The 63,785-nt window shown below is 33.1% G+C and overlaps 3 protein-coding genes across 7 annotated transcripts; 2 read left to right on the forward strand and 1 right to left on the reverse strand.

The window, feature by feature from the left end:
* Nucleotides 1–7,380: 7,380 nt before the first annotated feature.
* Nucleotides 7,381–13,947, reverse strand: LOC111383835 (proline--tRNA ligase, chloroplastic/mitochondrial-like). 4 transcript variants are annotated; one of them, XM_023007998.1, is made up of 13 exons: nt 13,470–13,947; nt 13,311–13,367; nt 12,629–12,739; nt 12,417–12,503; nt 12,215–12,328; nt 11,913–12,119; nt 11,113–11,250; nt 10,353–10,451; nt 10,059–10,121; nt 9,475–9,674; nt 8,411–8,494; nt 8,169–8,317; nt 7,381–7,526 (listed from the first exon to the last, which is right to left on the reverse strand). In XM_023007998.1, the coding sequence occupies exons 1-12, from the start codon at nt 13,815–13,817 to the stop codon at nt 8,176–8,178; spliced, it is 1,650 nt and encodes a 549-aa protein (XP_022863766.1). In that variant the 5' UTR covers nt 13,818–13,947; the 3' UTR covers nt 7,381–7,526; nt 8,169–8,175. The 4 variants fall into 4 exon arrangements, with proteins under 4 accessions (XP_022863766.1, XP_022863764.1, XP_022863765.1 ...); XM_023007996.1 differs by lacking the exon at nt 7,381–7,526 and adding an exon at nt 7,695–7,911; XM_023007997.1 differs by lacking the exon at nt 7,381–7,526 and adding an exon at nt 7,695–7,911 and having other exon boundaries at nt 10,059–10,115; nt 10,347–10,451.
* A 14,899-nt stretch (nt 13,948–28,846) lies between these two features.
* Nucleotides 28,847–33,831, forward strand: LOC111383837 (protein DETOXIFICATION 35-like). Its single transcript, XM_023008003.1, has 7 exons — nt 28,847–29,179; nt 30,699–31,324; nt 31,710–31,766; nt 32,457–32,695; nt 32,983–33,101; nt 33,345–33,431; nt 33,647–33,831. Exons 1-7 carry the CDS (start codon nt 28,898–28,900, stop codon nt 33,743–33,745), a joined length of 1,509 nt encoding a protein of 502 aa, XP_022863771.1. The 5' UTR covers nt 28,847–28,897; the 3' UTR covers nt 33,746–33,831.
* A 10,839-nt stretch (nt 33,832–44,670) lies between these two features.
* On the forward strand, nt 44,671–59,076 carry LOC111383836 (protein DETOXIFICATION 35-like). Of its 2 annotated transcripts, XM_023008001.1 has the most exons (9): nt 44,676–45,204; nt 54,183–54,808; nt 55,339–55,395; nt 56,474–56,712; nt 56,824–56,942; nt 57,469–57,555; nt 57,933–58,024; nt 58,424–58,509; nt 58,826–59,076. In XM_023008001.1, exons 1-8 carry the CDS (start codon nt 44,923–44,925, stop codon nt 58,440–58,442), a joined length of 1,521 nt encoding a protein of 506 aa, XP_022863769.1. In that variant the 5' UTR covers nt 44,676–44,922; the 3' UTR covers nt 58,443–58,509; nt 58,826–59,076. The 2 variants fall into 2 exon arrangements, with proteins under 2 accessions (XP_022863770.1, XP_022863769.1); XM_023008002.1 differs by lacking the exons at nt 57,469–57,555; nt 57,933–58,024 and having other exon boundaries at nt 44,671–45,204.
* The last annotated feature ends 4,709 nt before the right edge of the window (nt 59,077–63,785 follow it).

Raw genomic sequence — 63,785 nt, forward strand, 5'->3', positions numbered from 1 at the left:
ATTGAAATTCATTACATACAAGATGGAGATGCAATAGATTGGAGGATAAAGATTAAGGAGTTCCTTAAAAAATCTAATAAATGAGATAGTAGAAAAATGAAGTTGCATTTGCTAAACTATGCACTGATAGATGAAGAGTTGTTTAAGAAACGCTCTGATGGTATACTGTTAAAATGTGTAAGTTTGCAAGAAGTCAAGACGATCATGGCTGAAGTGCACGAAAAGATATGTGGAGCTCATCAAGCTGGCCAAAAGATGATATGGTTAATTATTAGGAGTGGATATTTTTTGTCAAAGATGGGAGAATTATGCGTTCAGTATGCAAAAGAGTTATTTATCATGCCAAAAGCATGGTCCAATACAAAGGGCGCCAACATGAGAGATGGCACCTATTATTAAATATTGGTCGTTCAAGGGTTGGGCGATAGACCTAATAGGGAAGATTTATCCTCCATCGTCCAAGACATACCTTTGTTATAATTGCAACTAATTATTTCACTAAGTGGGTAGAGGCGGTACCTTTAAAGGAGATCACCCAAAAGAATGTCATAAAATTTATCCATGATCACATCATTTATAGGTTTGAAATTTCACAAACTTTGATGGTAGATCACAGAACATCTTTGAATGGGAATCAAGTAAATAAATTTTTGAGCGAGTTTGGGGTTAAATTAGTGAACTCCACACCATACTACGCTCAATCCAACGGACAAGCAGAATCTTCTAATAAGATTCTAAAAAATATCATAAGGAAAATGATAGATAAAAATGTCAGAAATTGGCACGAATGTCTAAACAAAGCTTTATGGGCATATAGGACGTCGCCTCGATCAAGTACAAAAATTACTCCTTTCCAACTTACTTATGGACAGAGGCCGTTTTGCCTATGAAAATCAACGTGCAATCAATTAGAGTGTGTTTGCAATATAAGTCAAGTGGTGATGAGTATACCGAATCACTAGTTCAAAACTTATTAGAGTTGGACGAATTAAAGTTAGACGTCCTAGATAGATTGCAAGTTCAAAAACGAAAAATGGCTAAATTTTATAATAAAAAAGTTATAGCCAAGTCGTTCAGCCTGGGTGAATTGGTTTGGAAAACAGTACTCCCTTTGGATAGCAAAGATCCAAAGTATGGCAAATGGTCGCCCAATTGGGAAGGACCATATAAAGTAAATAATGTGTTGCCTAATGGAGCCTATCATTTGGAAGATTTAGATGGCACTAAGCACATGAGGTTCATTAATGGCAAATATTTAAAAAAATATGTTCCTTCCTTATGGGAAAGTGAATAAATAAAAGCGTAATCAAATCGCATTGAACGATCGTAGAGTAAAAAAGGCCAGAGTGAAATACGTTCAAAATAAATTCCTTTATTATCAAACGTTCATTACAAAGTTGCAAAATACAAAATAATAAATGCTTTACAAGTTACAATTAAGAGTAAACTAATCTCCCGATCAACTGTCGAGTAAGAGGGTAAACTGGCCTTGATTGTCATCCTGATCGCACTGCTGCAAAGGCAAGCAGAGAGGTCGAGAAGCACCCCCAGCAAGCAGAAGAGAAGAGAAGTACCTTCGCATCGCCTTCCTAAATGCATCGCTACAATGACGGACAAGGAGACTGAGAAGCACTCTCAGCATGCAAGGTGGCCTGCAAGCACCCCAAAAATTATCTTCCATCATCGAACTCCTTGTAGGAACGAAGACGATGGGAAAAACTTTGCTGTTGGTCGAAGAATATTTCCTGTATCTCCCATACCAAAGGTAACATCAAGAAAGATGACAAAATAGGCGGATCACATGATCCATTTCCATGGAAAACGAAGGTTTTGGATTAACTGTCAAAATGCCAAACAATGGCAGCAAATTGGTTTTCTAAAGAAGAAAATGGAAATGAAGATGGAAAGTGTGAAGTATACGTGCATTTATAGGGGGTGAAGGTGAAAAGACAGAATATGAACAGCCACATTCGTGCCTAGCAAATGGAATCAAGTGGTTCAAAGTCTTGGGAAAAGAAGCAGAAATATCAAGAGAAGATGTGCAAATAATTTTAGCATAAGGCAGTTAAATGCTTGAGCGATTGACGATTAAAAGACAAACGTCAATAAATACACAAGAAGCTAAAATAATTATTCATTAACAATGATGGCTGCTGTTATGATCAAAATTAGCAATGAATATCAGTACAAGGTTACAAAGGGAAAGTCAATACCAAATTACAAAAAGAAAAAGTTAAGGCATTATATCTCTTAATTACAATTCGCCCCATACCAAACGAATTCTTTCCCTAAGTCTCCCCCAGTCCTCTCTTTGCCGAGAAGAAGTGATATTCAATTCAGTCACAACATCATCATCAACTTCCAGCTTCTTGTACTGCTCGACCAAAGACTTAGTTCGCTCAATTCCTTGAGAGGCATTACGCTTTTTAGCGGCCATTCTCGCCTTGCAGTCGTCCATCTTGGTTTGAAGCTCCTTCATCTGTGCAGCCAAACTAGTCATCAAAGAGTCTTCAATCATGACTTCGGAAGAGATTTCTTTCAATTCGTCCTCAGCTTTGTTGATCTCCAAAAGTAAGGACTCTTTTTCAGATATAGCGCGAAGATATTGAATACTTTTGACCTTCAGTTCAACATTTTAAGCCAACAAGGAGAGAACCTTGGAATGGACAACTTTCAACGTCGCTTTAAAATCAGCGGAAAGATTGAGCGACGGAAGTGTCAGTGCTTGCTCCAATTTCGCATTCAAATGCTCAAGCTTATCCTTATGCTTGGCAGCACTAGCCTTACCGATGTTTATATCCATGAAGGACACATACTCAAATATCGACTGCTTGAGGAATTTCATATCTTCTTCTGAAGAAGCAGAAGGACGACTGGCTGAAACAGGGCGAGATGTCTTGACTTGCCCCCAAGACGTGAACAAATCTTAGATGGAACGCACAATTTTATCAGTATCCTGCAAAGAAAGTTGCCAACATTGAAGGTTTTCAGTACACTAAACAAAATGAAAGTAAATGTGAAGCAAAGATTACCTCATCAGCAATCTTAGAAGGTAGCATGTCCCCAGCCAAATCTACCACCTGTGGCTCCACCATTCGTGAGGACTTCCCCTTGTCTAAGCGAGAAGAACTTACCGGAACGGGCAGACTCATGGGAGCATCTGCAGAACTCAAAAAGCAACAAATCAAAAATCAATAGCACAAGCAAAGGTGAAGCATCAAAAAATGAATTACCTTCTACTTCGACGTTTGGGGGGTCGACGCCCTGGGAAGAAGATGGCTAATTCATTGGTTGTGATGAAGATTCTGGGACTGAAGATTTCTCTTTAAGCGTAGTCCCTTCATCAGCTGATTTGGACAAAGCAGCCTCAGCAGAGGATGATGGAGCAGGAGCTGCCAACACCAAAGCCTTCAAGGGAGAGGCTGAACTTTTCTAAGAAATCCAAATAAACCGCACATAGAAAAGTTTCGAGTATGGAAAGCTATGCTTGCGAGTAAACCAATTTAATTACCTTCCTCCTAACGATGAGAGGGGTTTCATCATCATCATCAGTGTCATCCTCCAAAATAAGAGATGCTGAGGCTGGCCGTTTGCGGCTTGGGGCACTTTTAACTGCAGTGGGCTTGGCAGGAAGAGAAGTCGATGGACGAGCAGACTGTTTAGCACGAGCAGGGAAAGAGGGACTCCTAATGGACGCAGGAGTGACCAAAACAGGAAAGGTAGAAGAAATGTTTGGCTGGTCCAATGAATGGAAAGCACGATTGGCATCAGTCGCAAATAATCTGCGCTTCACTGACGGCCAGAGTCGTTCAAAAAGGGGATGGATGGCACGGCTAGGATTAAAAGGGGCTAATGAAAAGTTGCTCGTCAAAAGAATATTGCGAGCATTTATAACTTCTACCTCTGCCTTATTAATGGTATGGAATCGGTCTATTAAATTTCTTGAATAGCAAGGGGGAACGGGCCAAGTTTTGCCAAAGCCAAGTTGGTGAGCAAAAAATTGGGGAGCGTATATTTCAACCCCAACTTTGGCATTGGTTCCAGTCAAAATATTATGGAACAACTCCCTCCCGGTCAAAAACTGAATCCAAATGAATAGAGAAGTGCTCGCACTGTCCATAGTGGATGGAGGTTGCACATAATTCGGAGTCAAAAAGGGAGGAAAAGGAAAGAAGGAAGGGATTGAATCCAAAGTATAAAAGAATGAAAAATGTCCCTTCTGGACATATTTACAGGAGTTAGGGGATCAATGGCTAGCCCATAGCAGCTACCAGAAAGACTGGATAAGGATGGAGCACCAAGCGATGGAAAATAGGCTCTCAACCACATTTGAGTGAACCAAAGAGGCCCACTGCCAGTGGGAGATGCACCATTCTACAATTGGGATTGAAGAGAAACCATGCCTCTATAGAGGGTAGCTAAAAAGAAAGAACACAAATTTAGAGGCCTATCACGCGCCAACTCGTGCGCTATGGGTAAATAGCTCATGAAAGGCTTGGGGCTTGGCACACACAAAATGTATTTACAAAGCCAAATATGAAGAAAGGCCACACGCTCAGCATGGGAAGGCTCAGCGCTCGAGTGGTTATGACAGGTTTGCAGGCTTGTATAAGACTCGGTGAGTCTTTTATCAAATTTTGGGGCAACACTAGAAATCAAAATACCAGGAAAAATGGTATCGCCCAAAGGTGGCAGATTTATTAGGGCCCTAACATCCTTTAAGGTAATGGACATGGGACCAAGAGGAAAAACAAAAATATTATACTCGGAAGACCAAAAACTTAAAGCGATTGGAAAAAGTGTTTGGTCAAAAATAGGGGGTTGAAGAGAGATTCCTAACAAATCAGAAATCCTAACACTATCAAAAATTGCCTTAGTAGGACCATGGTCCACAAGGTGAGCATGACATCTACGGAAAACGACATCAGATTTAGGCCAAGTGCGAATACCTCTTTCGCGAAGCGGTCTCAGCGGCAAAGAGTTTAGAAACGAAGGGCCTTGAGTACAAGGGAACAACTGACCGACCGCCGCTTGTTCAATGGCTTCGGCGTTGTTAAATGAAGGACCTAGATAGAACTCATTGAGTTCAACATTAGTTGGTGCAAGGAAGTTCGGAGTTATATATGGTCGGGTGAGGAGTTTCTGGAAGTCTTCGAAACTGAAGGAGTCACCAGACTGGGATTGTGAAGCAGCCATTAGGAACGAAATAGAGTTTTTCAGAGTTACGTAGCAGAGAAGCAAGGAGATGAACAGTAATATTGCGAGAGAGAAGCGCGAAAAAATGAGGCGTGATTTAGTGGTGCAATGAAATGGCGTATTTGGGGGTATAAGGGTTTGCAAACGTCGCACCTTTTCAGGTTATGGAAGAAAATAATGATTGAAATTCTTGGGAATTTTGAATGTTGTTGGGAAACACAAAGTGAATATGGCAAAAATTAATAATTGGTATTAATTCTGTCATATTGGGGGATAATTGTTGACACACAAAAAGTTCAGCCCAAGTCAAATAGCCCAAAGAATGAAGCCCAATTGGAAGATCCCCAAAATCAAATAGCCCAAAGAACGACCCAATCAGGCAATATAGGATAACGGCCTAAATAGGGAAGCCCATGAACGCGGTAATACCATCGCCCAAGGTTACAAGTCACCCAAGATTTGAGCGAATATATTGCCATGCAGTCGCCCAGAACTGTGCCCCGTTCTCGCCCAAACCTTCGAGTCGTTCAGGATCTTAGCAAACATAAAATGTTATGGTTACCCAAAGGTGCGGTTAATGAAGCAGTTATTGAGTAGCCCTGTCACGTTCCACGATTCAAGGAATTCAATTGAAGACAGTTGAACGACAAAAAGTAATGGTAGCAGTTAGAGAAGGCAGTTCCATGACAAGTTGACCACTACGAGGAAAGTGGGCAGTTATAGAGCGATCAAACAGTTTTTAAGCGGTTGATCACGAAGAGATCATCCAGGGAGTATAAAAGGAAGAAAAGATATAAAGCAAAGACCCCGAATCAAATACTCTCAAAAAGAGAATATGTAACTTTAAATTTCTTAGTTTAGATTTAAACACTTCTTTTCAGTAACTCGTGTACTTGCGCCACTTGAAGGCATTCTGTTTTTATTTTTCAATTGGAAAGTTATCGCCGATAAAAACACCCCTGTTTGGGACTTTGTCTCAAGAGGTTTGTCCCTTACACAATCGTCTGATCCCTTTTTAATTGTTAGCGACTAACCCGCGTGAAAACTAACCAAACAATAAAATAGTAAAATTCAAGCCAATAAATTATAACTTCTCAAGAACAATAAAATATATAACCGAGTAGTTCAGAGAGGAATAACACAAAATATTAATTGCAAGAAAAGTTTATAATTTTTACATATTATATGTATGCCTCAAATTCTTTGTTTATCTCATTTTTATTCTCAAATTAACATAAATTATTTTTTATTATGCTTTTCTCTCCAATATTTTCTTTAAAATAAAGTAACAAGACTTATTTGTCCATTGTATTTTTTTATTAAACAAAACAAATATACTACAAAAATGCGATTAATTATTTGACCCTCATTTTAATGAACTTTAAAATATTTTTGAAAAAAAAAATCATAATTAAGGACAAAATTTCCTAATTAACGAAATGTTAAAAATAAGAATGTAATGAAGAAAGTTCAGAATATAAATGTGATAGCATATGAAGTTTAATGACATTTAATATAATTAAAATGTGATGTATTTTATTAAAAAAAATGTGGTGTGATACCAATTAGCGAATCTTTTAATTTTATGGAGCAAATAGTGTGTTTTGTTATCACCTATTAAAATATAATATGTAAAATCTAAATATTCAAAAACATAGATTGTTCAGTGTAAATAAACCCTATTTGCTGAGTACATTTTGTAAATTTCCTTCTTTATAATTTTAATTATTTTCTCTAAAATAATTAGCATAAAATGTCTTTAAATCAAATTTTTATTTCAACATACATGGGTGACAAATGACCAAGCGGAGAAGAGTCGGCCCTCGTAAGCTCGAGCTCGGCTCGACACTAGGGATGAACCGAGCTTAACTTGTGTCTAAATCTTAGGCTCGACCTAACCCGACCCTTGGTTTGTGGGCCTCATGGGCCAAGTTGAGCTGTCTCATTTAAAAATAAAAAAAATAATGACAAAATAAACTCAAAAACAAGCAATTTTTTATTTAAAAATAATAATAAAATAAACCAAAAAACAAGTCGTACCCCCCTCGGCACATCGCTAAAAAAGTGAACCTGGCTCAGCAATGGACCAAGCCCGAACGAGCTGAGCCCACAAGCCGATGAGCGGTTCAATCCATTTGCCACTTGGTGCCCAAATATGTCAGATGTACAAGCTAGAAAACATGTTAAAGCACAACTTATTTCTTTTCCAATCACATGTTAAAAAGTAAGTCAAAGTTAAACCCAACTTAAACAAGTCGAGCCTCCAACATTGTCTCATCCTCCTTATCGAGGTGCCAAAAGTCCTGGCTATCTATCCTCCGATTAGGCCCCTGTTTGGTTTTAAAATAGTTTAGATTTTGATAAAAGTTGATGAAATGTATAATTAAGAAGTTAATAATAGTTGTGGGTCACATAAAATGTGCTTGAAAATGAGTTTGAAGAAAATGAGTTATAAGAAATGTGGGCCAAACATGACCTAGATGTTCTACCTTAGAAAGTAAAAAAATGAACAGTCCCATTTCAAATTGTCAACAAATTCACTCAGGCCTAGTTTTATAGTATTATCTAATCAATGAGTATTAGAACATTCATATTCACAATGACATTGGCCATTTAATCCCGGCCCTAGCATTAAGCAGATAAGAAAAACATACAGCAGCAACATGCATCTGACTAGAGGGTTCAACTCGAATATAACTCTCACAATGGCATTTCCTGTAATCAATACAACAGTTTATCAAGCAGCAATGTACAATCTGTAAATTTTCTTAATGTACAACTAATAGATTGTATAATTATTTTCAAAATTAACTTAAATAATGAGTAATCATAACTGAAGAGAGTGTAAAATCAGCTTTTTACTGAAGTGCCTAGAAGCCTGCATGTGCTAAGAAGAATTCAACAGCATGTGCTTCTCTCTTTTTAATTTTATTAAAGCACAATGCAACTTAATTTAAACGTGTCATTCTTACCATACTACTAGTAAGATTTGGCAAAAATTGCCACTTCGTCTGCTGGATTGCCAGTCATCAAGCACTTTTTCGACCCCTGCGGCTGTTCAAAAGGGAAACACCTAATGGTTGCTCCGGTTTCTTCTTTGACCTTCAGTTCGTCATTGTCACTGTAAAGGTTAATCAGGCAAGTGTCAGATTTACAAGAACTTCGAAAGGGGAAAAAAAGGGTTAGTATTTAGTAAAAAGGAAAAATGGCTAACCTAGCTGACCAAGGTCCCCTTGCCCATTTGCCTTGAGCTATTGCCTCTTTAAGCTCGGCATAAGAACACACGTCCATAATGTTACTAGAGAATAATATTTTATAGTCAGAATACATAAATGATAACATGTTATCTATATTCTACCCTAAACATATTCAAACACAGTACATGAAGCATCTTGCATGTGACCAGCCCCTTCCTTCCCCTGCAAGGATGCAAGGACAAAACTCCGGGGGAGGAGAGGGGAGGGTAAGGGTAGGAAAACACAAGAAAGCACACACTCAAAAAAAAAAAAAAAAAAACAAGGAGAAGAAGAAGAAGAATACGAAAAATAATAAAAATGTGATCGGAACCTGACCTGGAAATTAAATTGTTCAAGCAGGAAAAGAAAAGAATTGAAAATTAAACTGTGATTCCACCGAATTGAAAAGAAAAGACACAGGATATCCCAGAGCATTCGAGAGGCACTGGACTCTCCTATTAGACCCTTGATGCTTTCCTGCAGAAAATGACTACCCCCTCCCCTCTACATTTATTGACAAGTCCTAACAGACTCCCTACCCCTTCCCCAACAACAACTAACAGAATAACAAGAAATGAATATATATATATATATATTCTATTACTTAGCTGACTTGGCTCCTTAGCTGATTTGGATTATTCCTTCATGCATATGTGAAAATCACCGGGGGCCTATCACAATGCTAATAATGAAAATGGATTTACAAAAGAACTACTCGGTACTTTTGAGTAATAACTGTACAGGTAAAGTCATTTCCAGAATATTGAAGAGCCTGGTGCATCTTTCAAAATAAAGTGGAGTTCACATCCAACAAAAGAGTGCTTCAGAATTATTTACCCTCATGTACATATTAACATTAATATCACTCAAATTATACGACTGTTCACCTACTACAAGGTTGTCCTAGTTTTAAATTTATTATAGAATATTATACGAATTCATCATATTCCAAAAATCAAAATTTATTAGAGGATATTGAGTGACCAGCAACATACATAATATTCCGTTAACTAAAACATACCAGCTTCAGAGCAAAATTTACCTATCTCGAAATGATGTGGCCACTCCCAGAAGTGAGGACTGGATCTCATCCAACTTATCCTTAACATAAGGTACGAAAGATGACGATTCCGTGGATATACCAAAAACCTTCCCTTGTTTCCCAGGAATATCTCTTCTCGATACAACCACACTGCCACTTGAAACATCGCGAGGTCCAATTTCAATCCTAAGAGGAACACCCTACAAGAAAGCATATCAATTTATAACCAATTTTTTCCTGGTATTAAATATGAAACTTTTTAAGGATTATAATGTGGCAGCTGCAGAATAACAGTGGTATATATATTGCTGTTAGCTTGTGATCACTGTCATTGAAAAGCAGTATTCTCACATTGTACATAAAAGCAAAATGCTTACAAGTGTGCGGATTGCACAAAAGCAGGGAAACATTTTACAAAAGATCAGCAAACCGTTGCATGTAATCAGACCCAACGTCTAATGCAAAACTGAAAATTTAAATCCCTAATTCAAGGATATCCTTTTTTCCCACCCGGGGGTGGGGGTGGGGGGTGCCTTGGCGTAGAGAAAGTGTGTAAGGTATTAACTGTATGGGAAGATAAGTACCTTCATTTCCCAAAAGTTAAATTTCCATCCAGGTGTTCTCTGCTCAGAATCATCAATCTTAACCTTGATCCCTGCAGCTTCCAGAATTTCTTTCACAGATGTGGTAGCGTTAAGTACTCCTGTCCTCTCATCAGCCTTCTTCCATATTGGAATAATAATGACCTGGAAGTACACTCTGTAGTTAGATTTCATTAATTTTCTATCAGTATTTATTAGAAATACCATATAGGGCTACGCACACACGGCACAGATCAAGACATGAAATAGGCATTTTCTAGAATCATCAATCTTAACCTTGATCCCTGCAGCTTCCAGAATTTCTTTCACAGATGTGGTAGCGTTAAGTACTCCTGTCCTCTCATCAGCCTTCTTCCATATTGGAATAATAATGACCTGGAAGTACACTCTGTAGTTAGATTTCATTAATTTTCTATCAGTATTTATTAGAAATACCATATAGGGCTACGCACACACGGCACAGATCAAGACATGAAATAGGCATTTTCAAATAATCAAGTTTTAAATTTGAAGAGTTTCCTTCCACAAAACATAATTCTTCTTGAAGACAAAATCAGTTTCCCCCAGAAATCGCATGGATACATCTGATCCATATCTTATGGTTGTTTTCACGAGTTTTGGCAAAAAAAAGGTTTCCCACCGTATGTTTTGTAGGTGATTATAATCAATTTAATAAATTCATAGAAATAAGTGGTGGGTTATGGGGTGGTACTTGTGGGTCCTATGAAAGGTGTGTATAAAAATTAGGTTTGTCCAGCAATGACTAAAAAAATTACCAAATAAGCATTAAATTGCGTGTTCACAATCATGAAGTGTGGCAAAAATGTTGTTATTCCATAAAAACCACAAGTTCAACCATTGTAATTTTTACATCCAGCACTTCATTAGCAGCAAAAATGTTTCTAATATTTTATATAATGGGGGGAAAATAAATCAAAGCATTAAGTGATACAGATAACAATGAAGAGTAATAAGTTATTCAACAGTAGTAACATCAAAATTTACGGCACGAGCAATCAGTGAAAGCTTCAAATACCTGCACTGGTGCCAGCTTCGGGGGAAGCATTAAGCCAGTATCATCCCCATGGGTCATTATGATACCACCAATAAACCTGGTGCTTATTGCCCATGATGTCTGCCATACGTGTTCCCTTTGTCCATTTTCATCAGTGAACTGTACAGTCATGCAGCTTATTATAGATGAATAATAATCAACACATTACATATGTAAAATCGAGAAAAAACAAGTCATGATAAATCAGTAAGAATATATAGATAGGCCATATTAGATGATGGAAGGTCCACGGATCAAAAAGAGGAAACTTGAATTTTCATTAATGTCATATATCATTCTAGAGCTTTGTTTTCCCAGGATAAGAAGTCATGTTATGGTTGAGAGGTTATTAAGTGTTGATACCTAGTCTGATAGTTGCCGCTGCTATCGTTATGCATAATCGTTTGCAAATGTTTATCAGAATTCAGGACAGCAAGTATCAAATATAACCCATCCCTTTTAAGCCTTGACAAAAAAGCTTGAATCCAAGTAAGGCAAGTAACAAGCATATCATATTCTCATCAATATTATGAGACATTGTAAAGATCCATAGAAATGCTAAGAACCACAAATAGTTCGCCCAAAACACAAGATTAATAGAAGAAAAAGCTTCAACACGTGAAGCAGGAAGTTACTGGAAGGAGGAATTCTTTAACTCTTAAGTTAACAAGATACTTGTAAATTTAACTGATTAACATACATACAAGAAACGCATGCAAATAGGGGAAGTCATAAGTTCGCGGGGAAATTCACTGAATTTGTTAACAAGATCAGTCATAAACCTGGGTTCCAAATGCACGGGAAAAATTTTGCCCAAGGTTGTGGCTTGTTCCAGCCTGCAAAGCCTTCCGATCACCCATCATCGCTTCAATTGTATAGGTCTTGGAAGCACCTGCAAACGTCTCTACCTTCGACTTACGACCTGCAATAACAGGTATTGCAGCTTGCTCATAAGCAAATTTTGTATACACATCAATCATCTGTAATGCCTGCAGTTCAGCAGCATGAATTGATCAAATTCATATGCAATACCTAAGAAATATTAGGAGCATCCTATAAGTAAAAGAACAAAGAACAAGCAAACCTCCATTTCTGCTTCCTCTGGAGTGGCATGAGCTGTGTGACCCTCCTGCCAAAGAAATTCAAGAGTTCTGACAAATGGTTTTGTACGCATTTCCCATCTTGTAACATTTGCCCACTGAAACATATTAAGTGACAAACACAAACATCAGCAAGCAATATTCCTCCAAGTGAAGAAAACGAGAAATGATGAGATGAAGAGGCACCTGGTTGATCATAAGCGGGAGATCACGGTAACTATGAATCCATTGAGTAAACATGTGATTCACAATTGTTTCACTTGTAGGCCTAACCTGCCAGAACCTCAAGAAGTGCAACAATCAAAATGGAAACTGAGATTGTATTCCAGAATTTGACCAGCATACAATAAGAAAATGATGGTAAAAAATATATAGAGAAAGCTGATTAGTATATTTACCACGAGCTTTTCTTCAAGCTCCTTCCCTCCTCCAATTGTCACAAGCGCTAATTCTGGACTAAAGCCCTCAACGTGGCTAGCTTCTTTCTCAATAAATGAATATGGTATAAACTGCAGCCATAAGCAAATTATAATTATTAGTTCAGTACCAATCCACAAAACTTTGTAATTAGTGACTACTTCATAGAAGCAGTTTCATATATTTAAGTTTTGTCATTCAACATTGAAATAGTTCATTGTCCAATCTAAGCAGTTTTTTAAGAATCTCACAATAAACTTAATATACAGTACACTCTGGAAATAGAGAAGATATCAACCTTGTTGGTACAATCAATTTTGAAGTTCCCAAAAGTTCATTCAATGAAAATGAATAAAATTGGAGCTCTTAACTAAAGAAAGATCACCCGATCCAATAAAGTGAAGGTAAAATAACAGCAGGAAACCTTGTCTCTAAAATCAAAAGCCTACATTAGCTTCAAACTTTGTAGCTACTCAATCAATTTCTTTCAGTTACATTCAGAAAATAATTTCAATAAACTGTTAAATCATTATACAATACTTTTATCACACTCCCTAAATAATCTTAATTTCATTTCTCCACACGCCAATTACAACACTTAAATAATATCAACTTACAAAAACAAAAAGGAACTACTCCTGTAGAAATGATGTATGCTCTCACCTGTGGGAAATACATATTACTATGACCAGTTTCTTTAAACTTCGCATTCAAATAGTCCTGCGCCATCAACCAATCAATAAAACCAAAAAAATCCCATAACCATCAACCTCGAAATGAATGAGAATCAATTTTAAAATCAAAATAGAAAATTCTAACAACCTGAATAGCTTCCCAAATTGCATAACCGTAGGGGCGAATAACCATGGTGCCACGAACCGGACCGTAATCAGCGAGCTCGGCATTTGCAATGATGTCTAAGTACCAAGCATTGAAGTCCTGCGAGCGAGGTGTAATTACTCTATCTTTATCTTGCTGAGGTTTGAGCTTTGGAGGACCTTCTAGTTCGGAAGTAGACGATATTTCTTTCTCGGCGGTGCTGCTTTGCGCAGAGCAATTGGCCGTATAGAGCCGGCGGAAAGGAAGGTGGAGGTGTCGACGGGGAAGTGCCGCGGCGGAAGAGGAGGAGTTGAAGAGGGAAGTTAGTGATGGGAGTCTCAGAGCACCCATATGGTGGTGGTCGTAGTGGTGGTGCGTGAGGGAGTATGGAATTCGGGGTTGGAAATTGGAGATGAGGTTGTGGGCGTCTCAGAGCATCCATTTGGTAAACCTCATTTTCTCCAATTTCGTTAATAAATCCTAATCCTAGTATACTATCTTATTTAAATAATAAAAAAGTAAATAACTAATTTTTTACTATAATTACAAATTTTTCAAAGTGGTGGTGCGTGAGGGAGTATGGAATTCGGGGTTGGAAATTGGAGATGAGGTTGTGGGCGTCTCAGAGCATCCATTTGGTAGACCTCATTTTCTCCAATTTCGTTAATAAATCCTAATCCTAGTATACTATCTTATTTAAATAATAAAAAAGTAAATAACTAATTTTTTACTATAATTACAAATTTTTCAAAAAAAAAAATACAAAAAAGTTTTAAATAAATAATTAAAAATAAAAATTTTAAAATCATTTATCTTCTTCTCCCACCACCACCATTCAGATGGATAGCAAAGAAATTTAAGTACAAAGTAATTAGTTGGGTTATTACCAGAATAACTAACTATTCTCGAAAGCATGTAAAACAACGATAGCTTGAAAGAAGTCGAAGGCCATTCAGCTTAGAACTAAAATCCCTTAATTTGCTCTTTCAAATCCAGATCAAATCAAACAAACACAGACACCAACAGAATTGCGTGAATAGCAATAATTATCAAGGGGTCTTTCGCACTTCAAAGTTCATATAAGGGATTTTTTCGCCAATTTGAAAATGTGGGGATATTTGGCAATATTTGAGCATATTGCACCAATAAGCCTTTTAGAAAAGCCAAAAGGGATAGGCATTAGTTGATGAAATGTTACTTTCGGAAGAATTTTTAGTGTTACGTGACAATCCCGTTTTATATTTTGGACTCGTTTGATATGATTTTTGTAAAGACAAAAGTCATTTTTTAATATGTTTCAATAATTTTATGGAATTAATTTTTTATTACAAAATTTTTAAAAATAATCTAAAGAAGTATATTCAATTGAAACTTCTGAGAACTTTTAAGGACAAAAAGTTCAAAGTTAATGTAGACATTTTAAGTCTCAATGTAATCATCACATAAAAAAGTCTAAAATTTTTTAAAAGTTCTAATTAAATATACCCCCTATTATAACTTCATCAAAAAACTATTCTAAAAAATACAAAAATAAAAACTCTGTCAAACATGCTCTAATTAATTTGCACGTCGTGTAAAAATGTCACGAGGAAATTGTACCTCATGTCATTTTTTAAATTGTCACTTGTAAAAATTTCACATTTTGATAATATTTGCAAGAATGTTACTTTTGGACATTTTTGCCCTTCTAAAAAATTTAAATATCTTTCATGTCATTCATAAATGTGATTTGATTAGATGAAAAAATTGTACAAAAAAGTGAAAAAAAAAATATCGCATCCAAACCCAGCCCTCTTTCTAAACCAAACCCTACCCTCATTTATCTTAGGATTGTACAAAAAAATCACGAAATCGCAAACAGAATTGAAACCGCTGAGTTGAAACTATTGGTTCGAGTCCATGTGGACCCGTGGTCTTTATTCACTCAAACCGAATCAAACCATTTCAAAATGGTTTAGTTTAGGTTTTGATTTTCAAAAACCGCACAAAATCAAATTGAACCGTTTTTAAAATTTTTAATTAATTTTATTGAATTAAAATTTTTACAATTTTCACTTTTCAAAAAAAAAATACTAATTTAGCAATACAAATTATAATCAGCCTATTAGAATAATCATGGAAAATAAATTAGATTCATCATTATTACTTATGGTTTAATAAGATCACAACACATATTCTCGCCCGATATCTAAACTAAACTAAAATTATTCCAAAATTATGTGAAATGAAAAAAGAAAATATATATTTTCAACAATCTAAATCATAATTCAACAAAACTATATCAACAAATCACGTCCAAATTTTCAGAAACCCTAACATAAACTCTCATTTCCCTAACATTTGACGTTTGTCTGTCACTGCTGAACGAATCACCAGTCACTTTTGATTATTAGTCTGTTATTTTCTACCTGAATCGCCTCTTTCTCTCTTCTCTTTCAGTAAGTTTTAGATTCTCATTCAAACCATTTTTTCACTATTCTTCTTTTATTTGTTGTTTTGAACTTGTTATACACTTGTGAGTTGTGGTTTGGATAGAAAAATAACTTTTTTTGTGCATAAATGATTAATGAATTTGTTCATAGTTTAGAAATAATGAAGGAGGGAGCGAATTGATTGTGTGAAAATACTAAAGTTCCCTAACTAGTACTTCTACCCAACACATACATCAAGACGTTAATTGAGAATATAAAACTAGAAAGTACTAAGGACTCAATCACACAATAGCAACATCCAACTAACTTGTATTGCTTCACGATTGCTCACCTAAAAGACCTTGAAGGCAGGTTAAATAATACATTTACTATGCAGTTCAAATTCTTAGCAAGAGTTAATGTACCTGCTTTGTTTTCTTAAACCATATATAATCGCCAATATATTTGAGCACTTCAAAGGAAAAAATATAGTCAATCATCACACTACAATTTTTTTTTTTTTTTAATCTTTATGAGTAATATATACAGTGCTACCACTTTGTTATTTTATTGTAATAATGAATACTAAATAAATATCTCGATTGTCACTGAATATTTCCAAACGTTTATTGATTGTCATTAATTTCAAAAAAAATTCGAGTTATCACTAAATTTTCTCATTTTTTCTAAAGTTTTCATTGCACTAAAAGTTTTTCAAATTGTTAATGAAATTACAAAATTTTATTGTTAGAATTTAGTGTTAGTAGATGAAATCGGATCAACACATACCGTATATGTAATTTACATACCAAATTTAAACATATCGTATATACAGCTTATCGTATTTACAAACAAATTAATATGCAGACGATCGAACAGTGTAATTTCGTGTGTTTTTCTGACAGAGAGGTTTTCGTATGTGCTAGAACTGCAGGAAAATTACCTTTAATATAAGTTTAAATCTGTCTATTAACTGCATACCAATAAACACTGGAGTTGCTTCAATTTTGGGGAGTTTTGGCAGTTTCAAGAAACTCAAAGTTCAGTTGGAGGAAGCAAAAAAATGTAAAATGTGGACACTTCAAATGGCCCAATTTTTACTCCGTTCGGTTCGACATTCGTGTATGCAAGTCGCGCCCGCACACAAGTTCAAGGTCCGAAAGCTATTTCGGTTCGTGATTTGCACCCCTTGCACTCGCACGTGGAGAGAGCCTCTATACTACAGATGATTACACTGTTCCAATGTGCAACCATGTCTAAAGTGGTTCTTACTTTTATATTTTTCCTACGTGGGACAAACTCAATTTTTTCTCACATAAACCATCTTTCAATGGTCAATTTTGAACTCCAATTTATCATTCATCCATTCATCAATTTTAGCAAGTAATTATGTGGTTTGGTTTTGATACTCTCACGGAGAAGAATACGGATCAACTTTGATCTTCCAAATTGGACCAACGGGTCCCATCAAAAATTGTGCCAAAATTGAGTCATTTACTCATTTTTTTCAATAATCCCTCACATGAATGAAAATTGAGAGAGACACGAGACCTTGAGACATAAGACTTGGTGATAAAGTTCGACGGTTGAAGCCTGCATAGGATAGGTAGGTATTACCATTTGAACTTTCGATTGTGAAAACATATTTACTTTACTAGCTGACCAATAGACATGTTGTCCTTGAACTGCTTTGCCGTTTATATAAACGATGATATACTTCACACATGATTCTTCATAACACAATTCAACTCTCATTATTATGTTCATTTTGACCATGAACATATACCTGGCTCTATGAGAGTTCTGAAGAATTAAGCCCCGCACAATTCTCTTAGAAGCGGCCCCACTTCTTTCTCATATAGGTGATTTCTTATTACAAGTAACCCGCATTACTTGGCTCGATTTTCGACGCATAAGAATCATTATAAGTCTATTGCTTATCCTTCATCCTTACGGGCATCACTGTTACATCATAAGAATGAACATGAGGTAACACCTCCACAGTGATTTTATTAAGTCTTTACAATTAGATTGTCCATTTGAACCTAGATCTTGGGATCTCCAGTAAACTAGATTGGATTTCCACTATAATGACTTATCCATTTAAGGGCTTAAGTCTCATTCCTTTCGATGATCTTCCAACCAACTCTCTATTTAACTATTTGGTTAGCGGATCCGCAATGTTATCTTTTGACCTTACATAGTCAATAGTGATAGCTCCAGTTGAGAGTAGTTGTCTTATGGTATTGTGTCTACGATATATATGTCTAAACTTACCATTGTACATATTACTCTGTGCCTTTTCTATTGCTGATTGACTGTCACAATATATGCAAATTGCTGGCACAGATTTTGACCATCTTGAAATATCCTCTAAGAAGTTGAGCCACCATTCGGCCTCTACAGCACATTTATCTAGAGTTATAAACTCATATTACATCGTAGATCTGGCTATAACTGTTTACTTAGAGGATTTCCACGATATGACAGCACCTCCCAATATGAACACAAATCTACTGGTAGACTTTGAGTCTTTTATATCAAATATCCAATTAGCATTAATGTATCCTTCAGTGACCGCTAGATATCTGGTATAATGTAGTCCATAGTCACGAGTATATCTTAGGTACCTTAGTACTCTTACTATTCCTTTCTAGTTATCAGCTCCTGGATTACTCGTGTATCAACTCATTTACTGACCGTGTAGGCTATGTATGGTATTGTACAACTCATCAAGTACATTAGACTTCTAATAATTCTCGAGTATTCTACTTGAGAGACATTTTCACCTTTGCTTTTAGATAAATGTTAACTTGTATTTATCGGTATTCTAGCCAAGTCGGTATCATCCTTATTGAACTTTTCTAAAATTTTGTCCACATAATGTGACTGACTTAGAACAAGCTCATTTGATGTTCTTCAGATTTTGACTCCAAGTATAATATCAGATAAACCCATATCTTTCATTTCAAATCTCGAATTTAACATATTTTTAGTGAATTCAATCATCTTATTTTCACTACCAACAATAAACATGTCGTTAACGTAAAGACATAAAATGATATAACCATTTTTAGTGTCTTTGATATAAACACATTTGTTACACTCATTGATTTTAAATTCACTCTCTATCACGACATTATCAAAAATTTCATGCTATTGTTAGGGTACTTGTTTTAAGCCATATAGTGATTTCACCAATTTATAAACTTTCTTTTCCTGCCCTGGTGATGAAAACCCCTCGGGGTGTTCCATATAGATTTCTTCTTCTAAATCTCCATTTAGAAAAACAGTTTTAACATTCATTTGATGTATTTCAAGATTTTGCAAAGCGACAATCGCAAGTATCACTTTAGTAGATGTTATTCTCGTCACTGAAGAACACGTATCAAAGTAATTAAGGTCTTCCCTTTGTTTGTAACCTTTTATTACTAATCTGGCATTGTACTTTTTGATAGATCCATCTGCTCTCATTTTCCTTTTGAAAATCCATTTATAGTTTAATGGTTTGCTCCCTAGAGGAAGATTCACTAGCTCCCATATATGATTTTACAGTATGGAATCCATTTCACTTTTAATGGCATCCTTTCATTGAGGTCCTTTCGAGGAATTCACAGCCTCTTGATAACTTTAAGATTCACTTTCTAGCATATAGGTCAAAAAATCAGGACCATACGATTTTTCTGTCATTTCTCGTTTACTACGTCTAACCTCAGTCTCCTCTTCTACTTCGTCGTCATGACTATTTTCATTCAGTCTCATATATTTGCTTGGAGGAACTTACTTCCTCTTTGGACTTACATAGAAATACATGTTCAAAGAATGAAGCATTTTTTTATTCCAATATCGTGTTTTTGTGTATGTCTGGGATTTTAAAATCATATACAAGAAATCGATAAGCACTATTATTGTGTGCATAGCCAATGAAAATGCAATCTATTGTTTTTAGCCCTATCCTTACCTTCTTCAGTGTTGGAACGGCCACTTTATCAAGAAACCCCCACACTTGTAAGTATTTATAGAAAAACTTTCTTCATTTCCATAGCTCATAGGGGGTCTTTTCCATTTTCTTTCGGGGTACATTATTTAAAAGGTAATTTGCTGATAACACAGCTTCCCCCCACATATTTTGAGGTAATCCAGAACTTACTAGTATTGCATTCATCATTTCATTTGAAATACGATTTTTTCGTTCAACAACATCGTTTTGTTGCAGTGAATAAGGTGCTGTAATTTCATGTATGATTCCATGTTTTACACAGAATTAAGCAAATAATGCTTCATGCTCACAACTTCAATCGTTTTTTAGCACCTAACTTTTCTTATTAAGTTGTGTTTCAACTTCATTCTTATATAAAATAAATTTCTCTATAACTTCATCTTTACTTTTTAACAAATACACATAACAGTATTTGGTGCTATTATCGACAAAAATAATGAAATAGTTGTTGTCATCTCTTGTTTGTACAAGTTTTAAGTCACATACGTCACTGTGAATTAAATCAAGTGGTTCTGTGTGTCCCTTCAATTAATTTAAATGATGACCTTGTCAATTTTGTCTCAACACAAGTTTCACACTTATATTTGGAATCATTATGGAAGTTGGATATACAATTCAAGTTAACTAATTTTCGTAAAGTATAATAATTAACATGTCCTAGTCTACCATGCCACAAATTGAAAGACTCAAGCAAGTAAATAGAGGAATTTGTTTTATTCATTTTTTGTTTAACAATCATTACATTCAGTTTAAACATACCATCGGAAACATAATTTTTTCCGACAAACATTCCACTTTTCGACAAAGTAACTTTGTCTGACTCAAATACAATGTGAAAGTCATGCTTATTTAAAAGCGACCCAAACACTAGGTTCTTGCGAGTTTTCGGCACATATAGCACATTGTTAAGAGTCGGCTTCTTTCCCAAGCTCATCTTCAAAACCACATTTTCTTGACCTTTGATTTCAGAAGTTGTTGAATTTCCCATTAACAACTTTTCCCCATTCTGAATTGCTTCGAATACAACAAACAGCTCCTTATTAAAGCACACATGCATGGTAGCACCCGTGTCAATCCACNTTTCCCCATTCTGAATTGCTTCGAATACAACAAACAGCTCCTTATTAAAGCACACATGCATGGTAGCACCCGTGTCAATCCACCACTCTTTAGGGTTTGAACCAACCATGTTCACTTCAAAAATGACGGCTGACAAATTCAGCTCTATCACATCTTGTGCCATGTAATCAATCACATTTGCTTTTTTCTTCTTTTTTGGCAATCTACACTTCGAAGACTTGTGCCCACTTTGTCACAATTGAAGCATTTTCCTTGAAATTTCTTCTTAGAAATTCCACATTACGATCCTTGCTTAGTCATTTTGCCACCGGATGGCCCGGACTTAGAAATTCCACAACATTGGCTTTAGCCATACTAGGATTGAATCACTTCTTTTCAGAACTATTATTGGCTTCTTCAATTCGAAATCTAACAATTAGTTCTTCGACGTTCATTTCCTTTCATTTGTGCTTCAAATAATTCTTGAAATCTTTCCACGCGAGGACAATTTTTCAATAATTACAGTCATTAAAAAATTTCACTCAAAATCATCCATTTGGCATGAATTTCGTGAAAAATTACTTGGAGTTCTTGTACTTGACTGATAACTGTTTTGGAGTCCACCATCTCATAATCTAAGAATCTGTCAATAATGAACTTTTTAGCTCCAACATCCGCAGTTTTATATTTTCGGTCCAAAGACTCCCACAACTTCTTAACAGCTTTCATAGTACTATATACATTATATAACGTATTTGTTAAGTTGTTCATAATATAGTTTTGGCACAAAAAATTTGAATGGTTCCAAGCATCAAGTGCACTGATTGCTTAAACATCTCTCTTACCCTCATTGAGTTTTAAAGTAGTCCCAGTCAAGAATCTCGCAAAATTCAAAGTGATCAGGTAAAATAGTATTTTTTTGCTGCCACCTTTTGAAAATCGAGCTATTGAATTTCTCCGATTTTTCTCCATGATTAACCGAAACATTAACGGTATGACCAGTTATTGGAGCCATAATTTGACACATAACATGACTTGGCAATTTAGCCACAGTCTAAGCCACAACAGAGTTTGGCCCTTGAGTCACATTAGAGCCCACATCCTAATTTTCAGTAGACACAATTTGGGTCACATCAATGTTGGTCGATTTGATTGCCATTTCTGAAAGTCAAACAAAAAAATTAGTTTCTAAAATTAATAGTATAAAAAACCAATTTTTTCTTTAAAATCTATTTTAAGTTTGTTGGAAGTTAGTGGATGAAACCGGATTAGTGCATACTGTATATACAGCTTACTATATTTACAGGTAGCTTATCATATATGCAGCTTCCTGTATTTGCAGGCAACTTGCCATATTTGCAGCTTACTATATATGTTGTCTACTGTATTTGCAGCTTATCGTATATACTGCCTACCGTATATGCATTTGATCATATTTGCACATATTTTCTTTATCCTTTTCATATATAGTGTATTTTCACATACCGTATTTCACTTAAACATAGAAATACGGCATATGTAACTTACATATATCGAATTGCATTTACCAACTATTAGCAAGAAAATTCAGATTTTTTTTTCTATCTTTTCCAATTTTTATTTCTAACATAAATATAACAAATAAGTAAACTACAAAATATGAATCAAGTAAATTGCAAACGTGTAAAACGCTAAATAAATAAATCTGCAAGAATAAATTGTAAATGTGTAATTGCAAAATAAATAAATAGCAGATGAATTTTCAACAGAATAAACAAATTAATTTGATCACTTAATTTAGTTGGCCAAATAACATAGATTAATTTTTAGTAAATATAAATAAAACGACAACATAATCAAACTGCAAACTACATGAAGCACACAAATTAATTGTAGAAATATTAAAGAACGAATGAGCTTTCAACCCAATGCCTATGCGAACACAGTTTTTTTAAAACAAATTCGCCCTTTCACCATAAGTGCTTGAGATTTAATTCGGGCGTCTGTTTTTCAGGATATAACGGTAAACCAGTAGCATTTGAGAAATTACTTCGGCGAACTGAGTTAATATTTGAACAATATTACCACTAAGACGACGGAACAATAATATGCATATACAATTTTCGTCTGGGTGGTGATATTGTTTAGACGCTAAATCAGATTCTAGATTTTACCATTGTATCTTGAGAAACAGACGCTTGGATTAGATCTTAAGCACTAACAGTGAGGGGAGAATCTATTTTAAGTTTGTTAGAATTTAGTGTTAGTCGATGAAACCGGATTAACACATACCGTATATGTAATTTAGATACCGGATTTAAGCATATCGTATATGCAGCTTACCGTATTTGCAGACAGAATAATATGCAGACGACCGAACAGTGTAATTTCGTGTGTTTTTCTGACAAAAGGTTTTTCGTATGTTCTGGAACAGTTGGAAAAATGACCTTTAATATAAGTTTAAATCTACCTATTAACCTCATAACAATAAACACTAGAGTTGTTTCAATTTTTGGGAGTTTTGGCAGTTTCATGAAACTTAAAGGAAAGTTGGAGAAAACAAAAAAATTGCAAAACATGGACACTCCAAACGGGCCAATTTTTGCTCCGTTCGATCCGACATTCGTGTACGCAGGTCATGCCCGTACACAAATTCAAGATCCGAAAGCTATTTCGGTTCGTGATTTGCACCCCCCTGCCCGCACACATAGAGAGAGTCTCTATGTTACACATAATTACACTATTCCCATGTACAACCATATTTAAAGTGGTTCTTACTCTTATATTTTTCCTACGTGGGATAAACTCAAATTTTCCCACATAAACCATCTTCCAATGGTCAACTTTGAGCTCCAATTTCTCAATCATCCATTCATTAATTTTGGCAAGTAATTATATGGTTTTGATGCTCTCACGGAGAAGAACACGGATCAACTTTGATATTTCAAATTGGACCAACGAGTCCCATCGAAAATTGTGTCAAAAGTGAGCAATTTACTCATTTTTTCCAGCAGTTATTTCATCTATCACTGTATCACTTTCCATTTTAAAAGTTGATTGGCTTCTTGACATGGCAAACAAAACAATGAATCAAATAATATTTTGATAAGTTCATCATGTTAACTTTTAAAATAATGAGCGATGAAGTGACACGTGATAACATTTTAATACGTTTAGTGGTAACTTGAAATTTTTAGAAATTCAATAGAAAATGTGAAATAATTGAAAAAGTTAAAATTTCAATTCTTTTTTCTTTTTTTTTGAAAAAAAGAGAAATTATTTTGAAAAAAAAAATGATTAGATTCATCGTTAAATTCATTACTAAATTGTAAGTGATACGCATGTTAACTTCTAAATGTCAATATTCTAATGAAAGAGTCAATGTTTCATTGCATTTTGGTGTAATCGATTACAGTACATAGAACTATACAAATTTTCATATTGTGCAATCCCTTCTAATTTTGAAAAATTCCAACCAAATTATTTGTTTGATCCCTCCTATAAACGACTTTGTCTGAATTCTACTGGCGTGTCACAATTTCGTTGAGCCTATTTAATATGCACATGACTCTTGTTTTATGAGTTATAGTACCGTGTCATAATTTCTGGACACGCTTATTTAACATGCCTGACACGTTTTCTGTCTTCTTGGTTAAAATAGGTCCATGACCTGAGCTTCCATTTTTGGAATGTCTAATATTTTATTATTATTGTCGGCTCAATCACCAAAAAAAAAAAAAAAAAAAAAAACCAATTTTGTCTACCTCCTTTCAAGTTGAGATTTATTGTTCTATTTTACTATCCAATCTATTGTTCACTCAATTAATTATCGACACATCATTTTGTGTGAAAGAGAAAGTATTAAAGTAAAAAAAATTAAAATTGATGATATGTTTAGTGGTGGCAATGGGTCGAGCCTTTAATTGCACGAGCTCAGCTCGCGCTCGTGGTGAGTCGAACTCGTGGCTCATTCGAACTTGTGAGCCGAGCCGAGTCGAGCTTGGGCTCGTAGGCTTGTCAATTTTTTTTTTAAAGAGTTTTACAAATAAATGAAATAATATGAAATACTTTTAAAAAAATAAAAAGTGTTAAAAAATACAAATAATTTAACGAAAATAATTTTTTATTGTTTTTATTTATATCATATTGTAATATTTTTTATAAAGTATAAAATATTTATATAATGAAAACGAATTATTTTTTGAAATACATTTACAAAAAATATATTTTTTTGATTTCTTTTTAAAGTAGATAAAATGTAAACCCTTCTTCTTTATCCAACTTTGGGATCGGCTACATCAATTTTAAGTAAGCGGAGTTAAAAAATGTACACGAACAACTTGTTGTAACGTGTACAATTTTTTAAAGAAAATTAAATTTAATGATTAAAAAATAAAGAAATTTTGATTAATATAATTAAATCAAATATCACTTACCTGACGACATACAATTTCAGTATATTTATCTTGTAGTCGAAAATGAGTGTCCTGTCAATCATTCACGCACATTAACGCTTCCAAAACACCTTCTTTCAGTCGGCTCCTGACATCGGTTAAAACCCTTTTACTTACACTAAAAGCAAACTCCGAAGCAACAGTGCTAATCGGAGGTATCAGCAGATCTTTCACAATTTAGAAACAATTGGCCAACGTCTTTCATACTTTCGCCAGAATTCAATTATTTCTTTTGAACTTTTTAATTGTTCTGTCTGTTGGCATATTATGACTGAAGTAATCAATTAATTCGGCGGACATCGCATTTTGAGTTTCGGTCGATGTTTGATGAGATGCAAATGTAGACGACATGGCACTAGATAAACACATTGCAATTGCATCATATCTAAATGTATTAATACCTTAAAATAAATTCATTATTTCGGCATCATCTTCTTCAATTTCAGCAGAAGGAGTAGGTGCAGAGGATACCCGACTAACATTCATATCCATTCTTTCCGCATATAAATTATACATTTCACATAATGTTTACTCTAAATTCTTATAGGTGATAGGTGTATCAAGTATTAAAACTTTATTGATTTGATCAATTACATATTTAGTTCCCGAAATATTATATTGGGGGTCCATTACGCATGCTAAAGGAAATAACAAAGGTAGTTCTTCCTAATATTTTCTAAACTTTAATTCCATAGCAATTATAATTTCACTAAAAGCATGATCATTTTTATATTTATGAGATGTTCTTACAATTATATGAAAGCGTTCAAGCACTTTACAACTTGTGGGATAATAAATGCCGGATAAAATATTTGTGGTCTCATAAAAAGATGTCAAAAATCGTTTAACTTTTAAAGCTAAAATCCAATCGGATTCATTTAACATACCATCGTCATCACTTCTAACGTGTTTATTGTTATAAAAGTCAGTTGTTAAATTTTCGAAACCTTCACATGACTTTAATAGCAAGTAAGGAGAGTTCCATCTATGACCTACGTCGCTAACAAATATTTTAGCAGTCGTTACCCCTAATTCGGAAAAATCTTCAAATACTTGTTTTTTACTAGGAGAGATCGTAATATGTACTAATGCATTCCTAATCTTTTGAAGTTCGTCCTTTATATGTTTTAAACCATCTTGCACAATTATATTCAAGATATGACACAGACAACGAATATGAAACAAATACCCACCAAAATTAGGTTGAAGTGTCCTACACAATTTATGGACGACTACCTTATTAACACTAACATTATCAAAAGTAAAAGATCGAATTTTAGTTTCGCAATGATATTCTCTAACAATACTGATAATAGCATTATATATATTATTAGTATTGTGAGGAAATTCAATAATTCTAAAAGTAATAATTTTCTTATGCATGCATGATACACCAAAGTGGGTCTATATAGTGTGCAGTTGCAACTATATATGCTCTTTAATTAATCCATTTCCATATATCAGAAGTTAAAGATATCACACCCCCATATTGTTGCAAATTCATAATTAATTGTTATTTTAAATTATTGAAATAATTTATTGTATCGGCACGAAGAGTGTTTCAACTTACCCCAATGTATCTCGGTTGTAGATATTCTTTCACGAACGAGACGAAGTGTTGGTTGTCTGCAATAGCAAGAGGCAACTCAGTGGCAGCGACAAATTTCACCATTCCGGTTTTGAGTATTGTCCTCCGAGTACACCCACGTAGGTAGGAGTGAAGTTGTAGAATCGGCGACTGGACTGCCAAATTGCAATTGTGTTTGACCAACTGGAAGAAGTCCATGTCTGGCCGCACATGTTTTGTAGTGGCGGTTGAGATGGGTGATACCAATTCCTTTTTATCATGTCAATATTTGTTAGCAGTATTTACATACCGCTTTAGATTTTGCAAGGCCATCGACGACTCGTCTATTGCCGACCTTAGCTTGGCTCGTGCTCTCTTAACAAAAGGATGGCTTAGAAGCCACTCACGACTTGCCACATATATATCTTTACTGAAATTATACATTTCTCTCTATTTTGTAAGTTGGTTTACACAAGTCGACAAGTGCATGAGGGAGCCAGCTCGCATGAGCCGATGAGTGACTTGCTTGGTTAAATCAGTGCTCGTTGCACTTAAAACTCCTAACTAGAGTTTAAGCTTAAGTATCACCTTATTTCAAAAAAAATTATTTTTTAATGCAACATTATTTTTATCCTCTCGAGTTCATGAGGGAGCCAGCTCGCATGAGCCGATGAGCCAAGTGCTCGTTGCACTTAAAACTCCTAACTAGAGTTTAAGCTTAAGTATCACCTTATTTCAAAAAAAATTATTTTTTAATGCAACATTATTTTTATCCTCTCGAGTTCATGAGGGAGCCAGCTCGCATGAGCCGATGAGTGACTTGCTTGGCTAAATCAGTGCTCGTTGCACTTAAAACTCCTAACTAGAGTTTAAGCTTAAGTATCACCTTATTCCAAAAAAATTATTTTTTAATGCAACATTATTTTTATCCTCTCCACTTTCTTTATACCTTGTTAATAACCGAACTTGGCTACGCGCTTAAGACAATTCCCTTTCCAGATAAAGATTTCTAAAGTAATTGGAGCAAAATTTTTTACACGCCTGCTTGTTTGGGAGTACTTAAATTAAAATATAAGAGCAAATTTGACAAATAATGTAAATAAAAAATGAAATAAATTGTTGGTCAGTAGAATATTTGAATAAAATTATGCTTATCCAGCTTAAATTTGTAAAGTGTTTATAAACAAATTAAGTTATATAGATAAAAATGGACAATGAATAAATGAGTAGTTATATCCAGGTGGCAAATGAACGAAGCCACTCATCTATTAAGGGTGTCCAAATGAGCCAAACTCAGGTTTTTGTTTACATACAAGCTGAGCTCGAGTGTTTGTGGACTGAGCTGAATTGACTCGATTTATTACTACCCTTAATACTAGTACATCCCTCTATATAAACAACTCGTGTTCTTATAATGGTCGATAATATTAGTCAAGGATCTTGTTATATGTACATAAAGATTTACATAATAAATTACATAATTCTACATGACACTTTGTCATTTGCTAGTTTAAAATACAATCAACTTTTTTATCTAATCTTTTCCCACCACATCATATTATGTAATTCATTATGTATATTTTTTATATACAAATAACAAAATTTATTAGTCAATATTGCCTTAAAGTTAAACCTTGACAAACATGCAAGTCAAACTATAGTTAAAATATAATTTTGAATGTTACTACTTATACATAAAAATTGTATATAATGGATTATATAATATGATGTGGAAGAAAAAAATTGGATGAAAAAATTGATTATGTTTTAAATTGACAAATAATAAAATGTCATATGACATTATTTAATCTATTATGTAAATCTTGATGTCATAAATATTAAATTACTTTTTTAATAATATTTTTAATCACGTGACTAAGTCAATTTTAGCTTCGAGAAGGCTCGTTCAAGTTCCATTACATGTACTCTGGTCTCATCTCTTCCACCTCTTTCACTGTGAGATGGAGGCGACGCCCCTTCTTGATCGGAGCTCCGACAAGTTCCACCTCATTGGAGAAAACGGAGACTACCTGCCGATAAATGGTATTAAAGAATGGTGGAGAGTATTCTGCATAGAGACAGTGAAGCTCTGGAGAATAGGCGGCCCAATAGTCTTTCAAGTTCTTTGTCAATATGGGACTTACTCTGTCACCAACATGTTCGTTGGCCATCTTGGAGATATTGAACTCTCTGCATTTTCCATTACTCTCTCAGTTATCTGCACCTTCTCTTTTGGCCTCCTGGTTAGCCTCTCCTACCTCACTCCCACCACCACCACCACCGCCCAGCCCACACACAGGTCCTAGAAAGTAGAGATGCATTTTTATTTTTTAAATAATGTCAAGAATTTAACCCCACGATTAACATTAATCTGGATGGTTCTTTTCCTAGGCCGTTAGACAAAACTTTTATCAAATATTTGTTGATAGGTTGGGGGTGATATTAACCTTTTTAAAACTTTTTTAAGCTATTCCAAACAATTTATTTATCATATTATTGATTAAAGAAATGGTATTAATTGATGTGTTATCTTAAAATGAACATGTATCCTCACGTTTTTTATACCACTTTATTGGCCTATCAGTAATAGCTAGATGGATAATATCATTCTATTTTTATCTTCTTGGTTGAATTGGGTAGCTTATAGTTGGATTTAATGCTTCAGCTAGCTAGATTTGTTGCTAGAAACACGTTTCTTCGAAATGAATACGGCACTTGGTCGCTTAAAGATTTTATTTTTATTTCTATTTCACTCTTTTTTTCTTTTTTTTTTGGCACTGTAGCATTTCCAGTGAGATAAGGTAAAGGTGGTTAAGATTATCACTCCAGATTCTTACAAGTATATAAGCATTTTAGCCGCCACCTTTTTCACAGATACTTTTGATGACAGTCAATTTGCTTTTATTGTCATAATCTTAACACTTTCCATTTTAACCTTGAGTAAATATTTTCTGTTTTATTCTAAGATCGAATCTGATGTTAATTATGACTTGCTACATTATTACAGACAAAAAGAAAGTGGAAAAAAAAAAAGAAAAATAGAGAGAATCTGATGTTAATTATGACTTGCTACATTATTTACGGTCATAATCGGTTGTTTTACCTCTTACTCAGGGGTTGCTTGACAATGCTTTTGAAACAAATTTAAGCAAATTTTGAAAGTGAAGTATGGGGTGGAAAAGTTGATAAAAGTTGTGGATTTCATGAAATGTTTGATTTAACCCATTGAAAATTTAATAATATTTTAGCTAAGTTTTATCAAACACGACCAACTTTGGTAGAAATTTTTTGAAAACCGAAACTCTAGAAAACGAACAAGTCAGAAAGGATCTTGCTCCCAGAGTTTGATTTTCTATGAATGTTAAACATATCAGTAACAGACACATAGCTTGTTTGATGATAGATCCATCGATCATTTTCAACCTTATAAAACCCCAAATTCCATGGCACCAAAATTCATACTGTTTTGCGTGCACAAGTCTTGTATAGTTTGGAGAAATAGAGATCTGTCAGTTTGAAGAATCCTGCTGCCAACAGGCAGCAGATTTTTCCTCTATTTTTATTATTTTTTAATTATTATTTTTTAATGGGCCAGCCCGGATCGAGCCAATTCCCAAAATGAGGTTCGGCCCGAGCCGATGAGCCCAATTGCCATCTCCTACTATTATTTTTGTGACTTTGACTGCACAAATGAAATGGCATCTTATCTTGAAATTTGAAGCAAAACTAACAAAGGCTGGTATGGATTTGTAATATGTATAGTTCGGTATGGGGAGTGCCCTTGAAACGCTATGTGGTCAGGCATTTGGTGCTGGACAAGTTCACATGCTCGGCATTTACATGCAACGCTCGATAATAATCCTCTTGGCCACTTGTGTCCTCTTGTTGCCAATATATGTGTTTGCGACCCCAATTCTAAAGCTCCTTGGACAGGAGAACGACATAGCAAATCATGCAGGAGTATATACACTTCTGGTTATCCCTCAATTGTTTTCCCTTGCTGTGAGTTTCCCGGCTCAGAAGTTCCTTCAAGCCCAGAGTAAAGTTGCCGTGCTGGCATGGATATCGTTTCTTGTATTGGTTTCACAAGTTTTTCTATGTTGGCTTTTTATTCAAATATTTGGTTGGGGAACAACTGGTGCAGCCGCAGCATTGGACCTTGCGAGTTGGATTATGGCCTTAGCTCAATTTGGTTATGTGGTTGGTTGGTGCAAGGATGGTTGGACGGGATTCTCATGGTTTGCATTTAGGGATTTATGGGCCTTTGTGAGGCTCTCCTTTGAATCTGCCATCATGCTATGCCTCGAGGTCTGGTATATGATGAGCATAGTTGTACTCGCTGGACATCTTGACGATGCCATAACTGCAGTTGGTTCCCTTTCTATTTGGTGAGTTTAAGTCAATTTTTTTTACATATGCCCACATATCATAGTGATTTAAAGAGTTCTCAAGCTCTCTTCAGTGAAGTGGTAAATTTTAGTTTATTCATGACTTTGATAGAGTACAGAAATAATTTAGAACTGTCCAGCTGCAAATTACCTATTTCTAGTTTACGGTATGCCGAGCCATTAGAATGATGTGAATTATCAATTAGAATGGAAAAATAAATCCATCAGCGATCTATCAATGTTGATTGACAAGAAAATTGAATGTGCACTAATCGTTTACCATTTCAACTTTTGTAAAATTGGAATATTACATACTCCAAGCCTTATTTTTGTATTCTTAATTTCTTTTACAATGCTTATATCTTCATTTGCTGTAATCTGTCAGCACGAGCATTGATGGGTGGGAATCCATGGCGTTCATGGGAGTCAATGCTGCTATAAGGTAAAAAATCAAGCAATGCTTTTTTACTTTGTTCTTAATAAGCTCGATTATAAATTGAATTGAACTGTGTGTGAATATGGCGTAGTCATTTTCTGCAAATTTCCATTCACCGCCCTAGGCCATCTATAGTACAACCATTTGCAGGGTGGTTTTTTCATCACATCAACCAAACTGAGAAACAATAAATAAGAACAATTTCTGTGTGCATCCAAATGGATGGAACCTTGGAGAAAATAGGAATTCTGTGTGCTCAATGAAAATTCGTTTATATTTTTGCGCCGGATTGATTGAAGAATCCAAACAATATGGAGGACTTTTGGTGTTCATCACTTTGATATGGTCAAATAATACCTGGTTTGTGGTAAATCAGTACTTTGGTGTTAATTTTGCAAGTGTAGATGATCTCCTGGTTAGTGAATAGCTCCGCTTTAAGAACATAACACCAGATTTAGAAGCAATTAGATAGCATGAACTGAGATTCAAGTTGATCTCCCGACCAAAATTCAAGTCACATGCTCCTCATAATAAAGTGCAGGATGGCTCGTAACTTTCTATCTCTGTTAATTGAATGTCGGGTTGCCACTTGCCATATGGTTAATGTTCTGTTTTATTTCATTCTATGCTGGTTTTGTTTTCTATATGCTGCTACTATCCATATAAATTTCACTGCCCCTATCTTTTGTATTCCAGTGTTCGAGTCTCAAATGAGCTTGGCTTAGGACATCCAAGAGCAACCAAATATTCCGTCTATGTCACAGTTTTTCAGTCACTGCTGATTGGGATTCTTTGCATGATTATTATCCTGGCTACAAGAAACTATTTGGGTATTATTTATACAAATAGTGAAACTATGATCCGTGCAGTTGCTCGCCTTTCTGCACTTCTTGGAGTTACAATGCTTCTCAACAGTGTCCAACCAGTGATATCAGGTATTGATCCTTCGATCGAAGTATCTTGACTATGCTTATCTAAGCCGTGATTGATTCCATTCCATTTCCTTTCCTTTAATTAATTTCTCATACTCATTTTCAACCCCATGTTCGCACAATAAAATACTTTTACACGTAAACCCAAAACTTTTCAATCATACCTTCACCAAAAAATACTATTCAAAACTATGTTTTTTTAAAAAAAAAAAAAAAAAAAAAAAAAAAACACCAAACAAGGTCTAAATGGCTTCTCCATCATGTTTCCTTGCTCTCCCGGCTTTTTGTAGGGGTTGCCATTGGAGGTGGGTGGCAAGCTCTAGTAGCATACATCAACTTGGGTTGTTATTACATTTTCGGTCTTCCTCTTGGATATGTTCTTGGCTATGTGGGTAATCTTGGAGTGATGGTAAGTAAATTTTTATTTGAACCTCAAAATTATACTAAAGCACATCCTAAATAACTTGATGATATTACTCCTTTCCTTCAAATATAGCTTGCTATTAATCCTAATCTAATAGCCGGAACTTCGCCCTCATTTAATATAGTCTTTTATAGTATCCTACGTCAAACTCGTATCATATTTCAAATTTCAACACCATTTATATTTTAACTCTATTTGGCTATTCTTATGATTTAGTTTTCTTTATAGGGACTCTGGGGTGGCATGATAGCCGGAGTAGGTCTGCAGACGCTGTTGCTCTTGCTGGTACTTTACAAAACCAACTGGAACAAGGAGGTTCGTGTTAATGTCTCCACATTAATGAGGATGTGTTTGAATTTTAAGCAACTTTTTTCTAACTTGTTTAGATAACTTATTTTTACTTGCTTTTTGCAATCCCTACTTTCTTTATGGTATATTTTGCAATTCCTAGTTTCATATCAATTGAAAAATTATCTTACCAATTATTAAATATACCTTTTGCAATTGTACTGAAAAACTACAAATTTCAGGTCGAGCAAACGACGGAGCGCATGCGAAAGTGGGGAGGGCAAGACATAATGGAGAAATCACATAGTTATCAAATTCCATCAAAGAATGTAAAACCGTGATGACTTGTTTGGTACGCAATAATGGATGGGATTAGGATTGGATAGTATAATAAATAAAAGTCACGTTCCTTTTTATTTTATAATCCTATTCAATCCTGTCGAAGCCTTTTGGAAAACATGCCTTAACTATGTGTGCTTCACATTTTTAAATCACAAAAGCCATATGTACAAAAATTCCATTACCAGAATTCATACAGATTTTCACATGGGGTGGACCCTATATGAATAAATTATTGCCAAAAAAAAAATCACCCACCCCGTAACTGTGAGTGTTCTTGTAGGATTTTGTATTTTTTTTTTTTTGTACATATAGTGTGTGTTTTGAAATATAATTTTAACTTGGCCGCACTACCGATGTCGCAAATAGAATTCACGACATAAATTGTCGTTCAGTTCTATGATGAGATAATGAATTCGGAACATTTTGACAAAATTCGATTGAACACATTTCAGTAACACTTTCAAAGTTCAGTGACTATCTCTATAAGGCGATGAAATTTTTTTGAAACAGCAAAACATATTAAAAACTGAAAATAAGGTGAAGGAAGAGTATTTATTCATCGATAAGCGGAAATCAAAGCACCGTAGTGATGGATGACTACATCTTTAAATTTATATATCTTCCTTTTCTTATATGGTAGCATATGAATCACTCTTTATTTAATTCCCACGTCTCTCCTTTTTATATCATTTGATAGTAACTTCTCAAATACACGTCTCTTTTGTATAGAAGATATTGAAATATAGAGTTAAATAGATGTAGACTTCTATTTACACGTCGATTTGTTATGAATTGATAGGTGATTTGATTCGACGAATATCACTATTTAAATATTTGTAGTCATGTTTGTATACAATTTTTTTTTTCTCGTACTCTACGTCCAATATGAGTGCTTGCAAAAATATCATTTTCAGTTTCCTTTAGAGGCCAAAATAGAGTGTCGAGGGGACTATTAGAGCTCTAAGATGTAATTGAACTGCAATGACCCAATAATCAATTATTAACAAATTGAGTATCTGTGTTGGGCAAACGAATCAATTATTGGAATGATTACGAATTTCCTAAAGAGGATATACAAAAGAGTAGAAGTGGGTGCAATCTGATTCGGTACCCTTCGATTCGATCTTGATTCTTGAATTGAACAGAGTATCGACGAAAATTTTAAAAATGGAATCATTGATTTCATATTCAACTATAGAATCGAATTGGAATCAAACCAATTGATTTCAATTCGGTCAGATCCAATTCTTTGTATTGAAAAAATTATAAAAATAAATTATGAAATTACTTACCTGTTGAAATGATAAAAATAGAGTTTGAAATCACTTATCATTCTTGTAATCTAATTATAAAAAAAATCAATTAAACAAGACTATAAACAAAAAATTAACTCAAAAACTCAATATCAATTCATAAAGATGAAAAAATGATAAACTATTAAACATAACATAAACGATAAAATCTTGATTGAAAATTAATTATTTAAAAAAAAAAACACATTACAAATCTACAATATTTAAAATGGAATGATTGGAGAAAAACTTTCGAATACTAATTTTACCTTTACATATTTAGCTATGGAGTCAATATACCCTCATTTGGTTTACCGTTTTATCTTTAAATTTTTTATTTTTTTGTCAATGTGTCCTTATATAATCAGTTAAATTCCTTTCCTACTGAAAATACACATTAATTCACAAAAAGAAAATTAAATTACAAAATTGGAAGTTTGCATTAATCCGTTCACCTAGGCATTGAAATCTGAGTTTACTAATTAAAATTTCTATAATGCATTTAGTTTAAGTTAATTTTGCAACTTATGATATTAATATTAATTAACAATGCCCTTATCCAATCTTTATTAATAACATTAATTCATGTATTAATTTTTTTTTAAATATTCGTTAGTTATTATTCTAAAGCTAGTCAATTTATATTCCATTCCCAATAAAACAAACATTAATTCACAAAAAGAAAATTAAATTACTGTTGACACATAAAAATTCAGCCCAAATCGAACAGTTCAAGGAGTGAAGCCCAATTGGAGAATCCCCAAATCAGATGACCCAAAGAACGAAGCCCAATCGAACAAATCAAAATGAAGGCCCAAAAAAGGAGGCCCAAAAACGCGGTAACGCCATCGCCCAAGTTTGCAAGTCGCCCAGAATCTGAGCGAATGGAGTGTCATACAATCGCCCAGAACTGTTACTCTATTCTCGCCCAAACCTTCAAGTCGCCCAAGGTATTAACAAACATAACGCGTCGTGGTTATCAAGAAGTGCAGTTATCAAAACAGTTATTAAAGCAGCCCTATCACGTTCCATGATTCAAAGAATTCAATCGAAAACGGTTGAACGATGAAGGGTGATGGCAGCAGTTAAAAGACGATTTTCATGACAAGGTGGCCATTACGAAGAAAGTGGATAGTTATAGGACGATCAAGCAGTTTTCAGAGTAGTTGATCACAAAGAGATCGCCTATGAAGTATAAAAAGGAGAAAGGACATAGAAGCAGGGGACCGAAATCCAAAACTCTCGAACAGAGAATATGTAATTTTCATTTTCTTAGTTTTTAGATTTAAACACTTTTCTTTCTGTAACTCATGTGCTTGCGCCCCTTGGAGGCACATTGTTTTTCATTTCCAATTGTAAAGTTCATCGCCAATAAAAGAACACCCCTTTTTGGGATTTTGTTTCAAGAGGTTTGTCCCTTACACAATCGTCTGATCCTTTTTAATTGTTAGCGACTAACCCGCGCGAAACAATTACAAAAATTAAAAATTGAAAAAATTGAAAGTTTGCATTAATCCATTCGCTTAGGCATTAAAATATATGTTCACTAAAATTTCTTATAATTCTTTTAGTTACATACAAAATATTACATGATAGCAGATATATATAATTTCCCGTGCATTAAGCTCTTTATTTTCCTAACATCATTAAGTTATTAATCTTATAATTAATAGTCAGTTACATCCATTTTCTACAAAACAATAATTTTTTCAAAAAATAAAATAAAAATAAAAATTAAGAGGTTACATTAATAATTTCTCTAACATTATTAAGTTATTAATCTTACAATAGTCCGTTACATCCATTTTCTATATAACGACAATTTTTATTTCACAAAAAAAAAAAAAAAAAATTATTGAAAGATTGTGTTAATATTTTTCTTAATGATTACAATAGACTGTTATTAAGTCAATTGATTTCTTCTGAACAAAATTATTACTAATTATTAATATACAACTAATAAAAACATTATTATATACAATTTAAAAAAATATATAATAATGCTACTTAGTTAAGTAACTTGAAATGGCATACACTATAAAGTTGATTAATATTAATTTAAACAATTTAAAAATTATAATTTCAGATGAAATTAACATCAACACCCTTTTGTTTCAGAATGATTTTTTTAAAAAAATTAATTTTTTGAAGAATATGTAGCTAAAAGAAGAGTTTACAACTGTATTCTAGTTGAAAATAAATTTAGAAAAAAATATTTTAGAATATGGGATCCAGGAGCTTATTAAGAAAACTAATATTATATATTAAAAATCATATTGCATTTATTCATGACGTGAATGAATATAAATTCCTGAAAATTCCATTGACAAAAAAAAAAAAATAATAATAATAATAAATCATTAATTTACATTCGTTTGATAAGATATAAGATGAAAACTCATTTTCTAATAATCCATCAATTATTGATCATCATTAATTTATATACGAGATGAATAATTATTTTCAATAATCCATTAATTCTTTTATCATCATATCATTATGCAGTTTCACTCTTCTTCTCCCTTCTCTAAAACTATGCTAAAACTCTTTAAATCCATATAACCTCGTTTAATTTTTTACGACTATTTAAAATGCATTTTTTCGTTAATTTTGTACTCTTTGTTCGTATTTATATTCACCTTGGCACTAAATTATATTCACGCCATTAGCACAGAATGTTAATTATTGAAATAATAACTATTGAAATTCTAAATCATCAACATGAACGTGATTATTTACATTTATTTGTAATATATTTTAAAATTTATGCCCATTATATGTATAGGATAGAAATGTTTTAAATGTTAACATTATGTAATATAGCTATAATAACCGACCCATCTCATTCTACTCCATGCTCAAGATTTATAACTAAAAATCTGTGCAAAAAGGTAAGACTGTTATGAAGAGGTCAATTTGAGTGAGACGTATTCTAAAAAAAAGAAAAAAAAAAATGAAGGCTGCTTGGTCTTTGAAGGAGGTTTTGGTTATGTTAAAAAGTTAATGTAGTTTTTTTTCTTCTTCTCTATTTTTATTTATTAATTCTTTTTTGATGATGATAATTTTGAAATCTAGTGTTCAAAAATCTAGTACATTTTGATACAAGCAAAAAGAGAAAATTAAAAAAAAAAATCAAATTCACCATGGTTCTTAAAACAGTATAGAGAATCGTACCAAATTGATCGATTCTTGATGCATGATCCAAAAAATCGATCCATTTAATCGAGGAATCGAAGTCGAACTGGCCGGTTCTATCTGATTCCACCAATTTCGAAAAAAATGCCCATTATAGATGTTGAGCGGGACTCTGCCAAAGAAAGTTAAAAAAATGATTCTCAACTAAAGTGAAATTAGTTTCCATTGTGATTTTATAAAAATTATATTATCAATTTACCGGATTTTTGATATAAAATTGTTTTAAGCTTTAGTAAATACCCTCAATTCCATTCTAAATACCCTCAATTCCATTCTAACTTTTTTTTTGATATATTGCTTGCATACGACAAATTTTACATACCAATTCATAAGGATGTCAAACGGCCCAAGCAGTTTGTCGGCTCGTGGGCGGCTCGACGAGCCCGAGCTAAGCAGGGGGCTTAATTCCATGAGCCAGGCTTGCTTGGCTCGTTGAGCCCACAAGCGGCTCATGAGCCATGTGCCCACGAGCTCGTGGGCTAGTAAAAAAATATAAAAATTTACAAAAAAAAAAAGTCCAAAAATGTGCAAATTTACAAAAAAATAAATTAATTAAAATAATTACGAGCTCGCAAGCGGCTCGTGGACTCGGCTCGACCCGTGAGCTCGTGGGCCGAGTTGAGCTCTCCCTCGAGCAACGAGCCAAGCTCAAGCTTGACTCGTCTTTTACGAGCCACGAATCCAAGCCGAGCTCATGAGTTAAAAGGTCGAGTCGACTTGGTTCGGCCCATTGTCATCCATACCAATTTATGATCAAGGTTTAACTATTCGTCTAGATTCATATGAGCACAGGACGAACCGGACAGATGTCCAATCAATAGTGAGACTGTGAGAGAGCCCCTCTAATAAAACCCATTTATGGTCAACATATGTATCTTTTTAATAAAAGATATAATTAATTAAATGATTATGTCAGTCAACATTGACATTATTGCTATCAACTATCCTGACAATAATTAATCAATATTCCTCAATAATCATTAATTGACAGACATCAACACTATTGATTATTGAAGACAATGTTGTCAATGACGTTAGCAACGATTGGCGGGGCTTTGAATTCTTGTCGTCGACAAAAGATAATTGATATTACGATGGAATTTAATTCTCTCTATATAGTTTTACATTTTTATAAAATAATAACAATTAAGTTTAAGTATCTTTTACTTTTCTTTACAACATTACCAAAAAATGTTATTTTTTAAAACTTATTTTATTCCTTATAGAATTTTTTGTTAGTATTATTATTTTTATTATGTAATTTGACTACATTTTTTGTCGATAAATTAGATTTATTAAATTTCTTTTTTAAACTTACTAACCTAAAAGCTATTTCGAATATTAAATTAATTAGTAAAACAATTTTCTTTAACTCTTTTAACTTTTTACATTTTATTGTTTTGTTTGACAATGAAAATTCGATTGATAAATTTAAATTTGACAATTTTTATGGAATTAACGACTATGAAAACTCCTTTATTAATCTTAAATTATTATCCATGGAATTTTTCATTCCATAATATTTATTAATTTCTATCACTCTATTTACAATAAAATTTCGATCAGTAAATTAAATTTATTATAAAATTATTATGAATAGGAAATCAGTCTTGAAGATTTACTTAGTATAAGTACTTATCTTGTCTAAATATGCGACCTTTGAGCATATCGAATGAATCGTGGATTGCCTAAAAAAATTATGCCACACAAGCAAGAATTGATGATGTTTAAAAAAAAATTTAATCTCGAGCAAGGATAGATGATGTTTATAGGGACCATTTTTAGACTTATTCGTATGTTTATTATCCATTAATGTCACATCGATTGAAAGTCTTTCAACTTCTGTATCACCTAAATAGTGATTCATTGAATGTATTGGAGATACTATTAGTTAGCTTCGTACTTGCTTAGATGTTAGACGAGTTTTGAGTGTGTTGAAATTTAATAGGGTTTTATTAACACTATTAAATAAAACCTACAATGCACGTGGTTTTACAATATTACTTTATAAATTTCTTTTTGGGGTGTATAGGAAAATATAAAACAACAAACGTATTTTTATTTATCAATATAAGATTAATATTACATAGAAAAAAAAAATAGTAATTTAAGTCAACAACGCTCTAACGTTTCACATATATAATTTAATATTATACTCAAACCATTGACATTAATTTTTTACATTATCGAAATGGAATATGCTATTTATATATAATGTAATGTCCATGTCAATTACTTTACGTGGAGAGGGACTCACTTCAGATAAATTATATTTTACTCGAAGTGGGTCCCACTCTATGTGAGGGGATGGACATCCTGATGTACTCGTAGCCGAATTTGAAAAGGAAAACATATTTTCTATAAAAATACGAGTTTAATTCTAGTATTTAGAGTACGTTTGGTTCTATCCGACTAAAGAAAAATCAAGCCTGTCGGAATAAGCATTAAATAGTTTGTATGGCATGTCAAAATTTAATTTGAATATTTTTAACCCCTTTTTCAAATAAATTCCGTCAAAATATTGCACAAAAATAAATGATTGTAATACACAGATCGTGCGTCAATTCCAAAACAATAAAAACAAATTCTTGTCACGTTTCAGATTCTAGTAACCAAATGAAAATTATTAGAGATGTATCATTAAGAATTATCAAAAGCCTTACTGAGACAATTTCTAATGAGAACTCCATGACAATGCCAATATGATCTATGGTACAAATTAACAATCAAAAAAAAAAAAAAAATGTATACATGGGTCGTGTGTTCTTCAAGAATACCATTGATCTTTTAGAATCTTAATACGATATTTAGTTATACCATATTAGTGGTACTTCTTCGGAAGCACAATATAATATTATTCGAGAATTGAAATTTATAAAGTTATGCTTTTCTGGATCAATAACAAAATAATATTCAAAATCTAAATCAATTCTATGGGATGAAATTACTCTTTTATAATATTGATTTGTGCTGCACCGTCTTCTTCAAAAATAATAAACAACATTCTTTTGAGATATTGTAATGTTTGAATTTGTACTTCTCCAGGAGCAACGGAATAAACTTTTTCGAAATAATAAAACAAATTTACTCAAATATTCTTCTAGAATATTAGTTTAAAATTTTTACTCTTTCAAAAATAATAATACAATATTCTTATAAAATATTGACAATAAGTAATAAATTATATTAAAAGAAATTTATTTCTATCAATTGGTATAGTCAAAATAACCTTTAACTCTTTGTTAAAAAATTTAGGGTATGTTTGAGTCCCATTTTTTAGGTTAGAATGCATTTTAAAATAGTAGATTGATGGAAAATATATAATTAAAAAATAAAAAAAAATTGAATTTATGTGTAATATTATTTTATTGAAGAATAAATGGTTGAAAATAAAAAAGAGAAAAATGTATTTTGAAAAAATGGAAATCAAAGTTAGAGAATGTTGACTTTTTATTTGAACGGAAGGAATAGTTTTTTATGAACTCAATTGGTTCTTTGAATGGAAGAGAAACTATTTGAAAAAATTTCTAATCATTATTTAAATATAAGTCAAAATCGTCCAAACAAAACAATGTTCGTCCCTACAATAACTTGCACGACTTTTTATTTTTTTTACTTAGATTGCAATATCTTTAGGTGTTTGATACATAAGCGTGTAAAATTTTGGCAATTTACGAATGAGCTGCAATGTATGTTCGACGCACTTATAGTAGGCTTTCACAAATGAGTTTTGCAGTTTTTGCATTCCTGGATGACACCCAGAATTACGGCCTCTCACTAAAGTTAAGCCTTGCAAATAATAAAAAATCGTAACCTCCTTTTGTGAGGGGTGTGACACCCCGATGTACACATAGCACAATTCTTTCAAACTTTTGATATACAATACATTGTTAATGGAGTTTTGCTTGACGATGGCGATGTCCATCAAGAATAATTCGGTTTAGCCTTTGTTTGGCTTTCATTATAATGAGAGTATGGAAAAAATGCATTTTAAAATAGTAATTTTTCAAAAAATGTGTGGTTAAAAAGAAAAAAACTTTTGAATTACGTTTAATATTATTTTATTGAAAAATTTGTGAATAAAAAATGAAAAAGAAAAGATTGAATTATATAATTTTACAACAATGCTAGATGTACACCACCTCGACTGATAGCCCTCTAATAGGGGGTGAAGCCACAATTATTTTGATTGCCCCATCCCCTATTAAATGGTTGTCAAACTAAATCTTCATTTTGTTTTCATTAAATTATATTTTATTTTTATATTTTAAATCACTCATTTTTTTAAAAACAATAAAAAAAAGTTATTCTATCCATTTTCATTTCAAATGGGATCGAAATGAGGATATGCCCGTTTGATACTCATTTCATTTTTCTCATTTCTATTTTCAACTACACAATTTTTCATAAAATAATGTTACACGTAAATCAAAAATTTTTTAATCACTTAATTTTTAAAAAAAATACTATTCCAATCATTTTCATTTCCTAAAATAGGGACGAAACGGATTAAGGGGTTGTTTGAGTCCCATTTTTATCAAAAATGTGTTTTGAAATAGTATTATGATGAAGAACGTGCGATTAAAAAATAAAAAAAATTTAGATTTGCGTATATTATTATTTTATTAAAAAATATGATTAAAATAATATCAAATTACTCTTAAAAAATATATTTTAATAAAAAAATGGGATTCAAACCGGGCTATGTATACCCTTTGCATTTTTCATAATTTTAATGTATTTGGTACGTTTGTCTTGGAAATTCTGACAGCCTTCTTACACTTGGTTGGATTAGATCCACATACTTGATTCATGGACCTCAGTCTTTTCATGTGCTAAATTCTTGAAATATCACATATTTGATTCTTATTTTTCAATGAAAGTGATCACAAAATCGATAAATTGGACACGTACAGACGTACTGTCTGAAACTGAATCTGATCCTGTTTCAGCCCTCTTTTATTATGACCTTTTTCACTCCTATAAAAGGACTTACTTTTTTGGTCAAAAAGTTCCTTTGCAAAATCATTTCTTCTAAAATGATTAAAAAAAAAAAAAAAAGTGACTCATAAATGTGAGTGGGGGCTTCTCATAATTTGTCACCACAATAAGTTTTCAGGCAGCCTGGAGCCTGTATAAGTTAGGCCCCGATTGCCTCCATTAAATTTTATTTCATTTTTTTATCATATTTTCAACCACACAATTTTTATAAAATAATATTACACGAAAATTAATTTTTTTTCTTTTTTTTTCAACCACTCATTTTTCAAAAAAATATTATTTTACTCATTTTCATTTCAAAAAAAGGGGGCCAAACAGGGACTAGGTGTACAAATAGTAGAGTTATTATAAATATTTAATTCATTTTTTTTTACATACTTTGAAATTTTCACAAATATTATTCATTTATTTGATTTTTATTTTTACCAATTTGTAATTTAAATCATTTATAAACATTTCCTAAACATAAATTTAGAGTTACGTTTCGATCATGGGTGGAGACATGAATTTTTAGTTAGAAGAGTACAATCAAATTTTGTACAAATACAATATTTTGTTATTGATTTTTAAATGATTTATACTTGATCCTAGAAAATGCAGATTTACGTTTAAAAAATATTTCTTTATTAATATTTTGCTCATAATTTTCATCCATATGACTTCAAACAGTCATTTTATTAATATTTTACTCATCACGAGAAAATTCATATTTACATTTAAAATTTTTATAGTGTATTTAATACAAACAATCAATTCAAGTGATAGATAGAAAAAAATATATAATCAATATTCAATTAAATAAATAGAATTCATTAAATATATTTTAAATTGGATATAATTAGTTCATATACAATTCTATGTACAAAAATATGATAGGATAAAATGCAAATTTAGGTTCTAATTAATTAAAAATTTGATTGAAAAGTGAAAATTGTAGTAGATGTGATCATTTGTCAAAAAATTATAAACAAATTTTAAAAAATTAGAAAGGTTAAGGTTTTTTGTAAAAAGCTTGAGGATGAAGAGAAAAATTGATATCTATTATAATTTTACTCCTATTTGGTGGGGTTAGATTTAGATATTTAGTAAATTTTTATAAAAGTTAAAAGGTCAAGGATTCGATGAAATATATTATTGAAATTAATTATTAACTTTGATTTGAATCAAAATTTATATTTCAATCGATACCAAACGAGATTTATCCAAGGAAAAAACTTCTCAAAAGTTAGGGTTCGCTTGACCTCAAAGACCCCTTGGGTTCGCCCCTGGTTTTGATTGAAACCACAAAAAATAATTGTAAAAATCTCAACTGAAAATAATTTCACTTGCTTCTTATGGATTGCATTGTATTTGATTCAAGTTAATTATTTTTGTTACTTGCATCCTATGGAGCATGGACTAATGTATTTGACTTTTCAAGAAATTTTAAAATAAAAATAACAAGCATGCATTCGTCGATTCCTCAAATGGCATCATCAATTCCTTAACAATTCTGTTGCAGTCCTAAAATTTGAAATACAATCATTTCCAATCCTTTATTCTTTTTAAGACAACTCCAACCAAGTTTATTTTTGCACATTTATGACACTGGACTCAAATTCAGCCACGGTTCACGAGAAGACACGACGCAGGAGCCACATACTTGAATCGTCTCCTCTACATCTCGTCTCCACCTCCCTTCGCTCAAGATGAAGGCGGCACCGCTACTTGATAGGAAGCCCGACGAGTTGCAGCTCATTGGAGACGACGGGGATTACCTCCCAATAAGAGGGCTTAAACCGTGGTGGAGGGTATTCTGCATAGAGTCTGGGAAACTATGGAGAATAGGCGGGCCAATAGCATTTCAAATTGTGTGTCAGTATGGAACTAGCGCTGTAGCCATCATGTTTGTTGGGCATCTCGGAGATATTGAACTATCCGCCTTTTCTATTGCTCTGTCCGTTATCTCCACATTTTCTTTCGGTCTCCTGGTCAGTTCCTCCACTCCCCATACGCAAATAATTATTTATTTATTTATGTGTGTGTGTGTGTGTGTCCTCGACTTGGATTCTTCGATTTGTCTCAATTACGGTCATCGCTGTCGGATATACAACATATTTTGCTCTTACGTGAAAATCGTGGCTCCAATTGGATTATTGAGGGGGAGGTTGGAGGTGAATTAAGATTATGTAGTTGAGTTGGACTTTTGGATAGTAGCTAAATAAACAAAACATAATAATTGACAGTGATATAAAGCAAAGAGAAATGACATGAAAGTGAAATCGGTAGAATTTTGTATATTTTGTGAGAATCAAAGTTCTATGTTTTTTTTTTTGGATGACCATGGGTCTCTCCAGCTTACTTGCACCTCGACTAGTTCCACATGGTTCTGAATTTTACAGTCAGGTACTTATTTCAGTGGCAATGAGGAGATTCGAATTGATGACCATTGGATAGCAAACCCAAGGCCTGACCACTGAGCTATCCAGGGTTTCTATGTTTATAGAAAAAATTAGGGAATACAATAATCATAATAACTATGGCTAAATGGATACAATGATTATTCACTAATCCACCTATAATTTACAATACCCCCTTGAATAACTCATTACATAATAATTGCCTCGATAAAATCTTGTTCTATAAATACCTGGTGGGATAAAAAATCGAAAAAAAAAGAAAAGTAAAAAGAGTATCTTTATTATTGGAGTGTTAAAATAAATGCGGCCTTATTTAAACATTGTTAAAAAAATCCAGTGGAATAAAATTAAGCGAAGGAAATAGAATATAGCGAATTCCCTTGATGTTGATCACCAAATTTTCCGAGCCAACACATTCCTATCTTGTGTACGAATTTCTTAAATATAGACGTCGATAATGTTTTTTTGAATAAGTTAGTTATATCATCACTCGAGCGAATTTTTTTAAACATCAATATCACCAATCTTCTGAAGCTCATGTGTATAAAAGAATTTTAGAGAAATATGGTTTGTGCAATATAAGATTTATTATCTTTATATAATATTGTTGGACTATTTTTTGTTGAAACTAATCCGCATGATACTTGGATATGATGTGTCATTCCCCAACCACATACATTCTCGACTTGCCTCATGTATTGTAATGATTTCAGAATGATTTAAGATATTACGTCAAGGTTTGCTTCATGGATTTACATGATATAGCTGTTCCACTACGTGTAAACACAAATCCCATTTATAATTTAGTTTTATGTGGATCAAAGAGATAACCTGCATATGTATATCTTACTAAAGAAAATTTTAATTTTCTAGGATAATATATTCACTTAACAATAGTACCTCCTAGGTAACAAAAAAGGTGTTAACACCATTTCAATATTTTTGAGTTAATGTAAAGCTATATCTTGCAAGGAAAAAGTTTTATTTGGTCTAGTACAGTTTGTAAGATATGTTAATGCTACAATTAATATGGTACATCAAGACCAAGTACCTTTTCTCCATTTTCAATTGGATGAAATGCCCTTCCTTTTTTTTTTTTCATATCAATTGATCAACAATCATATGTAATGCCAATGGATGTGTTTTATTTATATAAGAATATTTTATGACTTTTCTATATATGAAGATTGATGAATAAATAATTTTTTTGGAAATGTTTGTTAGAATTGGTTAAGTATAAAAATGGAAAAGTGACTTTCGTGTCAACTTTGACCAAGTATTTGGACTTGATTCGAAAGTCAAATTACTAATGTAAACAAACTAACTTGTTTTACTCGTTGAGTAGATCGTCGTGGTATATTTGGAATCTTAAAATCAATTTCGGATGAATGAGAAATTGCAGTCCAAAGTTGGGAAGAAAGAGAGGAAAAATTGCCTAGAATTTAACTAATTCTGCCGCTGGCCTATCGCTCGAGCGGTGAGGCTGTTGCTTGAGCGATAGGCCAGCGACAGGCGAGTGCTGGCCTACCGCTCGAGCGACGGGCTCACTATTTTTGATGCTCGAGCGTGGCAAAAGCGACAAGCGAGCGACGACAAAAGTTGCGACTCTTGGCTAAGGTTGCTGAGTTTGAGCCGTGTCTTTTCACTTGCAACCTTTCCCCCATTATAAATAGGACCTTTGGAATGTCAATTTCTTCATCCCAATGATATGCAATCATAGCATAACATTATTTTCCTCTTTCTCTACCAAAATTCTGCATAAACTTTGCATAAATACTGGTTTTCTTTTGTTCATTTAATAAGGAGTACAAAATTCGGTTTTGGTTCACTGATCTTGTGTTTTGGAGCGCTACTAACACGAGGATAGTCACTGTATCTTAGTTTTTTACTACCATCATCTGTAGGCATCGTTACTCGTCAAAATTAACTTAAGGACAACTCTACCTCGACTCTGCATCCATTTCATTTGGCTTTTTTTTTGTTTCCTCGTCATTATTCTGTAAGGTTGGTATTTTTTTTTTTTTAAAGTCATCACTCTTTTATTTTTCCAACAATCTTAAGTTGATCTTTTGGAGTGGTTACTTTATTCTATTTGATTAAACTGATTTCATTTCGTTTTAACATCTTCTACCCATTCTCGAATTCGATTTGTGGTTTGTCTTTTGTTTTATGTAAATAGAAATGAATACAGTTTTCAATACCGATACCACTTTGGATGATACTTTGAATATGTGAACTTTGGAAGGAATTGTTCCTACTGGTGCGTTCTCTTCGGTTGCGGAAATTGAAGAAATTTATTGGGGTTGACTTTAAGAGATGGCAACAGAAAATATTGTTCTATTTTACAACCTTAAATTTGGCAAAATTCTTAAATGTAGATGCTCCGCCATGCAAGAACGGAAAAATAACAGAGCATCACTATCAGCATGGATGTTTAGAAACATTCAGATTTCTTATATAAGAACTACATCCTGAGGGTTGGATAATGCGTAATATAACGTATGTAGTTCCAAGGAATCTGACAAAGAACTATGGGAGTCTTTAGAAAAGAAATACAAGACTAAAGATGTTGGAACAAAATAGTTCATCGTGTTTAAATTTTTGGACTACAAAATGGTAGATTCAAAGATAGTAATCAATCAAGTACAAGAATTGCAGATGATTCTCCATGACATCATGCAGAGAACATGTCTTGAAGTGAATCATTTCAAGTGGTTGCAATTATCGAGAAACTTCCACCCCATATGGAAGGACTTCATGAATTATCTAAGCACTTGCACAAGGAGATGAATATTGAAGAATTCGTCGTTTGGTTGAGAACTGAAGAAGATGACAAAAGTTCAAACAAATGTGTTGGGAGTCGCATGCCACAAGCTAAGGCCAATATGGTGGAATCAAATAACAAGAGCAAGAAAAGAAAGTATTCCTTGGAAGCTTCTAAGAAGAATGCAAAGAAATTCAAGGACAATTGCGATAATTGTGGAAAAGTCATACATCGCTCTATTGATTGTCGCAAATCTAAGAAGCGATTCTGATTGTATATCAGATATAAATTTGTCGATCGTTATTTCAGAATGCAACAATGTTGGAAATCTAATGGAGTCGTGGGTAGATACGGGTGCTACCCGTCACATAGGTGTCGATAAAAGAATGTTCTCTTCCTACATACCAACAGAGGGGCGAGAAGCTATTCATGGGAAATTCTTCTAGTACAAAAGTGGAAGGACAAGGGAAAGTAATCTTAAAGATGATATCGAGCAAGAAAACATTGTTCTTCATGTGCCGGATATTTGCAAGAACTTAGTGTCGGGTTCTCTTTTGAGCAAGAATGGCTTCAAACTGGTATTTGTATCTGATAAGTTTATGCTTACAAAGAATAATATGTATGCAGACAAAGGTTATGTAAAAGATAGACTATTCAAGATGAATATTCTTACTATTGTATCCAATAATTCAAGGAATGAAATATCTTCTTTTACTTATATTTTTAAGTCGTCTAATTTATGGCATTATAGATTAGGACATGCAAACTTTAATTCATCTATACACAAGTTAATGAATTTAAATTTATTACCTAGTATGCATTTTAATAATGGGAAATGTGAAATTTGTGTAGAGGCTAAGTTGGCCAAACCGCCATTTCAGTCAGTTGAATGAAGGACAACACGGTTAGAACTTATTCACAACCTATAAACAAGAGGTGGTAAAAAGTATTTCATTACATTCATAGATAATTGTATAAGATAATGCTATATATACTTGTTGAGAAATAATGATGAAGCTGAAGTTGAAAATCAACTTGAAAAACGAATAAAAATGATTTGTAGTGATTGAGGAGGAGAATATGTCGCTCCGTTTGAAGAATTTTGTTTAGAATCTAGAATCATTCATCAAACTACACCACCATATTTACCTCAATCATATGGGGTTGTTGAACACAAAAATCAAACATTTAAGGAAATGATGAATGTAATGTTAATTATTTCAAATTTACCTCAACTTTTAGGGGGAATTAATTCTTTCAGCAAATCATATTCTTAATTAAATACCACACAAAAGTAAGATTGAATCACCTTATGAGTTATGAAAATGTCGGAAACCTTTCTACAAATATCTTAAGAGTGTGGGAGTGTTTAGCAAATAAAAAAATACCTAGACCGACAAGTAAAGATTGGACCCAAGATAATAGATTGTGTCTTTATCGGATATCCAAATAATAGTAATGTATATCGATTTTTGGATCATAAATCGAAAATACTTGATGTACGTGAAGATATGATCATTGAATCAAGTAATGTTGCTTTCTTTAATGATATCTTTTTGTGTAAGGAAAAAGAAATAAGTTCACACAAATGAACTTATGATGCTGTAAATGGAAACCATCTAGAAGGTAATAATAATGAAATTGAATTTGTTAATAATGAAATTGAATCCATCATGAATAGCCATACTCGGGAATTGGTTGAACTTTCTTCGGGACCTAAAGCTTTAGGCTACAAGCCTGCAAGTGGATCTTCAAAAAGAAATTGGAATCGGATGGATCAATAGACAAATATAAGTCTAGATTATTAGTCAAATGGTATAGACAGTAGGATTAGATTTTTCAATATCTATTCATCCGTTACTAGGGTCACTTTTATATGTGTATTGATTGTAATCGCGGCATTGCATAATCTTGAAATACATCATTGGATGTTAAAACTGCATTCTTAAATGGTAATTAAAAGAAGAAATATATATGGAACAATCTGTAGGATTTGTTGCTCCGAGAAATGAGAAGGTGTATAAGCTTGTAAAATCATTATATAGTTTAAAACAAGCATCGAAGTAGTAGCATGAAAAATTTGACAAATCTATGTTGTCAAATGGCTTCAATATCAATGAATGTAACAAGTGTCTACATAAAAAACACACCTAATGAATACTGGTCGTATGTCTATATGTTGATGATATTCTAATCATGAGAAATAACTCGAACACTATTTCCTCAACTAAGACAATGTTGATTTTGACATGAAAGATATGAGAATCGCAAACGTGATATTAGGGATTAAGATCAGTAAGGTGCTTGATGGTTTGTCAGTCTCAATCACACTATATTGAGGCTATACTTTAGAAATTTAAGGCGTATGACGATAAATCGATTAAGATACCAATATATTTAAGTTTATACTTAGCTAAAAACACTGGTGATCCCGTATCTCAATTGGAATATTCACATGTTAGAGGCAGTTTGATATACATTGCCAACTGCACGTCTGGATATAGCATTTGTAGTCAACAAGTTGAGTAGATTTACAAGTAATCTGAGTATTGATCATTGGAAGGAATTGACCCGAGTACTTAAATACTTAACACACATGCTTGGGTATGGATTGCATTACTCAAGATATCTTGCTTGCTAAAAGGATATACCAATTCAAATTGAATATCTGACACAAAGGATTCAAAGTCAACAAGTGGTTATGTATTTACTATTGGAGGCGGAGCTGTGTCCTGGAAATCGTTTAAGCAAACTTGTATAGCTCGATCCCCGATGGAATTTGAGTATATTGCTTTAGATAAAATCGGAGACAAATCGGAATGGCTTCGTAATTTTCTCGAAGATATTCCATGTTGGGAAAAGTTGGTACCAATGATTAATAGCCATTGTGATAATCAATCGACAATTGCAAGGGCACAAAATAATATGTATAATGGTAAATCTCGACATCGGACATAATACCGTTAAACAGTTAAATGATATAATCTCGATTCATTATGTTGGATCAAAAGACAACTTAGTGGATCCCTATTACGCCACATACGGAGATTTTTCCATTGATAGATAAGAGGCCCCCTTTGAACAAACGAAAGGACTTACAAGAGATAAAGTATACCATCTCTCGAGAGGAATGGGCCTAAAGCCTATCAAATGGGGTCACTATAACGGAAACCCAACCTTGTAGAATGGAGATCCCAAGATCTTGGTTCAATGGGACAACCAAGTAATGAAAGATTCAAAGTAAAGCACTTACTCTCACTCCTACAAATTTTAAGTGCTAGAATAAAACAGTGTATAAAGATAAGTGTATACTTTTCATGATATCTACACCCTGGAGCAAAGGTAGGGGATCACCTATATAAGTGTGAAGGGGGGGCGCTTCTACGAGAATTTGAAGTTTAAATATCATAAAGCACTTATGAAACCAAGAGTTGTTCAGGGTTAAAATGAACACAACCATGAGAACCGAACTGGTTTGATAAGTTATGGTGTTGGTATAGTTGTTTTGATTTACACGAACAGCTGAATGATTCAAGACATCAAGTTCACCAATTAGTTTAGTAAATTAGATTGTATTCAACTAAGGAAAGTTCAAAGCCATAAGCCACTTTTGTTGATGCTATAACTTGTCATATGTTTGCTTTCCAATGGTTACCAGTTCGAATACCTTTAGGACCACTGAGGTGAGTATTCGGCTATAAATTTTAGGACCGTGGGATTAGTCGAGGTGCGCGTAAGCAGCTCGGATACTCACGATCATAAAAAAAATGTCATATGTACTCCTTTTGTTAGAGTCTGCATATTATTTGCATTGTGTATTGTATATTGTGAATTTCCATTTATGTAGGTAATTGTTGGAATTGGTTAAGTATAAAAATGGGGAACGTGACTTTCGTATCAATTCCGACCAAACATTTGGACTTGACATGATAGTCAAATTACTAATGTAAACAGATTAACTTGTTCTACTCGTTAAGTTGATTGTCGTGTTATATTTGGAATCCCAAAACCAATTTTGGATAAATGAGAAATTATGGTCCAAAGTTGGGAAGAAAGAGGAAAAACTGGTTGGAATTCAACCAACTCTGTTGCTCGCCTAGGCTAGCTTGGCAATGGCGCTCGAGAGGTGAGGCTCTAGCTCGAGCGACAGGCCAACGAATTTTGATGCTCGAATAAGGCAAAAGCAATAAGTAAGCGACAACAAAAGTTGTGACTCTTGACAAAGGTTGTTGAGTTTGGGTCGTGTCTCTTCACTTATAATCTCCCCCTTTATAAATAGGACTCTTGGGATGTTCATTTTTTAATCCCAATGATATGCAATCATAGCATAACATTACTTTCATCTTTCTCTACCAAAATTCTGCATAAACTTTGCATAAATTTTGGCTTTCTTTTGTTCATTTAAAAAGAAGTACAAAATTTGGGTTTGGTTCGCTGATCTTATATTTTGGAGTGCTCCTAACACAAGAAGATAGTCGTTGTATCTTGAGAGTTGATTGTCATCATTCGAAGGCACCGTTGCGGGGCAAAATCAAGTTATGGATAAAAAGTTCAACTCTTACCTCAACTTTGCATCCATTTCATTTGGCGTCATTTTTCTTGTTTCCTTGCTGTTATTCTGTAAGGTTGGTAATTTTGTTTTTGATTTTTAAAGTCATCACTATATTATTTTTCCAACAATGTTCAATCTGCAACCTAAAATAAAATTTATTTTTTTCCAAATGTTTCATTTCAAATTTATTTTGCAAATAAATTGAATTTTTGTTGAGCTTTTCAGGATTTCCAATTAGATATAAATCATCAACATAAATTGCCATAATTACAAATTCAACATATATTTTCTTTATGAAAACACATGGGCTGACATTATCAATTTTTAACCCTCATTCAGCGAATATTTGCTAAAGCGATTATACTACTTGCATTCAGATTGTTTCAATCTATATAATGATATCTGCAATTTAATTGAAAACATTGTTCTAATGCATGTATGATTTGTTTGTGGCACTTTAAGTACTTCGGATACTTTCATGTCTATGTTATTATCAAGTGAACATTATTTATAGACAATCACTATATCGACAAGGAACATATCGAGCTTATGTAATACAGTTAAAATAATTAAAAATTTAAAAGTGATGGCGCCCATTACAGGAGAATTTGTTTCTTCATAATTCATATAAGGTTTTTGTGAGAAAGCTTGGGCTAAGAGTCGGACTTTGTATCTTGTAATTTTATTGTGTTCAATTGTCTTTCTTACAAAAATGCACTTGTATTCTATAGAGATTACATTTTCAGGGTTTTGAACTATAAGTTTGAACGCTTTTCTTTTCGCCAAGGAATTCAACCACTTGTATGATTTCTTTTCATTTTGGCCAATCATTTCTATGTTGACACACTTTAACATATTGTGATTCACGAAAGCAACTTCTGACCTTATAAACTGGGACAGGAATCCTTGTGGATCGCAACTTCTAAGATAGTAACTTCTTTTGACAAAAATGCTCTGAATCTGAAAAACAAAACAACCAAAAAAAAAAAAAAAAAAAAAAAAAAAAAAAAAAAAAAAAAAATGAAAAAGAAAGAAAAGTGGGGGCGTATGTTTGAAAACTCTAGGAAACATGCTGAAACTTGAGAAAACATTTCAGGTTTTGCTCTTATCATTGTCATCATAGATGATTTTCTTTCATGATTCAGTGATTTATTAACACTGCATTGGCACCCTTTATCTTGAAATTTGAGGCAAAACTAACAAACCCTGATTCTTATTTTGCAATATGTCTAGCTCGGTATGGGGAGTGCCCTTGAGACGCTATGTGGTCAGGCATTCGGCGCTGGTCAAGTTCACATGCTTGGCATTTACATGCAACGCTCAACTATAATCCTATTTGCCACTTGTGTTGTCCTGTTGCCACTCTACGTGTTTGCGACCCCAATCCTGAAGCTCCTTGGACAGGAGGATGACATAGCAAATCCTGCAGGAGTATATACCACTCTGATTCTCCCGCAATTATTTTCCCTTGCTGTCAGTTTTCCGACTCAGAAGTTTCTTCAAGCCCAGAGTAAAGTTGCCGTGCTTGCATGGATCGCGTTTCTTGCATTGGTTTCACAAGTTTTCATGTGTTGGCTTTTCATTTATGTATTTGGCTGGGGAGCATATGGTGCAGCCATAGCATTCGACCTTACGAGTTGGATCACAGCATTTGCACAATTTGCTTATGTGGTTGGTTGGTGCAAGGATGGTTGGAAGGGATTTTCTTGGTCTGCATTTAACGAAATATGGGCCTTTGTGAGGCTCTCCCTTTCATCTGCTGTCATGCTCTGCCTCGAGATTTGGTATATGATGAGCATCATTATCCTTGCTGGAAACCTTGACAATGCTGTGACTACAATTGGTTCCCTTTCTATTTGGTGAGTTCAAAATAAGTCTACTTTTTACACCCTACCATTGAAATGAATTTGGAAATAAGGTATATGGAATTTTACTGGCTCTCTTCAATGAATGATTGATTTTAGTTTAGTCATCACTTAGACGTGTTATTTGTCATCGATAACTCAAGGTCTGTCTGGCTGCAAATGCCGCATTTCCAGTTTATTATGTGCCAAGCTATGAGAATATTATGAATTGTTGATTGGAATCGAAAATAAATCTTTGAGAGTTTTATCATGCTATTAACAAGTCACTGGAATTTATACTACCATTTTAACTTTATGAGAATTGTTATATGGATAAGTCTTGGTGTACATAATTTGGATACATAGGGTGTCCACACCCCTCACATGGGGTGGGACCCGCCGCAAGTGGACACCTCTATGTACCCAAATTATGTACACCATGCACAACCCTTGTTATATTATGTATTAGAAGCCTCAACTCTATATTTTAGTATTCTAATATTTTAATTTAGACACCAATCTTTTCTTTTGATGTAATCTTTCAGCATGGACATTGATGCATGGCAGACCATGTTGTTCATTGGAGTCAACGCTGCTATAAGGTAAGAAACTGAGATGCTTACCAACACTTCTTATTTTGTTCTCAATAAGCTCCATCGTAACTTCAACATGAGGGAAATTTTTTCACGGAAAACAATTTCTCCTAAAAGCATTTGTGGCTTGAAAATGATTGATGTTGAAAACAAATGAACCTTGGAAAAATAGGAATCCATTGTGCTAAATGTTAGTCTATCTATTTTTTTCGCATTCGAAATGATTGAAGAATCTAGACTGATTGGCAAGACATATTTAGTACTATTTTTCCATGACAATGGTTTTTATCACTTTTCAAGATTTACAAAGTTGTTGTAGTGCTAGCTTGAGAACAGATTAGATAGCGCAAACTGCTATTCGTCAATGTTTTAAATCTTGTCTATTATCGCTAATGTTGTGTTGTTCACATGTGAAGTTTGCTTCCAAAATTGATCTTGAAATGCATTTCCAAAATGTGTCTCCTTAGTAGATGTGTATAACCAGATTGTGACTCGTGGATGACTTGTGGCTATTGGACCTGGCTTCTAGACTCTTCTGTGGGTTAAGATGCTTCATCTGGTTTCTTTGTTCGTTCACTTTATTCTTTTGGCTTTGAGATGTTCTAGAGAAATGCTTAGTTTTTCTCTGTTCTTCACCCTTCCTCAAAATCCTCCTTCGAGACTTCAAATCTTCATCTTTTCTGATTTTTGGTTTTGTTACTTGGTGTAATATGTTATACTTTACTTTGTCGATTTCATACAGAGTATATATAATTTGCTAGGTTCTTGGTGAACAGTAACTCGAATGAGTTGTTACATACAAAAAATAAGTCTTCTGAGACTTCTCTTTGTAAATCTGTACATTTTTGCAACCTTGGTGCCATTTAAAGTGTTATAGAGCATTATCTACTTTTTTGGACAATCAAAAGGGCATTAGGTGTTGGAAGTGGTCACCAAACCTCTCCGGCCAAAAAATCCTTGTGTTCATATATTCGATTTTCTGCACTTTTATTTTTTATCATTGAGTTTAGCTTTGATTAGTCTTAATTTCTTTTGTTTCTGGGCATTTCACCTAACCATTTCACTGCCTATTTTTTCTATATTCCAGCGTACGTGTCTCAAATGAGCTTGGCTTTGGACATCCAAGAGTAATCAAATATTCTGTCTATGTCACAGTCTTTCAATCACTGCTGATAGGGATTCTTTGCATGATTATTGTCCTGGCTACAAGAAATTATTTAGGTTTAATTTATACGCATAGCGAAACTATGCTACGTGCAGTATCTCACCTTTCAATCCTTCTTGGAAGTACAATGCTTCTAAATAGTGTCCAACCAGTGATATCAGGTATTGATTTAATTTGATTATATCGTTTACCACATCTAAATGCTGCATCGTATCTCTAGGTATCATGTTACCTTCCTCTCCTGGAGTAATTGTTTCGGAGCCATTTTGCAGGTGTTGCCATTGGAGGTGGGTGGCAAACTCTGGTAGCTTACATCAACTTGGCTTGTTACTACCTTTTTGGTATTCCTCTCGGATATGTTCTTGGCTATGTGGCTAATTTTGGAGTGATGGTAAGTATACTTTTACTTGAACCTATATATTATACGAATATGCGTCCTTAGTTCGATTATGGACATAATTAGAACAAGAATTTTGTGTCCCAATTTTCGAAAGCACAATTCTTTTTTGGAATCCAGCCTGCCATTTATTGTAATCTAATAGCCGGAACTTCCTCTCATCTTAGACCTGATCTCCGAAAGACGAAAAGAAATTTTTTTTACTGGTCTGGATGAAGTTAAATCATTTTGATTTTATAGAAGACAAATTGTTTGGTAATTCCTCATGAGGGAATTAGTTTAGAGAATTTTGATTTAGAGTTATCGAATTTGTTCACCTTTTGCCATAGTAGTATCTCGGGGTTTGTAGCAACAAGTTGGTATGATTTACTAGAGTTGAATTTTGATGTTTCACTTCCCAACAATACCTTTAAAAGAATCTCATCTATTCCCCTACGTCAAAATTGCATTATTTCAACTTTCAACATCATTAATATTCAATTTTCTTTTCAGCGATTCTTATGACTTAGTTTTCTTTTAGGGACTCTGGGGTGGGATGATAGCCGGAACAGCTCTACAGACGTTGCTGCTTTTGCTGGTACTCTACAAAACCAACTGGAACAAGGAGGTTTGTATTAGGGATTCTACTTTGCTGAGAATGTTTTTCATGTTTTATCATAGAACGTTTATGGATTTTAAGAAACATTTTTCAAACATGTTTATGTACTTTTTAAGGAAAGAAAAAGTTACATCGGAAAGAAGAAGTTAAGTTTATAACTTATTTACTTGGAAGTAATCTTTTTAAGCTTAGCGAAAAACATGTGTAAATGTTTTTCTCACTTGTTGACGATGTTTGAATTTCTTTATTTGCATACCAGGGCGTGTTTTTCGACTTTAAGAAGATTTTTTCACTAATTATTTGGCAATTTTTAGTTTCATTTTCATTGAAAAATTATCTTACCAAATATCTTTTTTATAATTGAAGTGAGAAACTACAAATTGCAGGTTGAGCAAACAACGGAGCGCATGCGAAAGTGGGGAGGACAAGACGTAACTGAGAAATCACATAGTGACAAGTTTCCATTAAAAAATGGAAGGTAGGTTTGGTAGAAATTCGATGTGACAATAATACTAACGAAAGAAAAAAGGACTGCAATAACATAATAATTGCCTTGTACTTGTCAAGAAAATTCAATAAAACCAAACTTGAGTGAGAGAATAAAAAAAAAAAAAAAGTTACTCCCCATGATTCAATTATAAAATTATTGTATCAATTCATTCATGTTTTGTGTGCCAATGTCTTTATTATTACAATTATGATGGAATATGTATCATGTTTTGAGTCTGATAAGAATTTTGATGTTTTCTTTTCTTAACAATACCTTTAAAAGAATCTTATCTATTCGCCTATGTCAAAATTGCATCATTTCAAATTTCAATATCGTAAATATTAATTTCCTTTCCAGCAATTCTTATGACTTTAGTGTTTCTTTTAGGGACTCTGGGGTGGCATGATAGCTGGAGTAGCTCTACAGACGTTGCTTCTCTTGCTGGTACTTACAAAACCAACTGGAATAAGGAGGTTCGTGCTAGTGGTTTTTCTATAGCTGAGAATGTTTTTCATATTTAATCGGTGTTTGGAATTTAAGAAACTTTTTTCGAACATGTTTCTTTCCCTTCCTTTTCAAACTTGATTTACTTTTAGGTAATCTTTTTAATCTTAGCAAAGAAGATGTTCGAATTTCTCTGTGTGTAAGAAGGCTTCTTATTTTTTTATTCTTATTTTAAAGAACCTTTTCACTCTTCATTTGGCAATTTTTAGTTTCATTTTGATCGAAAAATTATCATACCAAATATATATGCTTCTTATAATTGTACTAAGAAACTATAATTTGCAGATTGAGCAAACAACAGAGCGCATGAAGAAGTAGGGAGGGCAAGATGTTTTGGATAAAACACATAATGACAAGCTTTCATTGAAAAATGGAGGGTGAGTTTGATATCAATACTAAAAAGGATTGGACGATATATGAATAGAGATTTTAACTAATTTTACCTACAGTATTGCTGTCTAGTCCTATTTAATATTTTTCATATCAAACATACTTGACGTTAATTCTTCAATAAAATGATGCTTGATATTTTGAAATATTATGTTGACTACCATATGAATTCCTCCTCGTTAGTTCAAAAATTTATAATGGTACTTAGAAGTTCAATCAATGTCAGTTTTAAGCTTTAAAATCATAATACATATAATAGCTCTTATTTTGCAATGCTGAAACGATATTAACATTAGTTTACAATCTTCATTATTTTTTTTTAATTTTTATTTTTTTTGTAATTTAAAATTCTTTAACATGATTTTTGATGACATGGATATTTTTGTCATAATTTATAATTCGATAATTGGAGAAACTGACAAAGCTCATGTGTTAACTTCAAATAACATGTATCATTATTTATACGTCTGGTTCATTTGCGGATGCCAAATATAAGTTTTGGAAAAATTAAAAATTAGCAACTCTTCTCTCGTATTTTTGTGGATATTTGCAAGAATTCAAGTACTTTTAAGGATTTATGTGATAATAATTTGAGTAAAATAGCTTCATATATTTGTTTGTGTTATAAATTAGAGAAAGAAAGAAAAAGAAAATGGAGAGATAATATATTTGTGTGTATTTTATCGAGAATCGATATCATATATTTATAGGTTCAGTTAGGGTTGTAGAGGTATAATAATCGTTCATAAAATTATAATTAGTTTTAAAACACTCCATTTTGAATGATTATTTAGACACTAATTGTCTCGTTATAAATCTTGTTTGATAAAAATTCAATGGACAAAAAATATTAAGTAAGAGTAAAAGAGTACGAAAATATAAAAATAATAAAATATTGTCTCACTAAAATATTCTCAAGAAAACTCAATAAGACAAAACTTGAGGGAGGGAAAGAAAAAAGTAAAGCTACTCTCCATGATTTCAATGAATGAAAATTCTATTATCAAGTTATCCATGTCTTTTGTATCTATGTTTTCAATAGCACAATTATGATGATGTATCATGTTGTCTTGTTATAGTCTTCGAATTCATATATTCATCCATTATTGGGTGACTATAGTTAGCATGATTATTCAATGCAATTACATAGAAAAAGATAATGTCGTTACTCTATTCTAAAGTCTTGTATACTATTTGTAACACACCTGAGTAAAACATTTTAAAATTTATGGACATTCATTACACAAAGAAATGAATATTCAAACCTTACGGAGAAAAATCTTGTGGCAAAAATCAAAATGAATTAAAAATAGTACATTATTTTAACACTGCGAAAATTGTCTCATTAAAAATATTGCTAGAAAAATTCAGTATGAGAAAACTTCGATCAATGGAAAAGTGTACTAAGTATATTTACTCCGTTCATGATAATATCAATTGAGATGTGTATATATTATTCATCGTTCTCTCTAGTGTTTCAATAGATATTGTCTTTGTTTACATGTCTTCCACATAAATTGTCATAGTAGTCACTTGTGAATAGATAAATTAATTGATGGCCTTTGTACTGATCAGCATAATCATAATTAACTAGTCCTGCATCATGAACTATGATACTTCACGACTGATAAGTTTTCATTATCACATCGATTATAAAAATGGTCCTTTTTTCACTTCATGTAACAAATAACGATCAAGTTCAAATGGAATATCATTTTTTCTTATGAAATTTTTTTAGGATTTTTTATATAAATTACATGATAAGTGTTCTAAAAATCATAAAGCGTTCCAGGCGTCTAGGTCAAGTTTCAGATTTTAGGAGCCCTAGGCGTAAACAAAGTTACTTATTCTTATTATTTTAAATATTTAATTGTTCTAAAATTATAAAATATCATATTTACTTAACTTTAAATTGGATAAGTCCTAATTAACAGATTTATAGGAATTTATTATGTTAATTCGTTGTGACTTTTTTATAATTTTGAATGTCCGTGATTTCATGCATTTTCAAAATTTTAGGATAGCAAACGTTAAAAAAAGTATATGGCGTTAGAATTGGTGGTTCCATATTGTAGTTGAACTTTGAATCTAAAATGTAGAATTTTTGAAAGGGTGAAGGATATTTCAAACGTGGTGGTGTACATAATTTATGAGTGAAATGGCAAATTTCGTGATCAAATATTGAATTATGTTGATAGACAGTGTAGATATGTGACTAGTTAGCAGGTCAAATCTCGATATATCTAAATCGTTATCAGATAAAGTCATTTTTGAATTTTGTATAGATAAAGTAATTTAAAAACTTGAAACTAAAGTTAAATAAAAAAGTTTATTAAAAAATTTAATAAAATGTGTCTAGCTGTGCATTAAGCAGTCAACTTAGTGGTTGATAACTTAATTCGCCCTTACTGCTAAGGCAAAACATTTTGCTCTCGCTTCACACTTAGGCGTTTGTTTTAGAATATTGAATATAATTGGACAAGAGATCGATTTCCAAGTCGAAGCAAAATTACTTTTTTTTTTTTTGGGTTAGAAATTATTTATTTAAGTAATCAACTACGTTGGAAAGCTCTAGTTCTACTAATATTGAATAATCAATTTATACATCAATAACAACAAATTCAGATATTGATTTCTTTATAAAAATACATGGGCATATAAGATCATTTTGTATTCATATAATTCTGAAATTTGTAAATTATCTTTGTATCTTTTGTTTGGATAAGTTTCCTAAAAAATTGAACGGTATACTTTGAGCACATTAAATCCTTTGGGATTTCATATAAATATTAATGCTACTCATATCAGATGAGCTATTTATAGCCACATTTTAGACGCATAGCAATTTTTATGCATTTTTGGGCTGATAAGACATCAACTTGTGATTGCTTCCACTACGAAAGAATTTTACATGTTCGTACAATCATTTGCAAAAAAATTATACTCAAAATCGTGCAACATATACTTTTGATTTTTTTAATAACTTAAATTTTTCTAGATCGCGTTGTTTTATTTGGCTAATCATTTCTACATCAATTAGCTTAGACGAATTTATATGACTTCGTTGTTCAAATATAAAGCAAGATATCATGTACGAAAGTGTTGTTGATAATTTTTTTATTCTCTTTTATTATTATTATTATTATTATTATTATTATCATCAACATGACTTATTGAAATATCTCAATTTTCAATAGAACCTTTGAATTTACAATTAATATGTATATATGTTTCCCATGAGTATAGCCTTCTAAATGGGACGATCTTTCTTATTTACTTCATTTTTTCGAGTATATTTATCTTTAAAATTGTATGTCAAAATACATCAGGACTGTCATTTATATAATGCTAATAATTTGCTTTTCTAAGATTTCACTATGAGATGAAGCATCTACAGTTGAAATATGAGATTTTATTAATCTCTTATATGTTAGTAAGTATATAATGCAATTAAGTTATCTTTTAGATTGTCGAGCGCAAAAATATAAATAAATAATTTGGCACATTTTATGTATTATTTTTAACTACTTAATTTCTACTCATAATGTTGAGAAAATTGTCTATTAAGATGACAATGTCAAATTATACTACAAAATATCACACTTAGGGTTTGAGATATTTTATAATAAAAAGAGAGAAAATAACATGTCTTCTCTTGAATCATGATTTGTGTACAATATTTTTCACATTGTTGACACGTGGCACGTGCTCATTCAACAGTTTTAAAATCAATTTTTCTTCTTATCCAACACTTTTTAGCCACCTACCAACATTGTTGAAAATGATCTACATATATAAAAGAGTGAAAGAATGTCAGGACATGTGTCGAAAAAATGTGTCGTCCTTCACTAATTTTTATTTTTTAACTAACGATTCTCTTTTCAATACCCATTCCTCTTGTTTCTCCATTCTCACACTCAACCACCCACTCCATTTCTCACGCAATCTTGTGCAAGCTCCTCTTTATTTTTCTTCTTCTTCTTTTCCTTTGTATTTCTCTCTCCATGACTCTCGTTGCTGTAATTTTGCCAGAAAATTGAAAGGCATCATCTTCAATCTCATGTACGTATTCTTCTTCTTCTTCGTCTTTTTTTTTTTTTCTTAACGTGATTTGAATATATGAAGTGATCAGTGTTATTTATTAATTTTTTTTGGGCATTAGTTGTTTGACAAAATGGGCAGCTCCAAATGTTTGGATTCTAATGCACTGTAAGTGTATGAGTATGTATGTCAATAGTTTTAGCTATAGGTCACGCCTGCATTTATGCTTTTATTTTTTATTAATCATTATTTTGGGCATCTGTGTTCTTAAATTTTTGAATTTCGAAGGGTATTTCGAGTGTAAATAAGGGTTCTAAAGAGCATAACAAAGGATCCACCAAAGACCCATTTGAGTGAGTTTACGTGACGTATAATTATATGTTTCTTCTATGCATAATGAATTGGTCGAATTTTTATTAATTCGATATTTATAAGCATTTTTTCTATAGTGTGCATGCATGCACCTTCACTTTTGGTTTCAATTGTATTCCATAATAATATAATTCATAGATTAAAAAAAAAAAAATTATACCTTCTTAGGGTTTAGATGTTGAAGGGGGATTTTGAGCTTAAAATATCATTATGTTTTTTAAGATTAATTTTTTGCACGGGAAACAAGGCTGTTAAAAGTGGGAACAATGAATTGAATGAACTATATGGATTGGTGACTGTAATTCATGAAATGGGTAAATGACCAAATGTTCTCAAGGGCAAAAGAAAAATGTCCTGTGTGTTTACTAAAAATTCATATCAAGTGGTTAGATTTAACTTGATCCATGCCAGACGCTACTTTAAGGGAGTATGAGTTGAGCGA

Source organism: Olea europaea, unplaced genomic scaffold (assembly GCF_002742605.1).
Source record: "Olea europaea var. sylvestris unplaced genomic scaffold, O_europaea_v1 scaffold2772, whole genome shotgun sequence".
NCBI lineage: Eukaryota > Viridiplantae > Streptophyta > Magnoliopsida > Lamiales > Oleaceae > Olea > Olea europaea.

What these genes read in the sequence shown, in the direction of transcription:
- LOC111383837 (XM_023008003.1), top strand. Translation starts at nt 28,898, where the DNA reads ATGGAGGCGACGCCCCTTCTTGATCGGAGCTCCGACAAGTTCCACCTC. An exon ending in TGTCCAACCAGTGATATCAG is followed by an intron (nt 32,696 to 32,982) that starts GTATTGATCCTT and finishes GGCTTTTTGTAG; the next exon opens with GGGTTGCCATTGGAGGTGGG. An exon ending in AAACCAACTGGAACAAGGAG is followed by an intron (nt 33,432 to 33,646) that starts GTTCGTGTTAAT and finishes TACAAATTTCAG; the next exon opens with GTCGAGCAAACGACGGAGCG.
- LOC111383836 (XM_023008001.1), top strand. Translation starts at nt 44,923, where the DNA reads ATGAAGGCGGCACCGCTACTTGATAGGAAGCCCGACGAGTTGCAGCTC. An exon ending in CATTTTCTTTCGGTCTCCTG is followed by an intron (nt 45,205 to 54,182) that starts GTCAGTTCCTCC and finishes CAATATGTCTAG; the next exon opens with CTCGGTATGGGGAGTGCCCT. An exon ending in TGGCTAATTTTGGAGTGATG is followed by an intron (nt 56,943 to 57,468) that starts GTAAGTATACTT and finishes GTTTTCTTTTAG; the next exon opens with GGACTCTGGGGTGGGATGAT.
- LOC111383835 (XM_023007998.1), bottom strand. Translation starts at nt 13,817, where the DNA reads ATGGGTGCTCTGAGACTCCCATCACTAACTTCCCTCTTCAACTCCTCC. An exon ending in TTAACTTTTGGGAAATGAAG is followed by an intron (nt 9,675 to 10,058) that starts GTACTTATCTTC and finishes GCTTTCTTGTAG; the next exon opens with GGTGTTCCTCTTAGGATTGA. An exon ending in AGGGGACCTTGGTCAGCTAG is followed by an intron (nt 8,318 to 8,410) that starts GTTAGCCATTTT and finishes TAACCTTTACAG; the next exon opens with TGACAATGACGAACTGAAGG.